Source organism: Trichosurus vulpecula, chromosome 3 (genome assembly GCF_011100635.1).
Source record: "Trichosurus vulpecula isolate mTriVul1 chromosome 3, mTriVul1.pri, whole genome shotgun sequence".
NCBI classification, from domain to species: domain Eukaryota; kingdom Metazoa; phylum Chordata; class Mammalia; order Diprotodontia; family Phalangeridae; genus Trichosurus; species Trichosurus vulpecula.
The window spans coordinates 369,772,101-369,844,189 of NC_050575.1; positions in this window are offsets into that span (position 1 = coordinate 369,772,101).

Sequence of the window (72,089 nt, forward strand, 5' to 3'; positions counted from 1 at the left end):
CTCTGGACCCTCCCCTCTTCTCCCTCTTTTATTTCACTTGATTTTGTTAGTTCCCATGGCTTCGATTATCCTCTGCACAAAGATGATTCCCAGATCTATATGTCCAGTTCTAATCTCACTTCTGAGTTCCAGTCTCATATCATGAATTGCCTTTTGTACATCTCCCACTGAATGTCCCAGAAGCATCTCAAATTCAAAGCATTTGAAGTCAAACTCATTATTTTTCCATTCAAACCCTTACTTCTTCCTAATTTTCCTATTGAGAACACCACCATTTTATGAAGCACCCAGGCTTCCACTTGTGCTCTCCTCAACTCCTCACTCACACCCATCTCACATATCTAATCTGTTTATAAATCTTGTTTCTGCCTTCACATCTCTCATACATATGCCTTTCTCTCCACTCACATAGGCAACCATATGACATAGGCCCTCCTAACCTCACACCTGGACTATTGTAATAACATTGTTCATTTCCCTTCAATTTTCTCTCCACTTCAATCCATCCTCCACTCAGCTACCAAAGTGGTTTTCCTGACATGCAGTAACACCCACTACTCAATAAGCTCCTATGGTTCCCTATGATTTCTAGGATCAAATCTGTTTGGCATATAAAGTCCTTTACAATGCGGTCCCTTCCAACCTTTCTAGTCTTCTTATACTTTACATACCCTCCCACTCTGCACCCTAAAATTGAACTGCAATAGTCCAGTTGCTATTCCTAAAACACCAGGCTCCATCTCCCTATTTCATGCTTTTTCACTGGATGTTCCCAATGGCTGGAAAGTTCCTCTTCTTCACTTCCACTGCCTGGCTTCCCTGACTTCATCAAGACTCAGCTCAAATCCCATTTTCTGAAAAAAGCCTTTCTAGACACGTTCTTCTCCGACTCTGCCCCCAGCCCCCTGCTACTAGTACTTTCCCTAACATTGGCTTTCATTTTCATTGTATATGTCTTACATGTACATACTTAATTTCATGTTAACTCTCCCATTAGAGTATGAGTACCTTGAGGGCAGAAACTGTATTGTTTGTCTTTCTTTGTATCCTCAGCATTTATCTCCAAACCCAGCACGTAATTGACACTTAATAAATACTTGTTGACAGCCTGAATAAGTTAGTAAATGAGAGCATAATACAGTAGCTATAGTTTACTCTTTGATAAAATATCACATAGTATTTTTGTTTCAAAGACTAGATGATAATTTGTTATTGTTCAGTAATTATCAATCCTGCCTGACTCCTCATGACCCCATTTGGGATTTTCTTGGTAAAGATACCAGAGTGGTTTGCCATTTCCTTCTCCAGCTCATTTTAATGATGAGGAAACTAAGGCAAACTGGGTTAAGTGACTTGACTAGGGTCACAAAGCTAGTAAGTGCTTGAGGTCAGATTTTTAACTCAAGAAAATGAGTCTTCTTGGCTCCACATCCAGCACTTTGTCCACAGAGCCATTTAGCTGCCCCCTAGAAGATAACACAATTAGATTAATTCAGAATTATTTGGATGGACAGAATCAAAGAGTAATTGTTTAATGGAGTTTTTATATGGAGTGCCCTAGGGGCCTGTGCTTTCACATAATTTTCACATAATTTCACATTATTTTCATGACTTGGAAAAATGCATAGATGTCATACTCTTTAAATTTGCCAATGATGTAATACTAGGAGAGACATTTAACACACTGGATGAGAGTCAGCTCCGAAAATATATTGATAGGTTAGAAGAGTGGCCTTTAACGTGGTCCTTGAACTTTTTTTGCTGTTTAATTTTGATAACTTTATTTTAATAAAATTGTTTTCTTTTGTAATCCTATGTATTTTATATTGTGCATATAAATGTATTTCTTTAAGGAGAGATCTATAGACTTTACTAGACTGCTTTTTAGGGGTTTCATGACATAAAACGAGGTTAAGAACCTCTAGGCTAGAAAAATAGGGATAAAGGTAAATTGTTGTGCTTGGGTACAAAAAAGTCAATTAAAAAATTCAAGATGTGGGAGAAATGGTTAGATAGCAGTTATTCTAGCAAAAAAAAGATCTGGTTAATGGCTTTGATTCAATTGTAAATTCAATTTGATTCAGCAACATGAGGTAGAATCCAAAAAAGCTAACGCAAAATTGGGCTGTCTTAAGAAAGCATAACTTCCAAGAAAAAAGAGATGAAAGTCACATTGTACTCTTTCCTTATCATAACTCATCTTATGTATTATGGATGTTCAGATCTAGGCACCATAATTTAAGAAAGACATCAAGAAGAGAATGTCCACAGGAGGGCAGTCAGAATGGCCAAGTTTTTAAAAAAATTGGGAATGTTTAACCTGGAGAAGAGAAGACTCAGGAGAAAAATTATCTTCAAGTATTTGAAGGTCTGCCTTGTGAAAAGGGGATTAGAATTATTCTGTTTGGCTCTAAGGAGGATGAAAAAATTAGGTAGAAGTTATAATAAAAGATATTTGTGCTTTGTGTCAAGAAAATCTCCTAATAATTAGAGCTGCCCAAAAGTGGAATATGCTGCCCCAGGAAGTAGTGAGTTCTGCTCCCCCCTCACGTATCTAGAAGTCTTTAATCAGAGTCTAGCAACCACTTGTTGGGCATATTGTAGTGAGGGTTTCTTTTATGTATGGGTTGGATTCAGTGACTGATGAGTTCCCTTCAAAATCAGATTCTGTGGTTCAGTCATTTGGTGTCATTCTATCAATGAAATTCTTCATCTATAGCACTAAATGCCATAGCTTGGCAATGTTAATGAAAGGGTTCCGGGTCAATCATCTCCCACCACTCTGGTTCTTGTTCTTACCGGAATCGAGGACTGTGACAGGCTGATATGATTACAAGTTTGTTTTTCCTCCTGCCTTTTTAAGCTTATTTGTAAAATGCACTGACTCTAAGACCCCGAGCTGTTTAGAGCAGACTGAGAAACATCATCTTGCATTGACTGATTACTCCTCCTGCTAGGCATTTGAAGTGATCAATGAGTGAATGGACTTGTCAAACAGTTCTTTAGGATCTTCTCAGTGGAGTAAGAAAAAGCTCCAAAAGAAAATAAAGGCTCCTTAGCTTCTTATGAACCCTTATTCTATCTTTGTCCCTATAAAGGATTTTTGGGGGAGAGTTTACGCTATGGAAGCACAACATTTCTATTAATCATATTAGTTCATATTTTATAGAACTCTATATTTTAAAAGTGATTTCCTAATGCAACTCTCTGAAGTAGGCAGTGCAAGCATCATAATCCTCATTTTACAGATAAAGGAACTGAGACTCATAGGTTAGGGGAAAAAAACTTGCCTCCAGTCACACAGATCAAGGACTTTGACTCAGAGTTCCTAGGTCTAAGCCTCCTAGCTATCTTTCCAAGAGGCATGTCATCCCTTATTTCTAATTGTAACAACATGTTTCATTATGTGGTGTTTTATATATGTTTCCTCTTTTGATAACCACTGCAATCCAGTGATATGGGGACACTGAGATTGTTATCCCCATTTTCCGGATGAAAAGGTTGAGGGTGGGAGAGGATGGGTGATTTGTTTGCCTAAGGTCACAGAGCTACCAAGTATCAGTCAGGACTCCCTCAAATCTATATAATGTAAGTTTAGAGTTCTTTCAATTCTGTTATGGCACCATTTAAGCCATGATTCTGTCACATCTACTTATGTTAGAATCTTCTCAGGGAACATGTGGCCAAGGAGACAATGGTGGTTGAAAGAGTAACGGACTTAGAGACAAGGGAACTCAGATCAAATTGTAGCTTTGCTCATTACTCTATGTGCTTCCTTGAACAAGCCACTTGTCTTCTCCAATTCTCACTTTCCTAATCTAATATATAAAATGAAGAGATTGGATTAGATGGTGTCTAAGATCCCTTGTGGATCTAAATCTATGATTCAGTGACTTCTCCAGATAAAGGCCTTTCACTCAATATTAATGGTTCTCCTTGGTTTATCTTCTTTTGTGGCTTTCTTTTAATATTTAATGTTCTTTAGACAAGATTTGTCTCTAAGTCCAGAAACATTAATACAGCCTAACCAAACTTGGGAGGAAGGCGAAAAAGAAATCTTAAGAAGCTGTGTAATTTCTATCCTCTACTGGGAAAATATATGTGCAGTTGGGGACGTGGGCTTTAACAAGTAAAGGAAATGTAGAACAGACTAGGGATAGAGAGTGAGCTCAGGTTCAGTAAATTCTAAAGTTATAAAATCATATAACCTCAGAGTTAAAAGATAATATGGAACTCATCTAATCCTACCTGATAATTAATGCAAAAATTCAACAATTCCTTAATATATGGCCATCCAATTACTACTTGAATATTTTCAGTGAAAGGAATCTCAAGATTTCATGAGATAGGCTGTCCTATTATTGTTCAGATAACATTGTTAGGAATTTCTTTCTCATATTGAGCCCAAATTGTCTTCCCAATAACTTTCACCCTATTAGTTTTAACTCTTCCATGTAGAATATTTAGCATTTATATAGCATTTTAAGGTTTGCAAAACACGTTACAAATACTATCTTATTTAATACTCACAACAACCCTGGGGTATAGGTGCTATCATTATCCCCAATTTACACATGTCAAACTGAGACAGACAAGGGTCAAGTGATTTGCCTAGGGTCACACAGCTAGTAAGTAACTGAGGCTGGATTGAATTCAGATATTCCTGACTCCAGAATCAATACTCTACCCATGGTGCCACTTAGCTTACTATATTTAGCTCTAGAAAAACACCAAACAAGTTTCTTTCTCTTCTCTGCAATGACCCTTTAAATATCTGAAGCCTGCTAACCTGTATCCTCCATACATTATCTTCTCTGGGCTCATCATTCCTGGTTTCTCACCTCTTCCTCATATAAAAGTTTCCAGACCCTTCACTATTCTGGTCACCTTCTTTTGGATACTTCGCAAATGTTTTTTTCAGTTTTGTGTTGCGGAGAGAATTTCTGCCAGCATGTTCAAGATAGAATTGCTAAGGCATTTATAAGTTTACTTGGTATTGGTTCTAGGAATAATGGCTGGTCATATTTAATTTTCAAGGAGCCTTCCAGACATGACAGAACACCTATATGACACAAGATTTCCTACTCAGATTTGATAAAAATCCATCTAAACCTCTTTTCATTTATTTTATAAGTAGAATTGAGAATCTATTCATAGATTCATAGATTGTTAGAACTGGAAAGCACCGTAACAATCACCTTGTTATCCATTTCTATTACTGTTGCTGAAATAGAATAATAAATAATGGACATTTGAAGGGGTAATGTTTATGGATCAGTCATGTGACTTCATTGATACAAGGAATTGTCAATGAGGGAACTCCTTCTCTTTCTCAGCTTAGAGTCTTATAGATTTGCCAGGACCACAGAGGCTTGTTCAAGGTCACACAGCCAATATTTGTCTGATTCAGAAGTTGAACAAAGGTACTTTTGGAGTCCAAAGCCAGCTTACTAACTATTGCGCTACACTTCCATGCTACCTCAAATAGGAGGGACATATAAAATGAAAATACCAGTTTCACACCACAATCAACCAAATGCCACTACAAATTCCCAGTCACAAAAAGCAGAGCATTAATGAGCTTCTAAATCATGGGCCTTCAGGAAGTAAATCAGCATTGTCAGACTCAAAAGCATGTTTAATAGAGAGGCAGAGTCCCAGATATCACCAACTACCTTCTGGAAATCTCAAATTGGATGTTCAAATAGGCGCCTCAAACTCAGCATGTCCAAAACAGAATTCATTATCTTCCCCCTAAACCATCCACTTTTCCAAACATTTCTAGGGCATCAACTTCCTTTCAGTAATTTAGGCTTGCTACCTTGGGGTCATCCTAGATTCCTCATTCTGATTCACATCAAATTTTCAATCTGTTCTCTCTCTTTCTCTGTCTTTGTCTCTCTGTCTCTCTCTCTGTCTCTCTCTCTCTCTCACACACACACACACACACACACACACACACGCACATCCTACTCAGTAAGCTCCAGTGGCTCCCTATTACTTTCAGGATCAAATATGAAATGTTCTGTTTGGCTCTTAAAGCCCTTCGTATCTAGGATCCTTCCAATCTTTCCAGTCTTCTGACACTTTGCCTGTCTGTAGCCTCTATGACACACCTGCACTGATTTACATATTCTTCCTCACACCATCTCCAAAATACCTGCATTTTCACTGACTGTCCCCTGTGCCTGGAATACTTTCTCTCCTCCCTTTTGTCTCCTAGCTTGCCTGGTTTCCTTCAAGACGGTTTCTGTAGGAAAATCACACTTTCTGGAAGTGGCCTTTTCCACCACTCCACCCATGGGACTGTGTTTTTTCCTTTCTTTGTATCCCCAATGCATAACATAGTGCCTTTGTTATTATTAAATACCTAATAGGCATTTAACAAATGCTTATTGACTGACTAGAAAAAATGCTAGACAGTGCCAAAAAAACTGGGTTTTACACTGATTCTTGATTTCCTAATTGTAAAATGGAAATAATATTTGGAGTCCTTTAAGATTTTTTTCTAATCTTCAAAGTGCTGCATAAATGTCAATTCGTATTACTTTAATTCTTCAAAGATCCCCTCCAATGCACCAACTGATATACTAACTGATATACCAGTACAAATGGCAATCCCTCTTAGCCTGGCAATCGATCTTTATGGCTTGTTGGGACTGAAAAAAAAATCCCCTGATAGTCAGCCTTCTGGTGATTTGCCTCTCAACCCCATGTGAGACTGGTCCTCAGACAGAAAATGTATAGTCTGCCAAAGAGTCTGTATTTGATAGGATATGAGAAGCTTATTTTTAAATGATGGCCTTAAACAATCCAGAGTTGATAAAGCATCAGAGAAGGACATTATTGGAGAACAAGCTTTCAATCTAGATAAAATGTGGTGCCTCAATCTCTGAATTCCTGTCTTCATAATCAAAGATATCATGGACTTATAATTTAGTAGGAATAAAAAAAATCGGACCACAAAGCAAATCTTGGTTATTCCCTCTATTTTTTCCCAATGGCAAACTTAACCTAGGATAGGGGAATTTTGAAAAAAAAAATTACCAAGACTGAGAATTTCTTTGTACGTTTAATTGTAATAACTGACATTTTGGTGGTACTTTTAGGCTGGTAAAGCATGTTCTTCACATCGACCTTGTGAGATAGCTTTACTATCCCCATTTATAGATGAAGAAACTGAAGTGCACAGAGATAAAATGACTTGTCCAAAGACACACAGCTAAGCAATGCTGAATCCAAATTCAACAGCAGTCTTTTGACTCCAGGTTCAATGCTCTCTCTACCATTCCTTGCTGTATCTCAGCACTTTTCATAAACAAAATGGACAAACATGGCCCTATCGGTTAAAGTCAACCATAAATACTACTTAGAACTTGAAGGAATTGCCAAAACTAAGGATGTATGGGATGTAAAAATAGCTTGCCTCTTCGAAGTCAGTTTGACACGAAATAATAGTCTGATATGTATGGTGGGAGGAGAGCTTTCTAATGAAAGTATTTATCTTTATTCCATATCCCTTGGTCTTTCCCTGCACATATCACCCCTCAAATCACTCTTTTGCAATCTGATCCATCCTTTAAAACAGAGCTATTTAGTGTCTCTTGTTCTCAGTTTATTGACCTTTATAATGAAGTCAATACTATTCCACTACATGACTACTAAGATTCCTTTCAGCTCTGAGTCATCAGAATACTGAACTTATTGAAAGAAATCTTTTTTGTGGAATCTGGCATTTAATGAATCAGTCAATACTGCAATATATAGCGTGGGGGTGGGTGACAAGGATAAGTTATAATATGTGTCATCAAGGAATTTATTCCCTTACTGGAAAGACAGTCAATAAATAATCCTACTATGTGTCAAGAAGTGGTTTAGGCACTAGGGAAACAAATTTTTAAAAAGGAAATCATTTCTACTCTCAAGAAACTTAGGGCAGACAACATGTGTACGATGTGAGTACATACAGAATTAATTTTTAAAAAGAAAATACATACAAAGTATCTGGATAAGATTTTGGGGAGACAAGAGATCAGGAAAGGCCTCATGTAACAGATGGCTCTTGAACTGAGTTTTGAAGGAAATGAGGGATTCCAAGAAATGGAAGTATGGGCCAAATACAAGGGACAGTCAGTTCAAAAGCATAACAGCTGGAGATGAAGTATAATGTGTGAGGAGCAGTAAGAACAGGTTGGATGGAAGTGTTGAGGGTTGAAGGAGATGAGGTCCAGGAGCCCCAAGACTGGAGTTCCTAGATGAGGTCTTTGAGGGGGAGTACCCCCCAAGGACCAAAGTACTGAAGAGGGTAGGGGCTGTCTGGAATGAATTCATGATCTCACACATTCTTTAAGTCAAAGTGGCAAAGATTTGTTACACTTTACAGTGAGCAAGAGTTCTTAGGGAACCTGCAACCTTACAGGGGTACAGAGAAAGTTTATATACAGGATTTTGGGGTGAAACATGTCAATTAGGTATTTTGGGGGGGATTAGGGAGTGGTAAAGGGGTAGTCAATTCTTAAAGGAACATGCACTTTTTGCATCTACTGCGCAGATATCTTACCCAGAGTTCACTGGGAAATAGCCCAAGGGGGGCGCAATCTGGAGGTGTGGTTTTGACTGAGAAACATCACTAAGTCAACTAACGGTCAGGGTTGACTGGAAATATCCAGGTGGCTTCCATCAAATGTCTTGTTAGACAAGATGAGTATAAGGAAGTATACATTTGACTATGTCTAGGATACATTTCAGTAAGGTCAGTAAGTAGTAAATATCATTATGGCCCAGTGCAAAGCCAATTAGCATGTACACAGGGAGTCCAAACTAATAAATTCTATAGGTGCAGCTGGCCACAGTATCAGGAGGAGAGATAAGTGTTTTGCTAAAGCATGCTGCCCTTGAACTGGAGAGGAACTGCCTGAGACAGTATTTTGAGGCTAGGGAGAGAGGTGATTTTGAAACTGGATGTGGTTTTGGAGTTGGGGTCCAGGCACAGGCACCCAAGCAAAGGCTAAGGAGAAATGTGATGTTAGAATTAGGGTCCAAGCACAAGCACCCAAGCACCCCATCAGAAGGTGAATAATAGATAATATAACCGGTCAAGGTGGGTTGGGGTCAGGTTGTAAAGGATTTTAAATGCCTTACTTTATTTTAGATGTGATAGGAAGCACAGGAGATTGCTGAGTAGAGGAGTGATATGGTCAAATATACCCCTAAGGAGGATGAGGCCAAAACACCTGAAATAATTAGAGAATACTTCCAGGTTTGTTAAGCTCTGACTCCTTTAAGAGAGTGGAGTTGGCAGTGCTTGGAGAAAACTAGTCTATTTTATCAAACAGATCCCGCGAACATCTCCATATGTCTTTAGACGATTTGTTGTTGTTCAGTAATTTTCAAAAGTCTCTGACTCTTTGTGACCTCATTTGGGGGTTTCTTGTTGCCACTTCCTTCTCCAGCTCATTTTATAGATAAGGAAATTGAAGCAAACAGGGTTAGATGACTTGCTGAGAGTCACACAGCTAGTAACTGTCTGAGGCTAGAACTGAACTCAGGAAGATGAGTCTTCCTGACTCTCAAGCCCAGCACTATCCTCTCTGCCACCCAGCTGTCCCCATTAGACAATTACCCTTAGTCATTGCCTACTCTCAGAATTCCCATGTAACTTTGTGGGGTGTGCTGTCTACCCCTTTAGATCAAAAGCTCTTTGAGGGAAGGGACTGTTTTTCTTTTTACTAATTGCATCCCTAGAGCTTAGCACATCCCTGACACATAGTAGGTGTTAATAAATGATTATTGGGTTGGATTGGATTGGATTGGCGATTCCAATCCAGGCTTTCCTGGAATCCTAGTTTTCTCTTTTGTCATTTGTATGGAATGTTATAAGAAAACACCATTTCTCAACATCATAGGATCATGCTATCAACTTAGCTTAAGCTCATTGTCTGCCTCCACCTCAGATTTTCTTGTCCTTCCTGCACTTGCTTGACCTAATATCAAGGTATTAATTATTATTCACTAGTAACCTATACCCCAGTCACCTAGATGCTAGTAATAGGCAGATACATGACGCAGGGTACAAAGTGCTAAAATTCAAGTCAGGAAGAGCTAAGTTCAAATCTTGACTAAGACATTTACTAGCCATGTGACCATAAAGCAAATCGCTTGACCTTACCAAACTTCAGTTTCCCCATTTGTTAAATGGGGATAACAGTAGGCCAATTCCACAGGGTTGTTGTGAGGATCAAATAAGCTGATATGTGTAAAGCATTTTCAAAACTTTGGAATGCTATACATAAATGCTGGCTACTAACTTTGTTTTTATCTCCAGACCAGCTGTCCAACCCACTTTCCAAGGAGGCCACACTAACTACTCAGGGTTATTTTCAAAATCAGCCCACCTGGTGTGGTAAAAGTAGCTCGTTTTATGTAATGTTTTAAGGTTTGCACAACAATTTACATGTGTTATCTCTTTCGATCATCATGACAACCTTGAGTTTTATTATGAAGCCCATTTTGGTGATAAGAAAACTGAGACTCAAAGATGCCAGGTAGTTTGCCCATGGTTTCATAATTAGTAAGTGCCTGGGGCAGGACTTGAAATCCAGTTTTCCATGCTCTCCAAGTTTAATGATTTGCAATTAAGAAAACTGGGTCCAAAGTCTATCTCCAACTCCCATTAGCTACCAGGCCATCATAAAGACATTCCCTCTCTCTCAGCCTGATTTTTCTCAATTTTAGAAAGAGATTAATAATAATCAAGTACCTCACAGGGTGCTTGAAGGGAAAGTGTTTTGTAAACCTCAGAAAACTATAAAATGTGAGTTATCATTATCGTTATTATTATGACTAAGAGGATTCTACTATTCCATGGAGTGAAAGAGATAGGGGAGAATCCAGTTCACTGGGCTGTTAATATCGCAATTTCAAAGAATGGGATTTTGTTCTTTGAGACAAAAATAATATGATGGTCACAGCAAGCAGCAATAAAAACTACTGTTTGTGTATTTGCCATCTTTGAGTGATGGGGTGCTTTTCAGTGTGCAACACAGTAACCCCCTCGATGGAAGTGAGATTCTGAAATTGTCAGCAGGCCTGAGTGGATGAGTCAGTTAAAGCTGGCTGAGTTTCAGTTTTTGCAAACTATGCTTTAAAAGCCCAAGGGCTATTTAGTTTGCGAGAATTGAAAGACAACAGGGACGCTGCTTTTTTCTCTGTGGCAGTTTCTTTCTTTCAATTTTATCTCCAGCTTAGAGCAGTTACCTTTAGTTTCTCACAGGATCATAGACCTTTAGTATTGGAGACAGCCATGCTAAATGTTCAACAACCAGATCTCTGCAAAGAAAAAAAAGTAGGCTGGATATACTCTTAAGTTTAATCTGCATTATTAATATTTGTTCCATCATTATACACTCAACTAAATAATAAATTAAACCCCAATTTGTAGTGCTCGCTGCTGTCTGAGATGTAAATGCTCACCCTGAAAGAGATGGCTCCAGAACATCTCTGGTTTGTTGGATCTCCGAGGTCATGCAGTGTAACCTATTTATTTCAAAAGAGATGAAATAGGACCATAAAGAAGTCATTTCTATGTATGTGTAGAGCCCATATTGGATTGCATGCCATCTTGGAGAGGGAGTGGGGAGAAAGGGGGGAAAGTGTAAAACTTACGGAAGTGAATGTTGAAAACTTTTTGAAAATAAATAAATTTTTTTTAAAAAGAAGTCATTTCTGCTAGAACAGGGATCTTGACTTTGACATTTCCCTGCTGTGCTATTTTGACAAATCGTTTCACATATCTAAGCCTCAGTTTCCTTATTTGTAAAATGGTGATAAGAATGTCTGCACCACCTTGCGCATAGGTTTTAGGTTTGTCCTAAAGGAAGCACCTTCTGAGTAAACATTAAATCCTTACAGAAATATGAGCTGCTGTTTTTACCAAAGGTCTCATAGTTAATGATATTTTTAAAAGAATTCAACAAAAACTTAAACATCTACTATAGGCAAATCTCTATGTTAGATTCTAAGGATACAGGGACCAAAAATGAACAGTCTGTGACCATCACGGAGCTTGCATCTTTTTTTTTCTTTTTAAATGTTTTATTTTTATTCTCAACTTAACAAACACCATGGGCTTTTCTATGTACATAGTACAACAGAAAATGAATATTGTACATGAAACTGAAGATTTCTGTTATGTAAAGCTTGATTTTCTTTTTAAGTATATAAGTTCAACCTGAAGCTTTCAAAGCTTCCTTCCTTCTTCCCTCCCTCCCTCCTTCTCTTCCTCTTCTTCTTTCCTTCTTTCTTTCCTCCTTCCTTCCTTCTTTTCTTCCTTCCTTCCTTCTTTCCTTTTTTTCTTCTTCCTTTTTCCTCCTCCACTTTCTCATCCTCCTCTCCTCTCTCCTTCTCCTCTCCTGGTTCTGCTCACTTCACTCTGCATCAGTTCATACAGGTCTTCTCAGGATTTTCTGAAACTGTCCCTTTTATCATTATTTTTGGCACAATACAATAATATTCCATTACATTCATATTAGATGGTTCACTGAGCCATTCATCAATAGATAGGTACTCCTTTAATTTCTAGCTCTTGGTTATAACAAAAAGAACTGCTATAAATCATTATGTATATAGATCCTTTTCTATTCTCTCTGATCTCCTGAATTGATCCAAAAGGAGGCTAAGGACTTAAATGAAAGTGGAGAGGGAAGACATTCCAAATATACAGTTCCTCATTTGATGAACTAACTTCTCCCCTTATAGAAAACAGACACGCCCATTGGCATCTCAGCAAGAGGAAAAGAGACAAACTTTGTTTAGGTTTTGGTAACTAGGTCTCCCCACAACATAACTGATTTAACAATGGCTCTTGAGAGGACAGATTCTCCTGTAAGGGAGGACAAATGTTCGACTGTTTTAATTTATGGAAGTGCACCTGTGTAAACATGGGAGATAGGACATGAATGTTTGGGACCAGCAAGTAGGGCTGTTTGGAATGTAGCAGGCAGAAAAAAAAATGAGTACTATGAAATAGATCTGTAAAGGTAGAGTGGAACCAGATTGTGAAGAGCCTGAAATGTCAAGCTGAGAAATTTGTATTTATCCTAGAACCAAGAAGGAGCCATAGAGATGTTTGAGCCCATTTGATGGTAAGCTCCTTGAGGGCAGGGACATTCTTATGCTTCTTTTTGTATCTCCAATGTTTAGCACAGTGTCTGCCACATAGTAAGTGTTTAATAAATGTTTATCAATTGATTATTGATGGGGTAGCATTGTGAGAGCTGTGCACTAATTAACTTGCAGATACGTAGAAGGTGGTTTAGGGAAGGGACAGACTAGAAGCAGGGTAACTGATAGGGGACAGAGCACTATTATGATCATCTAGATACAACATTTGGTGACTTTACCTTGTATACTTGGGCAAGTCATTTACCCATTTGGGCCTTTTCTTTCCTCATGTCTGAGGTGAGGGTGAGGGACTTTCAGAGCTACCTCCCAGCTCAGTGTCCTATGATATTTAGTCACAGAGCCTTTACTTGAAGTGTAGACCTCTAAACCCAAGTTCATTGTGCTTACCCCCACAGTGAGCTCCCCTCACAGGCTATGAGAAAGCTCGCTCCAGGTCAGTCAGAACAAACTGGGCATTCAGACTGGGATGGGTTCAGTTATTACTTTGCAATGAGGTACTCAGAAATTCCTATGAAGTTCCTATTTCCATATGCGCCAGATTTTCTCCTACTAAAATGTTTCTTACAGGAACATGAGAAAAACAGTTATAATTAAACTTAAGTAGAGTGACTATATTTAACACATTCGTAGGAAATCTTCTGCGGAAGATGCCCTGAGGTAAAAGACTACATTAGCAAGTAACCTGAAATCTCTGAATCTGACAACCCTCCAGATACTCTCTGTTCTTAAGCCTCCTGGGCACAAAACAGGAATGTTTATCCTAGATGACAATGGAGAAACTAAGACCTTTCACCTGGGTCCACACTATGTTGTTATTGTTCAGTAGGTTTTCAGTCCTTTCTGACTCTTTGTGACCCCATTTGGGGTTTTCTTGGCAGAGATAGTGGAGTGGTTTACCATTTCCTTCTCCAGAACATTTTACAGATGAAGAAACTGAGGCAGGCAGGGTTAAGTGGCTTGCCCAAGGTCACACTAGAGCTAGTAAGTGTCTGAGGTCAGATTTTAATTCAGGAAGATGAGTCTTCCTGACTCCAGGCCCAGCACTCTATCCACTGTACCACCTAGCTGTCCAGGGGATTCACATTATACTTACATGTAATACATAATTTTTCGGAGTGGGGGGGGTAGGAGAAAGGAGGATGGTTAGATGAGTGGAAGAGGAATATGTAGAAACAGACATGGTCTGATGGACAAACAGAAACAAAAACACAATACTTGGAATGAAAAGACTTAAGTTTTGTCCCCGTGATGATGAGCTTCTAGCGTTGTGCCCCTGGAGCAAATTTTTCCTGTCTCTGAACATCCATTTTCCCATCTGTGAATGGGGGTTAATAATATTTGCCCTATCTACCATCTAGGGCAGTTTTAAGAAAATTTGTGGGTAAACTTTGGAGAGCTTTGTGAATATGTATTCATTATTGTTAGGAAGTATTAAAGGTGGAGGAAGTATGACACAGTGCAAAGAGCACTGGTTTTGGAGTCAGAGGACGGGTGTTCAAATTCCACCTCTGGGGCTTACAGACACTTGGTATGACTTCCCACTCATCATCTATAAAACAAGATGTTTAGACTAAAAGGCCTTTCTCCTTCTAAATTAAGGAGCCTGTCTTCGCCTTCCTACCACTATCCTCCTGGCTTCCTTCAAGCCTCAGTTAAACCTTCCCCAGGCCTCTTTGATACCTTCCCTCTGAGTCTATACCCAATTTATCCTGCATGTATCTTCTTTTTGTACATAGTTGTTTGCATATTGGCTATCCCACTAGATGGAAAGTCTTTTGAAAACAAGCATTGTTTGATGGATGGATGGATAGATAGATGAATAGACAGACAGATAGATACATAGATACATAAATATAGATAGACAGATAGATAGAGATATATACATATATGTTACATAAATATAACAATTCTTGCTATGTATATATAAAACGATTCTTGTTTTATAGATATATATATGTGTATATCTATATAAATACTTAGTTCTAATTTCTCTTCTCAACTTGATTTTTATGTCTCTAATTGCCTGGTAAACCTCACACTTACATGTCCCATAGGCCTGTTATATTGAACATGTCCAAAACATGAGTCATCTATTCAACTAAATTCACATGACTCTTTTGAGAATTCCTTATTTCCATTAAGGACACAATATAGCAACCACCATGTTGTCAGTTGCCTATATTCACAAACCCAATTATTCTCAATTCTTCCTTCTCCCATACGCCCAATATCCAGTTAGCGGCCAAGTCTTTCCTATTCTGCCTCTATGTTTTATCTCCTTTGGATCCTTTTCTCTCTACTCACCTGGCCACCACCCTACTTCAGGCCCTCATTATTACTCAGGTATACCTCTATTTACGTTCTGGTTGTACTTCCTTTTTCTAGTTACTTCCAATTCCAATCTACCCTCTCCACAACTGATCATAATCTTCTCAAAACTCATGTAATGTTATTGCTCAAATATCTTTAGTGGCATTCTATTTTTTCTAGCATAAAATAAAAATTCCCCAGCCTAGCATTTCAGATCCTTCACAATCTGGCTCCAGATTACCTTCCCAGACTTTCACCTTGCTCCCTATCACATATTATACATTTCATCCAAATTGCTATGCTTGTGGTTTACAAACTCTGCATTCTATTTCCTACCTTTCTGCTTCCATTGTGCCTATTATGCACTCTGTCCACACCTCGGCATCTGAGAATCCTTAGCTTCTTTCAAAGCTCAGCTTACATCCTACTTCCCATGGGAAACCTTTCCTTGTCCACCTTATGTTAGTGTTCTCTCCTGACCTCAAATTATCTGGCATTTATTTCTATGCTTGCATGCTGTATCCTCCAGTAGATCCTTAGTTCCTTGAAGGTAAGGACTGTGTTTTCATTTTTGTATCCTCAGCATTGAGCATAGTATCATGATCAGAATGGGTACTTAAGATGTATTTTTGAATTGAATTGAAATTCAAGGAAGGAGGAATCACTTATATGGGGAAAGAACAAGGGAGAGCTTCATGGAAGAAAGGGGGCATACATAGATACATAGATAGATACATAGATAGACAGACAGAGACAGATGGATAGATAGATAGAGATATATACATATATGTTATATAAATATAACAATTCTTGCCATGTAAGATACATAGATAGATACATAGATAGGTAGATAGGGGACTTGATGGAAGAGAATGCTACCAAGTAGAACTTGGTGGTAAATTCAGTTTCAGATAGAAGTTCTGGCCTGGGCAAAGACACAGAAGGGAATGAAAGCATCCCGCGGTCAGGGAATAACTTTTGGTCTGATTTGGCCTGAGAGAATGTTGTATGAAGATAAGTATCATACAACTAGGCCAGAAAGGAAAGGTAAACACATAATTGATATTAAGAGGTGCTTTGAATGTCAGTATAACAAACCTGTACTTTAACAGAACCAGCATTCAAATCCAAGCCTTCTGTCTTAACATCCAGAAATGTGTTCATGCTATGAGCTCTCTTGAAGAGAAGAAGGACATGGTCAGGCCTGTGTATCAGTGAAATGTGAAAATATAAATTGCTATTCAAATGTCATCATTAATATTTTTGTTATTCTTTATATTTACTATATATTTAAATAGGTCTAACATATTAACATGGGTCCAAATGTTAACATAGTCTCTTACCCATGTAACAGGGACCTGACCAATTAGAAAAAAAAGGATTCTGGGGGAGTCTGCTTCCAATCATGCATAAAGAAGGGACCTAGCTCATCATTTAAGCAAATGCACAGGTATCCTATGACCGTTTCCTGTTTACTTACTGTGTCTAAGAGAGTTTTTTGGTTGACTATTGATCGGAAATCTTTGCAGGCAAAGAGTTCCAATAAACTCAACCTTGGTCCCTGTTCCTTTTCTGACAGTGTTCTATTGAGGAGACAATAACTGCTCTAAGTTTCTGGGTTAGGAGTACCAAGTGTTTAGTTAACCCATTCTGTCAACACGAACCAAGTCTCTCTTGTTGCATCCATCTCTGTTGTGTCTGTTCTTTCCTGCTCTTGGATGAAGGAGTATGGGAGATGACTGTCTGCTTTTGAACTTTGCAAGGTCAGAAGTCTATACTAGAGTTTTCCAGCAACCAAGCCTGGTGGCCACCAGAGACCTGCTTGAAGAGTGAGCTGTCAGATGTCTGGGAACTGGAATCTATAACAATATTTTTAGGCAAAAAAGTCAAGTGAAGCCCTGAAGAATGACAGGCATAGTTGTGGAAGGGAATGACCCATCCAGTAGCCATGCCTCAGTCAGAAGTGAACTTAGTGGTTGATTGCTTGTAGAAATCGCATTAAATTTGAGCCAACTCTCTCTCGAGACCAAAGAGGGAATGGGGAACGGTGCCCTTCGGTAATTGGAGGCTCACTTCTGTTCTAGCTTCTGTTCTTTCCATATCTTCTCAAGTAAATTTACTTTTGTAAATGTTAATTGATACTTAATTAGTTAAATGATACTGGGGCACTTAGCAATAGCATCAATGATATTGAAGGGTTATTAAATATCACTGGAAATTTATTTCATTGAGCATACACTGGAAAGGTAGCTGATGAGAAGAGCTCTAAGCTATAAGGTTTCCCCTATAACCCTAAGGGAAAGGTATAGTCTTTCCCAAGAAATCTGGCTTTCAGGTGAGAATGGGAGTTAGGATAAGGACTCTTAGAGTATATAGGACTACACCTGTAGCCCAGGTGGTACCCTCCCCCACCCCCCCCCCCCCCCCAACAAAAAGGGGCCTGTCTATACTCAGGTTCAGTACTGGGCAACTCTGGCTACTAAAGAGAGGGGATGTGGGTTTTTTCTCAAACTTCCTGATTCGTTATGCCCCGATCTGGAGCTGTTACATATAAATCTCCTTAAACAAAGCTGAGGTTTAATTCATGTCTGAAGTCTGCCCCCTTTTAAAAGGATTAACAGAGTTCAGTTTGAATGTACAAAATAATAGATAATGAAGTAGAATATCTGTTAGATTTGGAGTCAGAAGACCTGAGTTTAAATTCTAACTGTTACTAGCTGTGTGACTTTGGACAAGTCATTCAACCTTTCTGAGTCTGAGCTATAAAATGAGGAGCTTGGACTAAATGACTTCTGAGGTAACATTCAGTTCTATGTCTACGATCTATGATACCAAGCATATGACAGCTATTGATTTCCTCTACCACAAAAGAAATTACTAAAACACAAAAGACTTATAAGCAAAAAACTTACCAACACCTAAAACACGAAACAATAATCTATGAATCCTATTATGCTATCCTATGCAAAATACTCTAATAGGATTGCTGATCAAGCATTTCACTTTTACCTTATTTGCCCTATGTGTGCAATGTACCCAAGATACATATCTTCTGACCAGTCCAGTACTAAAGATTTATCTACCTTTTTGTGGTCATCTTCCCACCCAATAAGTGGTATAGCTATAGAAGTTCTGTTCTGGTAGCATCCCAGCCTTCCAATTACACTAGGCCTCCTGAATTGTCAGGGCTACAAATACTTAAGCATCGACACTCAATTGCCTCTGCTCAGAGTAAGAAAAAAATGCAGAAAAGGCAACTGATAATTTGAGAATTAATTTCAAGCTCACTTAGACAAGCATATACTCTATCTATCATGCATATGTGCCTGCTCTAGTGGCTACCAAGAGACAACGGGAAGAGAGGTCTCCAAGATTCCTAAAGTGGAAGTCTGAAGGAGACCTGGCAGTATCTCAAGCAATAAGATTGAAAGAGGAAGAGAAAGAAAAGTAGAGATGTTGCCATTTCCTTTTAGTGACTACTGAGTGGGCAGCTCTTCTTGGCTTAGTCACCATTTCTCTGTAGCACACTACCTCTCTTCCATCTCTCCATCAAAGAACCAACCAGAAGCCTCTAGTTATGCTCTGCAACAGTGGTCTAGAGTACATATCATTGGAAGTTACTTAAAGACTTGTTGCAGCCCAATCACTCCCCATTATATCTGATTATTTCACAAATATTTCCTGGTGGCCTTGTTTCTCAGAACTGCTTGGGCATTCCTAAATTTCTTACAAAATTTCATTTTTAAAAATACCTATTATTTCTCACAGTCTTCATGTCAGCTACTCCATTCTCCCTAAGGAAAGTTTTGGGGAAGGGTCTTTTCTCCTCTCCAGGCATAGTCTAATGTCATGGAGTTCTAGACTATCAATTATCGGGATAAGATGGCTTGTGTTGTTTTATGCTGTTTTGGGGTAACCAGTGTCAGTTTGTCACTGGAAACCAAAATAGCATTCCATTAACTTATTGTCTTGTCTCATCATCCTCTTCTGAGAAAGAGACAATGTCTTGCTCTTTGGAGAAAGTTTCTTTTTCTCTTTCCCTTAATTTTGTTCCTTCCTTAGCTTGGGTTAATGGGGAGAGAAAGGGGAAAGAGGGCAACAGAAGAGAAAAAGGGAAGGAAATGAAAAACAGACAGGGAAAAAGAACTATTTCAATGAATAGAAAGTTCCTCATCTCAGGAGATTTTCAAGTGGAGTCTGGGTGACCTTTTGACCGAGGTTATTAAAGAACAAATTCTTCTTCAGATATGGATTGGTCTAGGTCTTTTATAACCCTGAAATTCTATGATCCTTAGGTTTGTATGTTGACTTTTAAAATTCATTTTAGTAGATGTTTAAAAATGTTTCTTGGATGTAATCATTCAATAGAATTCTCACAAAATATATATGACACTTCAGAGAGCACAAGTGTATTACAAGAGGTAATTGAGTATCAATTCTGAGATATTTCTAGGCATGGCAGTTCAAGAGGTCTAGTGTCATTGGGAGACTTGGATGCTACCATTAGAACAGAACTTCTATAGCTGCACCATTTATTGGGTGGGAAGATGACCACAAAAAGGAGGATAAATCATTCATACGGTCAGAAGATATGTATCTGGGGTACATTGCTCACACAGTGTAAATAAGGTAAGAGGGAAATGTTTGTTCAGTAATCCTGTAAGTCGCTAGTAGTGTCTTTTGCATAGGATATCATAATAGGTTTATGGATTATTGTTTCATGTTTTAAATATGTCAGTTTTTTGCTTATAAGTCTTTTGTGTTTTGATGATTTCTTTTAAAAAAATTTTAAAAATAAAAAAAAACAGAAAAATAAAAAAAAAACAACAGGGCAGCTAGGTGGTGAGTAGAGCACTGGCCCTGGAGTCAGGAGGACCTGAGTTCAAATGTGACCTCAGACACTTGACATACTTACTAGCTGTGTGACCCTGGGCAGGTCACTTAACCCCAGTTGTCCTGCCTTCCCTCCTCAAAAAAAATGTCTTTTGTGGTGGAGGAAATCAATAGCGGTTATATGCTTGGTATTATTTGATCATAGATACAAGATTGAATGCTACCTCAGAAATCATCTAATCCAGTGATTCTTAAACTATGGATTGGTACTGGTCACAAAAAAATTTGGCAACAGTAAGTTTTCTGGATGTGCAATAATCAAAAATTAATTAAAAATCAAGCATATAATGAATCCAAGGGGCTTCTGGCAGTGCTTGCCCATTTTACATCAGGCAACTTCACTGCAGCCTTGATTTTGAGCACAAAGCATGCACACTTTGCACTATACATGTCCTCAGGCCACATGATGCCAAAGAACACTGCCCAAATGCCAAAAGGGATCAAAAGTGGAAAAAGTTTAAGAAGCCCTAATTAGTCCAACCTTGTCATGTTATAGATGAGGCTTTCAAAGTTTAAGTGACTTGTCCAAAGTCACACAGCTAGTAAGTAACAGTTAGAATTTAAACTCAGGTCTTCTAACACACATTCTACTTCATTATCCATTATTTTGTACATTCAAACTGAACTTTATTAATCCCTTTACAATGGGGCAGACTTCAGAAATGAGTGACATGCTCAGATTTGTGCCTTAAGAGAATTATTTTACTAGCTAATGGAGGGTAGATTGGACATAGTATATACTAAAAGTAGGAGAAAATTAGAGGCCATTAAAATAGTCCAGCTAAGAAATAATGAAGGCTTGAAATTAGGTGGTGGAGAGGTGGGTGGAAAGAAGGGGACAGATCTAAGTAATAGAATTATTGTGGAAATACATTTGATAAAACTTAGCAAGTGATTAGGTATGAAAGGTGTGGGAGTATTCTAGCATGGTATGTTATAATATGTCTTCCAGGTTCTATATTTTGTTTTACAAATCTATTTTCTAAATTCTATTTCAACCTTAACATTCTGTATTACTGTGTTTTAGTTTTTAAGGCCCTCTTTGCTCTAACATTCTAGAAACAAGTTATTAGCAATGAAAAATTTAAATAAAGAAGATTCTAGAAGTCATATATAAGAACTCCTTTGGGTCAGCTTCCCAACTTGCACTCACACTCATGGTTTGTGGTACATAGAGGGCAGATGACTACTCTCAGGTCCCTAGTGGAATTTCTGTGAGTTGGTACTTATAATGCCATAGCACCTGTGTACCTGCCAGTGTGCTTCCCATTAACCATCAGCTTGTACACTTAATTATTTGTTCAGCAAGACATTTAAAAGATAATATTTAAAAGAAAGGTTTTTATTTGCCTGCCCAAAAGCTCTCCTACAAATACATACAGGCTCGTGGTAAGCATGGGGTCAATTGGAGTACAATGGTAGTAATGTTAAGCACGTGTGTATTGACCATGTGTGGCAAAAGAGTAACTCACAACTCTAAGTACTGAACTGCTCTGGACTTTGCCATCATTCCCTCAACTGCCTTCTCACTCTGGAACTTGCCTCAGACCCTCAGAGACTGGGGTCTTTTCACCCTAGAACAGCCTTCTGACACACTGACCCCTTTCTCCCATTGGTGAGTTCCTCCTGGGGCCTCCATTTTGGGGAGATGTTCAACCTAGCCATCCTCAATAACCCTTCCAGCGCTGCTTCTGACTCTCTATAGTTTCCTATTGTGTCACCAGATAGGTACCTTCTCCTTGCCATCCCCAGTTTTCCATTTCCTTTTTATGTATTGTCCTTCACTAAGTATGAAAGACAATGACACCCTTTGGGTAGGATATTTTTATGCCCCTAGATGACTAGGAAGTCACGTCAATCTAATCAGAGGGCACCAGGAATCTGTGTCAAGGGAGGGACATCTTGAGCTTTTTCTCCCCTCCGGATCAATAAAGTTCTGACTTTATCACTTTTTAGGGTCTAACCCAAGTTGCAGGGGTATGTAAGGAAAACTCTGGTAAATACTGGTCCTGGTATCACAATGAGTCATATACTTGAGCTTGTACCAGAGGGCAGAAAGGGAAAGCAAATGAGCCCAGAGCAGGTATTAACCTCCCCACCCCATCCATTGATTATGTCACTATTGATAACGGCTCTGTGACAGATCATGTATCCATTCAGAAGCAGAAAGACACTGAGAATAGACAGTTGTAGAGTGAGAGTCACCTTAACTAAGAGGTAGCTTCAGGAAATATGACCCTTCTTGACAGAGAGAAGTGATAACTACAGGTATAGGCTCAAGAAAGGAGTCAATCCTGGAGCCCACCCATCATGTACACAGCTGAAGCTTCATGAAGACTCTAAAAACAGAGAAAGTACTTGTGAGTACCAGGAATTGAGAGTCACTGCTTTGGCATAAATGTTCTCTTCACGTGTGCCTTACTACCATTATAGTCTTAAGGAATAAAATCACTCTTCTCATAGACTTTGGTGTATTTGTGGGGTAGTGCAGGCTGTTTTACTTTTGGGGAGGTGGTGTTTTGTGCCAGCTTTCGTTACTTTGTTATCCTAGTAAATGTCTTTGCTGAAATCTAATCGATCCTACTGGCAGATTTTTTTTTGAGGGGGGAAGGCAAGGCACTTGGGGTTGAGTGACTTGCCCGAGGTCACACAGCTAGTAAGTGTGTCAAGTATCTGAGGTCAGACTTGAACTCAGGTCCTCCTGACTGCAGGGCCAGTGCTCTACTCACTGTGCCACCTAGCTGCCCCCTCCTGGCTAATTCTTAATGGGCAGCACTCTAGTGGGGTTTAAGAGCTTCGATGTCAGAAACATAGCCACACAGGATTATCCCTAGAATGTAAGTCTAGGGGAGCTATGGTGTTACAAATACAGCCACACAGGGTTACTTCTAGAACCCTAAGTTACCTTCCAGGGAACTAGTCCCCCAGTACAAATACAGATTGGGGGAGTAGTCTCAGATGTATGTACAGTATGTACATGTATATACAGTACCCCATAGCATGACAACTATAAGATGTGATTTTCCTCCAATGAGTAAACGACTCTAGTCCCCTATAAGTGTATAGCGGTGTTGATGGAGGTTGAAAAGTTGTACTATTTTTTTTTAACTTGGAGCTAATCACTTTAAGTTACACTGGTATTTGCCCAGTTCTACATGCTCCATCTGGGTTCTCTGGCAGTTTGAGTGTTACTCCAGGAAGATTCTAATAAAATTTGATCAAATATTTTGTGTGAAACAGATCTGAGATTAGCGACTTCTCTGCACATAGAGACACAGGAGAGAGCTTGTTTAAGCTTTCTGAATTCTAAAGGTCAGAAAACACTTCCCTGTTTAAAGGGGTGCAATTTTCTTTAGTCATACCTCGTCTCTCTATTCTGCCTTATCATTTGACTGTGGACCTGTCTTTCCCAGTTAGTAAGGATCAATAAGAGAGAGCTAATGGTGTCCCTGTGAATATGTTCCGCTTGTCATATTTTTCCTCCTCCCATGATTAATTTTGCTGTTGTTTCATGATCTTGAATAATGGATATGTGGGGTTTTCTTTCTATTTAATGTGTACGGGAAAAGAAACCCCACAGCTTGCTACCCAGTGCTAGAAAAGTAGAGCCAAGAGTAAATACATTCATTGTCTTTTAAAGGAAAAGCATTTGGTGGTGCCTGAGGAATACAAGGCTGAGATGAAACTGAGGCTGGGAGGGAAATTGAATGAGAAATTGGTTTTGCTTCTGGGCAAACCACTGCAAACCTATCAGCTGCCTACCTCAGCTGCTGTAACTCCTAAAACCCTGACCCACAATGATAGCATCTCAGATTTGGAAGGGACCTCAGAGAGAAGCATCATGGCCAGAGTAGTGGTTCTCAAAGCAAAGGAGCTGAGTTCAAATCCTGAGTCTGACAATTCTAATCTCTGTAACATTGGGCAAGTAACTTAACTGTCATGATCCTTGTAGGATTGTAGAATTAGAGCTGGAAGAAAATTTAGAGGATTTTCTAGTCTAACCCCACCATTTTTCAAATGAGGAAACTAAGGCTGAGAGAGGTTAACTTACTGTCCCAAGTTCATACAGGTAGTAAATGTCAGAGGCAGTATCTGAACTCGGGTTTTCCTGGCTCCAAGTCCAACACTCTTTCTATCTATTATACCATGCTCCCTCAGTTTCCTCATTTATGGACAGAAGGGATTGAATTCAACTGCCCCAGAAGGTCCCTTCAGCACTAATGCAGTGCTCCCATGATCATATATTCTCAACACATATGAACAGGAATTTCCCCCACCAACATCTGAGACAAATGAGTATTTTGTTTTCTCCTCAACTTCTCTAGCATTAAGGAACTAATAACTGCTAAAGTGCTCTATTCCATTTTTGGATGAGGTTAATGACGGAGTATTCCCCCTCATATCAAGAGGAATCCGTGTCTTCTCTTTCTACCTATTGTTTGACATTTTTGGTTTTGTTTTTCTCTTCCAGAGGCTAAGGGAAATAAATCCAAGCACCCTTTTCACTTGGCATCCCTGCAAACCCTTGAAGACAATCATCATGTTCCTCTAAGTCTTCTCTCTTTAAATAATCTTCATATAACATGGTCTCCGATCTTCTTGCCATCCTGGTTGACCCTCCTCTGTCTGGACGAGCACTGGTCTATCACTGCCCTCCCAAAATAGGAGGCACAGAACTGAACTCAGTTCTCTAGAAGTGGCCTGGCCTGGTCAGGGCAGAGGCGAGCACACTGACTTTCCCTGCCTGTGTTTCTGGACTTTGTGCTTTTAGTAACGTAGCCTGATATCACATTAGCTTGGTCTGGGTTGCCTTGTCGCACTGTTGACTCACTGAGCTTGACAACTCTATAAAATCAAGAGTGAACAACAGGGAAATAAGACAAAGGGAAGGAATTGAAGGAAATGAAGCTACCAAGGAAAACACAACAGATTTTTTTTTATTTTGCAAAGGTCAGTGCTATACAGGATTAGTTTGAACTAAGCCAGCACCACAGTGTAATTTGCAATATTTTCAAATACTTCAGAACAAGCATTTCTAGTTCTTCCTAATACCATCTCTGAGCCATGACTATCTAAATAGACAGTGGGCATTAAAGTTCATAGGGCTTGATATTGCTTGTAAAAAAAAAATGGAGCCCCTGCAGGATCTTATTTTATTATTGGCCTTTATTAGGACCATGGCCAATGGAGATTAAAGTATTGTGGCATATCTGTCAGCATGCATGGATGCATGGGGATTATTAGTAACAGAATTTAAAAGTCTAGAAGCCAAAGAACTCCAGACACAAGGCTAGAATACTAATTTTCCCAAGACTTCTCTTTCAATCAGTTGATACCCCTGTATTAAGAGAAGGCCACCATGGTAAATCTTTCTGATCCATATTTGTTTTTAATGGTTTACTAACCACCTTATTTAATAGGACTGTCCTCTAGAGTAAAAACTAGCAATTGCTTCTCTATTTAAATAGTGATAAGAATATTTTCACTTTGCTAGGATAATTTTTAGGAAAAAAACTTTTAGAATTATGCATCTTATATAATTATACATTCTATTAGTATTCTAGGAGTCAAAGTCAAATTCACTGGACTATATTGTGAGGATTTCGTTCTCCCCTCACCCCTCTACTGAAAAAATAAGCAGGACATTTTTCCTTTGGCTCCTTTTTCATTCTCAGTAATTTTCTATCTGACAGGTCTTTCAGAACACTCCAGTGTAAGTTTATCTGGCTCAGGTGATTTGAACTCACAAAGGGCAGTTAGGTACTCTCTAACAGTCTTTCTTATTATAGGTAGTCATCCTCCTAGCCATTTTTATTCCTTCTTTCCCACTTCAAAGCTCATTCTCATGGGCAGATAGAACAGGAAAATAAACAAACACAAAATAATTCAACAATTCTGTCTTCTTTGGGGGCCACTTACCATCGTTCTGTCCACCAAGAGCAAGAGATCTATTTCTTCTTTGATATGACTCTTTTCCCAAACATAGCTAAAAGTAATGGGGTGGGGGTGCACATCTCACACCTCTCCCTTAGTGTAATATCACTGTGAAGGTGATGAGAAAGGTAAACATGATGGGTCACACACTGCGAACTTATTTTAATAGCCATGAATGAAAGAACCGACTGGGTAAACATGTCTCCGGAGGGATTAAATAGCTGAGGAAGAATTTCAGCATAAGCCTAGTTGTGAAGCAGTTGAGAGATAGATAACTCTAGGATCAGGAGTCCTTTGAGGAGACAGACTCTTGTACCTATAGCAGAGGGAAGCTGAAGGCTCGGAAGGGAGGTGGGGAGTAAGAGGGTGAAAGAGAGCAAGGAACAGAGGTAGCTAGGTGGTATGGTGGACAGAGTGCTGGGCCTAGAGTCAGGAAGACCTGAATATAAATCTAACCTCGAATATTTGACTTTGGGCAAGCCACTTAATCTAAGTCTGCCTCAGTTTCCTTAATAGTAAAAATGGGGATCATAATAGCACTTACTTTTCAGGGTTTCTGTGAGGATCAAATGAGATATTATTTGTAAAGTATTTAGCACAGTGCCTAGCACATAATAGGTACTTATTAAATGTTTGTTTCCTTCCTTATGCATAATGAGGTTGTTTTTTTTTAAATCACCAAAAAACCTTTATGTAGGTAGCTAAGTGTCCTGACAAATTTCCTATAAAAATCAAGCTGTGGAATGTCAAACCCCAATTTCAGAATTGCTTGTTCAATTATTTGCTGAACCTGGAAAAAGATGTTAAAGCTTAAGTGTTTCTTTTCCTTCCTGGATAGCAGGCACAAATCCCGTTTTATTTCTTTTTTTTTTCTGAGCAGGTGACCTTCCTTCCTTCCTTCCTTCCTCCCTCCCTTCCTTCCTCCCTTCCATCCTCCCTCCCTTCCTTCCTTCCTTCCTTCCTTCCTTCCTTCCTTCCTTTCTTCCTTCCTGAAGTGTTCTACACCCTTCTGCACTCCACCACTGATCATGTTATTGGAAAGACTTGACCAGTAGCAGGTCCAATTGAGAGCAGTCAAGGTCTCACGGAGGACGAAGATGGCCACAGGTGGAAATAGAAGGATAGCAACAGGAGAGGGGAAACAAATTCATCCTCAACATCCTTCTTGCAGAGAGAATGTTGGACTGGGACTCTAGAATCCATCCATCCATCAGGCCCTAGAAGAAAGATATACCTAAGGTAAATTTGTTGAGGACTGTATGAAAGTTGAACAGGACTTCTAGAAACCAGGAGTTGTGAGTTATTCCTTTGACGCATGTATTCTCTTCCTATAGACCTCATTACCTGTATACTTTGAGTTTGAGTCCACTCTTTTTTTTTTTGGCAAGGCAATTGGGGTTAAGTGACTTGCCCAAGGTCACACAGCTAGTACATGTGTCAAGTGTCTGAGGCCGGAATTGAACTCAGGTCCTCCTGACTCCAGGGCTGGTGCTCTACTCACTCTTACTAGAGCCCTATTATGTGCAGGAGGAGAGTGATCCTTTAATCTCTGTTCATCAGGATTCCTATAAAAATGGGAATAGTAATTTTGTAATCTAACTCATAAGGTTTATTTTATGAAAGAAATGGTAACTGTGATTGCCTTTCATTATATTGCTAGCACTTAATATGTACCTGATGCTTGATGCTTAATAAATGCCTATTGACTGAATGAATGATTGCTAAGACACTGTTAATGATCTTTAAAAGGTTTTGGAAAATTTTAGAGGTTTGGCAGGACTGGATAAAAAGTAAAAAACTTCCATTTTCAAAAAAAGGAGATTGACTTCTATTCCTACTAGAATTTTAGAGGGCATTATTAAAGTTCTGGGTCTTGAGCTTTTATAAAGGGAAGTGAAGCAGCCGCCATTAAAAGCCAGAATGCCATTGTCAAGAACAGGTCATGCCAGACTAACCTCATTTTCTTTTTTTGACAAGGTCACTAGATTAGCAGATAAGTGGAAAACTAAAGGCATAGTAGACTTAGATTTCAGCAAAATATTTCAGAACATCTTTCATGTGATCCCTGTGGACAAGACAGACAATTGCTTTCTTCATGATTGCATAGTTGGGTTGATTTTGAAATTGGTTGACTGACAGGACCAAAAGAATAATCATTAACAGTTCAATGAAAATGTAGATGCCAGTCTCTATTGTAGGGCCCCAGAGATCTATCCTTGGCCCTATATTCTTAAGTATTATTATTAATAACTTGGATGGAGCCTTAGAAGGCGTGTTATCAAATTTACCAAATATATGAAATTTGCAAAAATAGCTAACAGAGCAAAGATCAAAGATCTTGACAGTGTATGGTCCTCAAACTTTTTGGTCACAGGACCGCTTTACGCTCCTAGAAATTATTGAGGATTTTTCTCAAGTATTATTTAAAGTTGAATAAACTGAGGCTGACAGAGCAATGACTTACTCAAGCTAACACAGGAAGTGTCTGAGGCTGGATTTGAACTCAGGTCTTCTTGACTCCAGGCCCAGTGGTCTATTCAACATGACACCTAGCTAGAAATATATGAGTGTAAAAGGGGATGTCTTGGAGGTAGTTGTTTCTCCCAATATTTTAAAAATCACTTGGTTGGGATGTTTTAGAAAGAATTCTTGGTCAGATACATATTGAATTTGACGACTGTTAAGGTCCCTTCCTTTTTTTGTATCTCCCTGCATTGCATCATCAAAGTATATTTCTCTCTTCCTGGGTTAGAGGAAATCAGATTTGTGGATTTATTTCTAGAAAAAGCTGCCAACATTACAAGGATGCAAAACATCACCACCTACATCAGTGACAGTTGAATAAATCTGTATATTGGAATAAGTGCTGGGTTTAGACTCAAAAAGTCTGTTTTTATTTCCCTGTTCCAACCCCTCCTATCTATGAAGTCAAGGGCAAGGCAAGGTGATCAACCTTTCCAAGCTTTACCTTCCTCTACGCAAAATAGACCTAATAATGTTTGCACTCCTACTCAGCTCATAGTGTTGTCTTGAGGAAAGTGCATTATAAACCTGAAAGTACTAAGAAAATGTGAAGTGTTGTTGTAATAACTCTAAAACATTGAACTTGTTTTCAAATGTGACATGTGACAGTGTACCCCTGGCATCTACATAATATATGTGGTCATTTTTGCTTCCATCTCAGAGGTCTTTCTCTTGCAATAGACAAAATTGGGTTTCAGTAATGATACCACCTATGTGCCACCATCTGTTAGATTGTTCAATATTTTGGATACACTATTTGAAAAACTATCAATGACCTTTTACAGTTTGGTAGGCTTAAGGGTATAGCTTAGTTCAAGGATCATTATTAAGAATTCCATTTTGAAAAGGCCCCACCTTTTCCTGTTAACAATTGTCTAAGTTCATTATTGAAAAGAATGATGTAACTGGGGGTTCTACCCCCTCTCCAAAAACAAAAAGCAAACCAAGAAAACACTCAATTATCTTATTATCTTAGACTGCATTACCAGAGGCATAATATCCAGAAGAAGGGGTTGGAGGAGGGGAGAAACAAGCATTTATTAAATAACTCTTATGTGCCAGACACTGTACTAAGAGCTTTCCAAATACTATCTTATTTGAGATAGTTGACAAAGTTTCCACTGCTTTTGTCAGATCACATCTGGGGCATTGTTTTCAGTTCTGGAGACAACATTTTAGGAGTGATATTGTCAAACTAGAATAGATCTAGAAGATGACAACTAGGATGGGGAAAGTATTGACATATAGAAATCAGTTCAAATAACTAGGGATGTTGAGCTTTGAAAATACAAGGGTTTGGGTGGGTTGATGTGAAAAACTGTTGTGTGGAAAAGGAATTAGATATTCTTCTTCAAATTCTGTCCCAGTCTGTTCCTAAAATTGAGGACTTAACAGAGGTTTTCACAAAGTCAGAAAAGACAGTTACACATAAAGCAATGTCTTTATTATTATATTTCTTAACTTATATGATTGAAGTGCTGATGCTTAAAATAAAATACCTTTGTAGCCGATTTTTAAAATTATTTCCATTTTATCTGAGCAAACTGGGGTTCAGAGGGGTTGGGTGACATATCCATGGTCACATATACAGTAAATGTCAGAGGTGATATTTTAATGCATGTTTTCCCGACTCTAGTTGCAGAGTGCTATGTCTGCCACACTGAGTTTGTGGGAAGGAAAGAAGACAATCACAAAGGCCACCAAAACCTGGCATACAGTGGTGTTCAGGATATGACAGAAAGAATGATGGGAGTCAGTAAAGGTTCTTCAGAGTCACTACTCTTGGACTGGAAACATCCAGGTTTCATTAAGTTCCCTGCAACTCTTAGTTAATTTATGAGACTGATGGGTCCTTAATCAACTCCACAGGACAACTAAGGGAAGACCCAAGGTCAGGGATTTTGTACAAAGGGGACTCATCTCACTCAGATGTATTTGACTGTGTCTCATCTCTGATGTCTCAGACAAGAAGATGCTAAGGATGGGCTGGTGACTCACATAGGAGAAGGAACCATGGGTAATGGAAGTTGATAAAAAAGGCATAAAGAGTGGGGGAGGGGCATTAGACAGAAGAAAGGGCATGTCAAGAATAGAAGCAGCCTTCTGTATTTGAACCATATGGGTTTCAGAGAGGCCCAAAACTTCTCCCCGAAACAGATGCTTTCTGACTATTACAGCCCCAGAGGACAAAACCAGAACTAATGGTTGGAAGCTATAGTGAAGAACATTTTAGCTCCATAAAAAGAAAAATGTCATAACAATTAGAGTTGTTTAACAGTAAAATGGACTTCTTTAAAAGGATTCCCACTCACTGAATATCTTCTAGCAGACCAACTTGTTGGTCAGGGATGCAATGGATGATGTTCCTGTCCAACTGGATGACCTCTAATGTCTCTTTCATCTCTGAGATTCTGTAATTTAAGGCCTCAGGAAAATTGTATGGCTCAACTTTTTATAAAAAGAACCCTTGAAACTATTCCTTCTGTGATATTTTTCATTCCAATATGCTCACATAAATTTTGCCACTGACAATAAACTGTGACTTAAAATATAATGAATTCATGAATGCATTCTAGGGGATTGACTGACCATATAGCTTATGAAAAGTCATTGAATGCGTTGTAGAGGACTCACCACACAGCCAATGGAAGCTACCATTTAGCCAATTAGCTGACCAACCAATTTTTTTTTTAGACCAATGATATACAGAAGATTCACTTGCAAATGTGAGGGACAAGAGGAATAGCTAGAGAGTCCAGAAAGTTACCAAAATATGCTTGCATTTGGTCTCTCTTTTCCACACAAATCTATGAGGAAGTAATGAACTGGAGCATATTTGGGAGGTGCTGCTGGAGAAGGGATTTTGCTGGACTAATCCTCGGATTCAAAACTCCTCAATCCCTGAAACCAATATGTTCAGCAGGGTGAAGTCTTTAGCTTTCTAGTTCCATTTTCAGATTTTAGAAATAAAGTGTATGCCAATTCACAATGAATATTATTAATCATGTGTAACATTTCAAATGGACTTTGTTCTGATTTCACTTTGGTATTCCCATGGAAAAAATTAAGTCTTCTTATTTCCTCCCAAATTCAATAAATTAACTTATTTTTTAAAGCATATGTTCTATTTTTTAAACTTTCAGACTTTTGAAAATGCTGTCATTTTCGCTGATTTAAAAAAAAAAACAATAACCAGATTTAAAATACCTTAAACACCTACATGAAGCTGGAAAACTCAGATTCACTGCTGTTGAGGCTGTTGAGAAATGACACCCACTAGTGTGTCTATGTATACACAGGCATTATATATATATATATATATATATATATATATATACACACACACACACACACGCACACACGCACATATATACATATATATTCTGTTAAAAAACGTCTCTCCCTCTGTGTATATAAGACATATGTGTATGAATACACATGTGTACGTATACATATATGTATGCATACACATGGGGCATGTATACATATGGGAGTATGTATACATATGTATGCATACACACCCATATACATACATGCATGCATGCATACATATGTGTGTATATATGTATGTATGTTTATATTTATTGTAGTTGTTGAGTCATTTCAGTTGTCTCTGACTCTTTGTGACCCCATTTAGGGTTTTCTTGACAAAGATATAGTTTGCCATTTTCTTCTCCAGCTCATTTTACATATGAGGAAACTGAGGCAAACACGGTGAAGTGACTTGCCCAGGGTCACATAGCTAGTAAGCATTTGAGATCAGATTTGAATTCAGGTCTTCCTGACTCCAGACCTAGTGCACTATCCCATGCCACCTAGTTGCCTCCATAGATATGTATTTATGTACGTATGCATGCATGTGTATGTGTATATCCATGTATCTATTTATATATCTATATCTGTATAGATAACATGTATTTCTTAACTGCAATAGTGAACTAAAACATTGCAGGAGGGCTGTGGTTAAAGAACTCTCAGTCTTGGGGCCAGAGTTTTAATCTCAGCTTTGGCATTTATCAACGGCATGATCTTGGGAAAATCATGTAACCTCTCTGTGCCTCAATTTCCTCATCTGCACAATTAAAGTAAAAGGTATGGTTTTAAAGTCCCTTCAGGATAGCCAGATTTTGAAACGAAGGGGAGGAGATACCATGCTTATTGGTTATTACTGCTGTCAGTCAGCTTCAGGCCATCCAATTATGGGTTTTCATGGGTTATTATGCAGTTACTGGCTAGGTTGATGGTAATTGGCAGCACATCCAGCCAGTGACAAAGGAAGTAGGGATAACATCTCTACTATAACCCTTCCCCCTCCACCCCCGCCCTCCTCCTGCCCTTCCACACCACTCCCTTTCAAACTGGGTGCAAAACCCTTGAACCTTGGACGTGCAATCATGGGCTGCTCTGTACAGGGGAAGGCAACGGCAAACATTAGTGGATCTCCTCATCTACCTCGTAAGTAATTGGGTTTTGAGGTTGGTATTGTGGGTAATTCCCTGGGGGGTGGGGCAGGTTGTTTCTGCCCGGGGCCATGTCCCTCTGGGGTGTCAATTTCTGGCTCGTGGAAGCATCTCTTTCGATGCAATGAAGGGTCTGACTCAGCGGGGATCACCTTGGTCTAACTGGTTGTGGAGTCAGAGGACCTTAGTTCAAATCTCGGCTCTGCCTCTTAATGACTCTGTGAATGACTCTGTGACAATGACTTGGGCGGATCAGTTAAGCTCTTTGCGGCTCCTGTTCCTTGGGCCAGTCTAGATGACCCGCCAAAGCCCCTTCTAAATAGCTATGATTGTGTGAGCTAGGTAGATAATGAATTTGGATCTCTTTTGCCTTTACTATCGATTCATTCTTTGCACTTGTATCCCCAGTTGTTTGTCGAAGTAGTTTTCAGAAATGTCAGACTCTTCACGATCCCATTTGGGGTTTTCTTGGCAAAGATGCTGGAGTGGTCTGCCATTTACCTCCCCAGGCCATTTTACAGATTAAGAACTGAGATAAACGGTTAAGTGATTTGCCCAGGATCACACCTCTGGTAAGTGCCTGAGGCTAGAGTTGAACTCAGGAAGATGAGTCTTCCTGACTTCAGTCTGGGTGCTCTATCCACTGGGCATATAGCTGCCCCATCTAGCCATATAAGAGGTGCTTATGTTAATTCTTGATTGATGAATTTTCTCTTGGTCTAAAAGAGGCATCCTGATAATGTATAGAAAGCTGGATTTGGAGCCAGGAAAATCCGAGTTCAGAAAGGCCTACAACCCATACTACCTGTGTGACCCTGGGCAAATCACTTAAACTCTGAAAGTTCTAGGTAACTCTTTTAAGGTTATAAATTGCAGATAAGTGGCAGTTTGACCCCTCTGGGTAGGTTTCCTAAACTGGGAGGGGCAGTCTATGCCTTTATCTTGGTAAGCTTTGTAGCAATGTGTCAATCCCTTGTTCATACAAAACTCCATGCTTTGCTTCTATAAGGATCAAATCAGATAAAGGCCAGCACTAGGTAAAGTGCTTTATAAACCTAAAAGCTACATGAGTGCTACCTGTTGATGTTCCTGCAGAATAAGAGTGTCCGGAAGCCCTGGGTGCCTGCCCTCCTGGTATGTGCTGGTTGTGTGACCTTGGTCAGCTCCAGGAGTGAGAACCACAGAGCAGGTGCTGATCTGCACTGGGAGAGAGAGTTAACTTCTCCATTGTGGGTTCTCTCTGCCTTTTAAATCACAGGTCTGGTCCAGAATTAGCCACAAACACTTGACTTCCTCATTGGTGTGGATTTTTGCCATTGAAAAACAGGAGCTGTTTTCCTTTGACGAAAGGTTTTTGGAAGAAATCTCACCAGGAGACTCCCTAAACCATTGAAATCTCAGTGCTAGACCAGGTGCTAGTTTCCTTCCTCCCAAAAATTTACATCATATTCCTTTTGTTTCTATTCTGAACCAAAATAGTTCTGCTGTTTACAAGCTGTATGTCCTTGGAAAAGTCACTTAGAATGTCTCTGAGCTTCAACTGTAAAATTAGATATTGGACTAGATGACCTCCAAGGTCCCTTCTAGCTCAGGGTTTATGATCCTAGGATCAAAATGAAGGGAAGGAAATCAGGTGCTTATTGGCTGACTGAGCTGTCAATTAGTAGGAGGCCATTCAACCATGATTTTAATTGGCTATTATACAGCTAGTTAGGTATCTGTGGCTGGATGCATACATAAATCTTAATGATTCCAGGATCAGTATTCTGTCTCCTACTCTCTGCTTTTTCTGCAGAGTCTGAGCTACGGATGCCCCATAGTAACGTAAAGGGGGGGGGCAGGGCAGGAAACTTGTGCCTTGGTCGCTCCTTGGCCCCCAACTCATACCCTGTGGCAGGGGTCAAGTCAGCCAGTTGGTCAATAAGCACCTACTCTGTGCCACGTAAAGTACTAATCATTATTTACCTTCTCTCCAGTCCTACTTTTCTCATTTATAAAGTGGGAGTTGGAAGCGAAAAGTTTCTCAGGTCCCCTTCAGCTTTGAGATTTCCACGATTTTTACATTAGACTAAATTCCCCGTGGAGGCTCGGCAGTCTTATGCCTTGGTTATCATCATTTATAAGATAAACAATAATCTGTCTGGGATGCTTTGCTCAAGTCCTCTAAAGGTTATTTACAAGAATGTCTAGATGCCTCATTTACAGAAGCTGGAGATGCTGCCTGTTTTTGAAAATCAATTTCCATTTTTATATCAATACCAAAGCTGCGGTCAAGCTGGAGATATTTATGCCCTTTCTCACAGACAGGGTCTGGATTGCATCTTCATGTTGCTATTTTGCTCAATATTCTCAGAGGACCCTTAGTCTCAGCCATTACTTACCATGTTTACTCTTCTCTCGCCTTTTGCTTTTACTCCTTCTGAAGTTGATTTCTTACAGCCCCTGACACCTGCTCCAGCCTGATAAACTGACAGCTTCCACTGTAAATCTGGCCCCGATGCTGTCCTTCCCCCAGAATGAGAAAAATGCCTGTGCCAATGGGTTAGAATACTTTAAGAACTATCAGACTTTATCCCAACCTTTGTTCTCACTAGTCCCCACTTTGGAAGTGACAGCTAAAGTCGAGGGTATCAACAGCCACCAGAAATGGAAGAATTACTTGGAGGAAACGTTCATGGGTTCATCTTTCAGGAGACCAAGCGTTAGCTTTGAATGTCAAATAGCAGGGATGCACAAGAACGGAGAATGTAGGTGGGTGCAAATCTTTGTATTCTTGCTGTACACATCCATATCCTCTTTGGCAGAGGCCCCTACGTTGGACTCTGACAATTTCTATGAATATTCTGATCATAAAATCATGGCTTTGAGAAACCAGATGTCCTTAGCAGATTCTACCCAATTTAAGTTTTCAATTTAAATCTCCTTTGGAAGTTTCAGCATTAAATTATCATGGATATTTCTGCCTGGAGGGAATTAAGGTCCATTACATTGTTGGAGATGAAGGGCAGTGGTTGGAATAAGTATCAGATACTTAATTCCAGGCTTACTAAAGAATTGTTTTCTTTCTTTTCCTTCTTTTTTAAAAATAAATTTGTGTACAGTATTCTTTCCTTTCCCCTCCTTTCTCCCCTCTTGAGGAAAATGAGTACTTGGCTGTGAATGATACTGACAATTCCATTCACCTTGCAGATTTCATCTTCTCTTAAAATAAGTTTGCACTGGGGAAATGATTTACTGTAAGGGCTGACTAAATTCCTGTTCTATAATTTCATAGAATAGCAGACTCTCAGGGACCTCAGGGTCATTTAGTTCAATGGCTCCTGTGTATCTTTTTATTCTCCTCTCCAACATTCAGCTTCTGCTTGAAGAAGCACACACCATGATTATTTTTTTTCTAGAATCTTAATTATACCAGGCCCCACACACCTCTTAGGGCAGGAGTTCTTAGCACTTTTGTGTGTCAAAGACTGCTTTCTTTGGCTGGGCTAGTAAAAGCTGCACATCCCTTCTCAGAGTAATATTTTTAAGTGCATGAAATAAAATATGTAGGATTACCAAGGAAACCAATTTGTTGAAATGCAGTTACAAAAATTAAAAAATATATATATAAGGCAATAGACCTTAGTGTAAGTATCCCAGCTTAGGGAGACCTCAGGCTGTGTCCCAGGGAGTCAGTGCCACTTTTCACATCCTTTAAGTATAGCTTAAGATCCTGTATTTCTTAGAGATGAGATTGGGCACCATGCCCCATAGACACAGTGGCTTAAGACGCCACTGGGCTCACCAAGCCAGGACTAGCCTTTACCAAAGATGATACTGGATTTAACACACTGTAGGACTACAACTGGGCCCCACACACTAGGGAGAGCACTCAGTTTACCACCCCCTTGAACTAGATCTGGCCTCATACCATCCCCTAGAGATTTACTCTCTATCCTTTAATGACAGATCTGTCTATCTCTGTAAGCTTGTCTTGTTCCCTGTTCACGAGACTCTCAAAGTGGATAGGTTACAACAATTCTGGTCCTCCTTACATTGCCAACTTATTTTTAGAAATGACATTGTTGTCCATCTAAAACCTTAGCAGAGCCCAGAAAAGGGGGAGCCACTCTTATCATTCACCAAGAGGATTTCAAAGATGGGGATAAGAGTTGGCAAGAATGAAGGTCCAAGAGAATTGATTTAGATATGTTGGAACTTTTCTGCACAGCAAGGCTCCCCATATCCCTCATAGTTTTCAACTAAAACACAGGAGAGCAAGTCACTTGCTTTCTTAATTATCTTACAAAAAATGTATAGTTCCTTTCTGTAGATAGTCAGTAGATCATAATTGTAAAGCCTTTTTCAGGTTATAAACACTTGTTCACAAAGACAGCGTTTCAGGATGGACTCTAAGAATTGATATGAAGCAAGATCTGGCGGGGTATCAGTGGATGATAAGCTAAATATGGCAGCTGGGCTGTATGATTTACAATAAAATGATAGCACTACTATACACTGCCCTGGCCACCTCACATTTGAAATATTGTGTTCATTTCTGGGAGTCACATTCTAGGAAAGACATTTACAGATGGGAACCTGTTCGGAGAAGGGCAACAGGGAGGAAGAAGAGTCTGTTAAAATCACAGGTTCGAAGTTGAGATGAAGAAAATGGTGATGCTAGTCTGGGGAAGAAGACACTATGGGGAGATACCATAGCTAGCTTGAAGTAGTTGAAGAACTAACATGGGGAGAAGAGATCAGGCTGATTTAGATTTTTATTAACAAATTATTTCAGAATAAACCCTGTTTCCTTTTTGTTCATGGTTACTAAATTGGTATGTTAGAGACTGTACACAGGGCACTAAAGCAAAGGTCTTGGCAGTCTCCCATGCTGTGCCCATTGCCAAGATGGAGAAATATGTACTCTTCACTGAGCCATCCTGCCTCTCAAGAAAATATCAGAGAGATATATACAAGGTCCTGGAGTGTTTTGGTTTGTTTGTTTGTTTGTTGCTGCTGCTGTTGTTTTTAGTTCCACTGTCTTGTGATAGAAGAATGACTTAACTAAGGTTACTGTGAGGAATATCTGGGACCCTAGAGGCTTCATGCTTCCTTCACATTGAGAGGGAAAGCTAATTCATTTGGAAGCTGCATTGAGAGGCATAGTGTCTAGCCCAAGGAAAGAAATGGTCTTGCTGTCCTCTGCTAGATCTCAGAAAGAATATTGCATTCAGTTCCTGGTGACATGTTTTAGGAAGGACATTAACATGCTTAGGTCAAGTCAGCTGGCATTTATCAAGTGCTTACTATATGCCAGGCACTGTACTTACTAAGCCCTGGAGTTACAAAGGCAAAATCTGCCCCTGCTTTTTTTTGAAACATTTTTATTTTTTTTTCAAATATTTCCCAATTACATTTAAATAAATTTTTAACATACATTTTTAAAAAATTTTAAATATCAGATTTTGTCCCTACTGCCTTTCCCTAACCTTTTGAGAAGATAAGTAATATGCTATTGATTATGCGTGTGAAATCAGGCAGAACATTTCCATATTATCCATGTTGCAAAAGAAAACACACACATAAACAAAAACAAGAAAAATAAAGTTTAAAAAAAGTATGCTTCAGTCTGTGCTCAGAGTTCATCAGCTCTCTCTCTGGAGGTGTATAACACTTTTCATAATGGGACCTTTGGAATTGTCTTGGAACCTTTTCTTCATCATCCTTACAGCATTGATGTTAACTGCGTAGTTTTTCTGATTCTGCTCACTTTATTCTGCATCAGTTTATATACGTCTCCCTAGGTTTTTCTGCTTGGCATTTCTTACAGCACAATAATATTCCATCGCGATCATATTCTACAGGTTGAGTTATTCCCCAGTTAATGAGCATCCCATCCATTTCTAATTCTTTGCCACCATAAAAATATTTACCATAAATGTTTTTGTACTGATAGGTCTTTTTTTCTTTTTCTTTGATTTTTTTTTGGCATACAGACCTAGTTATGGTATTGCAGAGTCAAGGGGTATGCACAATTTTATAGCTTTTTGGGTATAGTTCCAAATTGTTCTCCAGAATAGGCAAACCAGTTCACAACTCGACCAGCAATGCATTAGCGTACCTACTTTTCCATATGCCCTCCAGCATTGTTATTTTCCTTTTCTGTCAATGTTAACCAATCTGATAGGTGTAAAGTGGTACCTCAGAGTTGTTTTAACTTCTATTTCTCTAATCAATAGTGATGTAGAACATTTTTTCATGTGACTTGATAGCTTTGATTTCTTCTTCTGAAAACTGCCTGTCCGTATCCTTTGACCATTTATCAAATGGGGAACAACTTATATTCTTGCAAATTTGACTCAGTTGTCTAAATATTTGAGAAATGAGGTCTTTATCGAAAAACGTGCTGTAAATTTTTTCCCCAGGTTCCTCTTTTCCTTTCAGCTTTGGTTACATTAGTTTTGTTTATACAAAAGTTTTTTAATTTTATGAAATTGAAATTACCTATTTTACTTCTCGTGATCCTCTTTATCTCTTGTTTGGTCATAAACTCAACCTTTCTCTATAGATCTGACAGGTAAATTTTTCCATGATTCCTTAATTTACTCATGCTATTACCCTTTATGTCTAAATCATTTATCCATTTTGACCTTATCTTGGTATAGAATATGAGATGTTGGTCTATGCCTAATTTCTGCCAAACTCCTTTACAGTTTTCCTAGCAATTTTTGTCAAATGGTGAGTTTTTGCCCCCAAAGCTTGAATCTTTGGGTTTATCAAATACTATGCTACTATGGTCATTTACTATTATGTATTGTGTATCTAATCTCTTCCACTGATCCACCACTATATTTCTTGGCTAGTACCAGATTGTTCTCATGATTACCACTTTGTAATAAAGTTTGAAATCTGGTACTACTACAGCCCCTGCTTTGAAAGAGCTCACAGTCTAATGGGTGAAACAGCATGCAAACAAACAAACAAACAAACAAGCTATAGACAGGATAAATTAAAAAAAATCAACAGAGGGAAGGCACAAGAATTTAGGAGGATTTAGATAGGCTTCCTATAGAAGGTGGAATTTTATCTGGGACTTGAAGGAAGATAAGTAAGCTAGGAGTGGGCAGTGGAGGTCAGCAAGTGAAAATGTTTAGATGGGAGAGAGAGGGTTTGTGCAAGAAAAAATAAAGATGCCAAATAAGTTTTCCTGGAGATCCTCTTCCTCCATAGAGAGGAGTGAGATGTATGAAGATTGGAAAGGTGGCAGGGAACTAGATTATAAAGCACTTTAAAAGTCAGCAGGAACATTTTAAATTTGATCTTGGAGGTAACCAAGAGCCACTAGAGTTTATTGAATAGGAGGGTGGGTGATATGATCAGACTTACACTTCAGGAAAATCGGTATGAAAACCGAATGGAAGTTAGACTAGTGTGGGGGGAGACTTGAGGCAGGGAGACCAAGAAGCTATTTCAGTAGTGTGAGCATGAGGTATTGGGGCCAGCACCAAGGTATTTGCAGTGTCAGAGAAGAGAAGCAGGTGATTGTATGGGGGTAGTGGTGAGAGTGAGGAGTCGATGATGACACCTAGGTTGTGAGCCTGTAGGACTGAGGATGGTGGTACCTATCCTCCATAATAACAGAGAAGATAGGAAGAGAGTAGCATTTTGGGGGAAAGGGGAGTTCAGTTTTAGAATGAAAAGTATTCAGGGGAGGCTACTCAGGATGGTGAGGGGTTTCAAGACCATGCTGTATGAGAACTGCTTGAAAGAACCATGTAGATATTTAACCTAGAGACCAGATGACTTAGGTTTAGTCAGGAGCTTGACAGCTCTCTTTTAATGTCTGAAGGATTGTTGTATAGAAGGCAATTTTTACATTCCTATGTCATCCCAAAGAAGAAAACCAAAAGCAATGGATAGAATCAAAAGAGGCAGGTTTCGTCTTAATATTAATTCCTAGCAATTAGCTGTTCAGAAAGGGAATAAGAATCCCAAGGAGGGAGTGGGTTCCTGCTGACTTGAGCTCTTCATGGAAAGCCTGGAGGGATATCTTGTTGGGGATGCAGCAGAGTGAATTCTTGTATAGACACAGCTTGTACCAGATGCCCTTGGGTCTCTTCTAACTCTGTGACTCTGTGGTGCCAGTGAATGGAAGTTACAGAGAAACAGGTTCCTGCTGGATAGAAGAGGCAAAAAACAACAAAACTTCTAACAATTAGAACTGGGTGGAACAGGTAGACACCAAAGGTGAAAAGCAGCCCTGTAAAGGGCTTGGCAGCCATCACACCAGAGGTATAAGTCCTCCCTGAACATACCCTATACCCCAGAGTTGTCCTAAAGCATAATGAATGTCCTGTTTTGACAGGTATTGAATTCCCTGTCAGTGGAAGTATTAAACTAGAAGCTATGTGACCATCCATCAGGGATGTTGTAGAGAAGCTTCCTGTTCAGTTTTGTGTTGGACTAGATGACCTCTGAAGTCCTTTCAAGCCTGAGTTTGCTATTCGGTGAAAATATTTAGAGGTTACATACTTCAAAGAAAACAGTGATTTCTTCAATGTGGGTGCTTCTCTCCACCAATATGGATTATAATTCCTAAGGCTTAATAGATGCTTTCATGAGTTGCCATGGCCAATGAATTAAACCCCGTGGCGGTCAACTCTCTAGGGTTGGGACTTGTCATTTAACTCATGGTCCTCAGAAACATGGACACAGACACACACACACACACAGATGCCAGGTCTGTATTTGAAGACTTTCTATCTCCGACACCTGTCAAGAACTAATATTATTCCAGTATCGACTTTGAGGGTTCCTTCCTCCGTTTCAGGACAGTACAGTAGAAGGAACATAGACTCTGGAGTCACAAAACCTAGGTTCAAATCTCGCCTCTAATGATTCCTGCCTGCGTGATATTGGGCAAGTCACTTAAACTCCCTTGGCCTCAGAGTCTCCATCTGTAAAATGGGGGCGGGGGGCGGTGTTCAGCTAAGTAGCCTCTGAGGTCCCTTGCAGCTCTGGATCTACGATCCTATGAAGAAGTAAAATGTAGGTGTTTTTGAGTCATTAGTACTTAGTCTATGGATGGTTCAGAGGACAGTCTAGTCATGTTCTGTTATCCGGGGATATGAGGAGGCTCCCCTTCCTCCAACAAGCCCAGCAGAGCAGAGTATTGTAATAATGATGATAAGGATAATGTTAATAATGACTGCAAGATGAGAGGAAAGGATCGTAATAACAGTAACAACCACAAAAGCAGTAAGAGTAACCAGCATTTCTGTGGTGCTTTAAGGTTTGCAATGTGCTGTGTACAGATGTATCGTTTGATCCTCACAGTATCTCTGGGACTGAAGTGTTTTTTATTTTTCCCATTTTAGAGATGAAGAAAGTGAGGCCGACAGATGTTAGGTGACTTGCCCAGGGTCACACAGCGAGCCTTACTCTCCAGAGAGCTCCCCCTTCCCAGTGCACTCCAGTTGCCGCATGCTGGCTGCCCCAGGTGAGTCCTTGAGTTACTGTTAGTACTAGCCCATGTCTCCAGCAGCCTGCAGAATCCAATTGATATGAAACAGACAGCATTGCACTTGGGAGGAAGAAATGTTGAGAGTTTGAACCCTGGCTCAGACAACTTCTGGGTGTATGATTGTGAGCCTGTCACCTCACTTCTGCTTTGGTTTCCTCTGTAAGATGGGGACAGTATGGGGCAGCTAGGTGGCGCAGTGAGTAGAGCACCGGCCATGGAGTCAGGAGGACCTGAGTTCAAATGTGGACTCAGATACTTGACATACTAGCTGTGTGACCTTGGGCAAGCCACTTAACCCCGATTGCCCTGCCTTCCCCCCTCAAAAAAAAACCAAACAAACAAAAAAGATGGGGACAGTAACATGTGGTCCTACCATTGGGGCAGGTGTAAGGAAAGTGCTTTTTAACCTTAAAGTCCTATTAAAAAAAAAGGAGATGAGACTCTTCATCTGTTAACCAGGGTTTGAAAGCTGTTTGTCTGCAGCTCTGTTACTGCTAATGGATTTGATAAAACTGATTTGGCCATAAAGCCAATTACACATGGCTATCTCCTTTTTGACACCTGCCTTTGTGTTGTGTTGTTAGCTTATGTAAACAAAGAACCCGGAGACAGGAAATTAATTTGGAGAAAAATGTCAGCGAGTGATTCTCAGAGTCGTGGAATGTTGGATCTGGAAGGGACCTTTGTACTCTGAATGAGAAAGGTGGAGGGGACCTTCACAAACTAGTTATTAGAGGATCTTAGAATCACAGAGTTGGGAGAGTCCTGAGAGGTAATCAGGCACAGACCCTTTCTCACTGCAGGATCCTCACACCTGGCTCCAGTGATGGCAAACTCCCTGCCTTATGCCGGTAGCCTTTTTTGTTGCAAGACACTTCTTAATGGAAAGGATTCCTCCTGCTGGTGAGCTGAAATTTGCCTCCCTGTAACTCCCATCCCTTGGCCCTAGTTCTGCCCTCTAGGTCACAGCAGAGTACTTACTACTGTAAGTCTAATTCCTCTGCTTTATAACAGCCATTCAAATATTTGAAGACAGAAATTATGTCCCACCTAATTAATTTCTTTCCTGGACTGAAAATCCTCAGTTCTTTTAAACTGTCCTCATATGACATTGTTCCAAGTTTGCTTACTGTCCTGTTTGATCTCCATTACTGGCATTCCCTCTGCTCTCTTCCTCTCTGTCTCTGTCTCTCTTTCTCTTTCTGTCTCTGTCTGTCTGTCTCTGTCTCTCTCCCTCCCTCCTTCTGTCTCTCTCTCTCTCTGGTTTCCTAAAGGTCAGAGCAGTTTTTAGCTATTAAAGCCTTCCAAAGATGAGTGGAGATGGCAGTATGGAATCACAGAGATAGAAGGGAACCACAGATGCCAACTGATGCAAGTTGGTTCTGAACAAGATCTATTCTGCTACAACCCCAACTGACTTTTACATGAAGACCTCAAATTGACAGGAATCTATTCCCTCACTGGCCTTTTTATTCCACTTCTTTTAAAACTTAATATTGCACCAAGACTTTTGGGACACCTTGTATGTATGTGTGTATGCATATACACATGTAATATAGCTACACACGTGTGTATATGAGTATATGTGTGTGTGTGTTTCTCTCTCTCTCTCTCTCTCTGTTTCTCATAGAACATTTATGCAAAACTTTAAGGTTTTCAAAGCACTTATCTGTCAAAACCCTGTGTTAGGAAGTAGAATTATTATCCTTTTTTACAGCAAAGAGGACACAGGCTCAGAAAGCTTTAATAACTTACCCAAAGTCACCTATGAATTGTTTAGAGCTGTAAGCCTAACTCAGGTCTTCATGTCTCAAATCCACAGATGACAAGGGGATATGATTTGGAGCTCTAAAGGTGTGCAGGGATGATGATCTGGTTTGGAGGCTGTGCAGTACCTTGGAGAGAGTGTTGAATTTGGAGTCACTTAGTCTGAATCCTGGTTGTACCTCTGTGACCTTTCCCCCACTGGACCTCAGTTTCCTTCCTTGTCAAAGGAGGGGATTGGGCTAAATGGCATCTGAACGATCCTCTGAATCCCCTTATTTTACAAAGTGAGGAAACTGAGACCCTGAGAAGCAAAGTAGATTCCTCAAGGTCAACAGCTAATAAATTAAAAACTAGGATTTGACCCCAGGTTCTATGACTACAAGCACTATTACACTGCACTGTCCTAGAATATGAGGTCTAGCTGGATGGATTTTTAGAGATATTGTCCATCTACTCCTGAACATAAAGGTTCAGAGACATTTCTTAATTGCCTACAGTCAAAACTGCAGGATAATTCAAATCCCCCGTAGTGAGGGCTCTGCTGACATCTCTTTTCCTACTACTTGCTTTTATGAATGATAGGGGAGGAAAATAACTCCCTGATAGAACCCCCTCAAATTTTCCCTTTATTATTGAAAATGCCTGTGTATACAATTAAGTTTTTAGTATTTAAAGAAACCCTTGTTCTGTTAGTCTGGGCACTTCGCTCTTATTAGGACCCCTTCATACCTTAGGTAGTAGACAGTCTCCATGAGCTATATAGTCCTGGTGGTCACTAGCGCTCTTCTCTGCTCTTAACTGGGGCTGGTTCTGAGACACACAGTCTGTCACAGAGTCCTTTCTTCTTCTCAGGCTTCAGTCTTCTTAGCATGGTGGAACTTATAAGAGCTGGTACTCAGCTAGCAGAGCATCTAAGACTCCAGGGTCATTATATGCCACAATGAAAGATGATGGTGGGGTGGGGGGGGTGGTATGTTAGTGGAAAATAGGTCAACCTGTCAAAGAAAAAGCTCTATCAGGAAAAGGGATATTTTGCACAAAATGGGTATTTTTGCATGGAATTTAGAGCTGCGGAAGGTCTTTAAAGACAATTTATGGCCCTACCCTTCTTGCGGAGTGAGCTGGGCTACATCTTTTCCTTCAGGGATTGGAAGTATCTAGTGCTTTTGCCTCAAACCCTGATTCTGAGTTATTTCCCTACCCCCAATGATAAGCATCTCAGTTCCATTTAACCAATTAACATTAATTAACCTTAACAAAGAGGTATTTACTTGTTCCTCCCCCCACCTCAGTGCAAACTTTCCCCCATACCACCTATCTTTTGGGAGTGTGGGACTTAAAACATTCTCTAAATAGCCATTGGTCACTCTCAACTTCATGTCCAGATGCTGCACACTGAGTGAGTCCTTGATAGAGCTTTACCAGATCTGTGGGTGTCAGAGAACCTAGGGTTACATCATAACATGATGACGCTTTTAGAACAGGACTTTTATGAATAAAGGAATACACACACAACACATATTGTTGTTGTTGTGTTTGTCCTTCATTCTCAAAGAGGACCATGACACCAGGGAAATGATGACATGAACTGCAGTTGACTTGGATTTGAGTGAGGGAGGGCTGTGCAAAGTCACTAGCCTCACTTTCTCCTCCAGAGCCATCTGGGTCCAGTGGCCTGATATTCATCAGGATGACTGGAAATGGCCCAGGATGCTTTGGGAGACCCTGGCCCTTTTAGGCTAAGGTCACCTTGAATGAGGCAATGCCCATTCAGTGAATAGGCCTCTCCAAGAAGTCAATCAAGGGATTGTCTGTGAGCATACATACACATACCCACACCCATATATAGTATAAAATCTATACATATACACATACACATGCATATATACTATAAAATATAAAATATATGTGTATATATACTCACATAGAAGGCTGCTAAGTAGTTGTAGAGTGCTGCTAATGGATAGATTGTTAGTCTTGGAGTCAGGCAGTCCTGAATTCAAATCCTGCACCAGTCATTCGTAGTGTGACCCTGGGCAAGTCACTTAACTTCTCTCTTCAGTTTCTTCATCTGTAGAGTTGAGGATAATCATAGCACCTATCTCCTGAGGATTAAATGTGATCTACAGTTAACAATTTGCAAACTTTAAAGCTCTCTAGAAATGCCAAGTCTTATTATATGTAAATGTAAATTTTATCTTACAATCTTACATTTGTGTTGTCTTATGTGAGTTTCTCTTTTGAAAAAAAAAATGTTCTGATGGAAATGTGAACAACTTATCAACCAGACTGGTTAGGAAAGTTTGTCAAAATATCAAATCATTCACTCCTGGAACATTTGAGTTATGTTAAAATCAAGTCCTAAGTTCCACTTGACATTCTGAAGAACAAAGTGGGGAAGATATTGATGGAGTGCTTAGGCGCCATGGGTAACCCACTGAAATCTTCTTGGGTTCTAAAGAAAAAAGCTCTTCTTGCATTTATGATATTCAAATGCAGAAGCAACAAGGGGATTAGGAAAATTATAATTTCCTACATTTCCAAACTATTATCATTAAAAGCAAGGTCTCCCACTGTGGCTTCAGACCCATATAGCAGGACTAACTTGGACTAACTAGACAGGAAAAATGCCTCTCTTTTCCAGGTAATGAGATTACACACTTAAAAAAGAGCCTTTTTCTAAAGTTAGCCCCACAGGGAAAAAAAAAGTTTAGACTGGGTATTGGACTTGGGGTCATGACTCCTTAAATCGCTTCTCAACTCTGCTCTTCATTTGCCCTTTTCTGTGACTTTGGCCAAGTAACTTTCCCCTCTTTGCCTCATGATCTCTTGAGGCTTCTTCCAGTTCTAACAGTCTGTTTTTTATTGCTGAAAATGCAGCACTAAAGTGATGGGATTGAGGTATTAGTGGAAATATCACTGGCCTAGTTGCTGAGAGAGTTCGGGTCATGGCTCTGTGACCTTTCAGAAGCTACTTTCCCTGTGTACCTCAGTTGACTTATCTGTAAGCTGACAGGTTGGAGGGGGGTGGGTGGATTAGAGGATCTCCAAGGTTCTTTCTTATTTTCCAAGATTTCTTACAATGTTAACCTTTTAGGATTATACTGTGATAACATTTTTGAGTCATGGATGCTGGTGATTCAGTCAGCATGCATGGGTGTTAAAGGAGGACTCGCATCTCGAGGGTGGATGGCTGCTGAGCCCTTTCAGGGCTGCTTACCCACCTTTGGTGTCCACCTGGAACCCAGTTCTCGTCTGTGGCTCCAAGAAGCAATAGCATGTGCAGCAGCCACACTCCAGTAAACCATCTTGTCAGACAGCTAAACCAGGTTGAGGGTAACTGATGGGCTTCAAATCTGTGGATGTTAGGTGGATATCTACCCCCCCACTAGGATGGGTGGATGAGAGCAGTTTGTTACAGTGGCCATCAATGCGACTGAAGCAGGTGCTGTGGGAGTTCTTCGAGCTTAGTCAAACATTAGATATGTCAAGATCATCCATTGCATTGCAAGCTGTCACCAGTCAGTCTTGACTTTTGTCCTGCCACTGAACTTCTATTACTCTGGAAGAGAGAGTAAGGCTGATGACTTGTGCACCTCTGTCTCACTTAAATCCAATTCACAGGCTAGTTAAGACATCATCCTGTGATGTCACTGGCCTTCTTTAAAATGAAGGACAAACAACAACGTGAAGCATCTGTTAGGTGCCAGGTAATGAGGATACCAAGACAAGAATTTAAATTATTGCTGTGGTGTGTCATGGAGACTTTGGAAAGATAATATGGCTTATCACAACTCAGTTTAGGTTATGGTTGGAAGAGCATTAACTCTGTAGTTAGAGGGCCTGGGTTCATATCTCACCTTCTATGCTTATAGTGTTACAGTGGGCAATTCACTTTCCCTTCCTTGGCCTCAGTTTCCTCATTTGAAAAATGTGGGGTGGGTTGAATTTGAATCCCAGGTATCACATAGCTTTATGACTACAATTTAACCTCTCAGAGTTTCACCAGTAAAGTGGGAATAACATGACTTTCTGTCATGACTCTCTGTACCCCCAGAGGCCCTCCTCTGCACTGCTGGAGGCTCTCCTCTGTGCTCTCGGAGGCTCCTCACAGCTCTTTTCGGTTTCCTCTCAGCTCTTAGCTCAAAGCTGCTTCTTCTTCTTCTTCTTCTTTGTCGTCGTCGTTGTCATTGTTCTGGTCGTCATCGTCTTCTTCTCTTCTCAATGCCGGCAGCTCTCTCGATGCTGGCTCTCTCTCAGTCTTCTTGTCAATGCTGGCAGCTCTCTTGATGTCTTCTCTTCAATGCCCTCTGGAGGTCTGCTTCTCTCACACTCTGAGCTTTCCTTATATTTAGTTCTAGCTGGCATATGATTGGCTAGAATTCAGGTCTCTGATTGGCTGAATTCATGCACATCTTATTGGCTAGAACTCAACCACACACAAGTCTTTGATCAGCTAAAACTCGACACACATTCAGTCCAGCAAAAATCCCACTTTGCTTGCCATTACACTTTCACTTCCATCTTCACTGCGATGTTGAGTCAGAGGTTACATCAATAGTTATTTTTGCTAAAAAATGAATTTTAGAAGGGGCTTGAGAAGTCGTCTACCCTGGCTCAATGTATCCATTGATACATCACTGGGCCTGGAGTCAGGAATACCTGAGTTCAAATCCAGTCTTAGAGAGTAGCTGTGTGGATCCTGAGCAAGTCACCTGACTTGTCTTCCTCAGTTTCCTCGACTGCAAAATGGAGATAATGATAGCACCTGCCTCTCAGGTTGTGAGGATCAAATGAGGTAATATTTGTAAAATGCTTAGCATGGTGCCTGGCACATAGTAGGTGCTTAGTAAATTATCCTTTCCCTTCCTCTCCTCCAAATCATCTACTCTTATTCCTTCTATGGTACTGCTCACGAGTGGTCATGCAATCTCTGTTTGGGGATATTTGGTGAGAATGTGGACTGACATAAAGAAATGAATCCTCATATTTCAAAGCATTCAATAGCAAATTAAGGGCCAAAATGCCTGTGCACTGTGCATTGTGATAGATTTAATAAAGAATTTTTGTCAGGTCTGAGCATGAGTAATAGCTAGGTGGGACAGTGAATAGCACTGGCCTTGGATTCAGAAAGGCCCAAGTTCAAGTCCTCCATCAGACACTTCATAGCTGAGTGACCCTGGGCAAGTCACTTAACTGCTATCGACCTCAGTTTCCTCATCTGTAAAATGAGAATAACAGCACCTCCCTCCCAGGGTTGTTGTAAAGACCAAACTCAGGTAACATTTGCAAACCTTAAAGATCTGTATAAATGCTAACTATTACTATTATGCTAGCTATTGAGATGTGTCTATTGACTGAATTAATAATAGCCCTTGATTTGTAGCCTTTGCTTATTTCTGAGGTATTAATATTCACACCACCAATTTAACAATCAGCTTGGCTCTATCACAACCCTGCTTTCATAATAGTAAGGAAATGGAAAAATTAGGGTAGAAGGACTGGATCCAAAAGTTCTGGGTGTGGGAAACCCATCCACTTTGGGGATTCCAGGTTAATATTCAAACTGAAGTATTTATTATAGGAAAAAATATTTATGTCTTGGTGGTAAGGCATATGTAGGTTGATATAGGGGGGGAATAAATTCTTCCCAATTGGAAGTGTCCACAGCTGTAATAGGCAGCTTCAAGTGGGTAGAGGGTTCCCTGGAGTTCTTGAAGCATCGTACAGATGACCACAAAGAAGAAGGAATTGCAATCATATTTAAGGATAAGATACTGGACCAAAGATAAGAAAATACAATTTAATAGATATTAATGTGATGTCTTATAGCTGGATTCAAAATAATCACTTTTATAAGTTTTAGTTGCTTGTGGCTTGGCTGGATAGCAGTTTGTCTGACAAAGATCTTGGGGTCTGAGTGGAGTGTAAGCTTAATATGAATCAGTTATATGAAATGACAGTCAAAAAAGCTGGTGTCATCTTTAGGCTACATTAAAAGAGGCATAGTGTCCAATTCTAGGTGATTAAGAGTCAGGAAAACCTGAGCTGGAATCCTGCCCCAAGCACTTACTAATTTTATGGCAAGTACTCACTTGACCCCTGTGTACCTCAGTTTACTCAATGTAATGGCAAGCAAAGTGGGACTTTTTGCTGTTTTTGCTATTTCTGAGTTCTTCTCAGCATTAAGGCAATCAAGTGCCTTTGATTGAGGCTTGCCTTTGTTTGAATCAAGAGTCTTTGATGACCTGCTTAAGTCACAAGAAAGCCTAAGTCACATGAGTTTGAGTCACATGGTTGTGATGCCTTCTGTGGGCTGACCCTGAAGAAGTGTATATATACCCTGAGGTTAGCATTTTGCTTTGGGTCTCACTCATTGGAAGGGTGTTGGTGTGATCTGGCCAGATGAGACTCTGGGTAGCCGTTAAGGAGCCCCCGGAGCTTTAAAAACCTAGATGTTGGTGCTTCTCTCTCTGGTAACATGTATGTATTGCTATAGCCAGTCAGAAGCCTATCTGTTGATTTGTGTTATTTTCTCTGTTTGCAGTTTCGGTTTGTGTTTTCTCTGATGTTCAGGGTGCTGACGTTTCCCCCGAACTAAGTGAATGATGTATGTATGTTTAATTAAAGTGAGATTGTAAACCACTTAAAATTGCTTTCCTTAGAAAAACAGATCAAAGAACCTATGCTAGCAGCCCTCCTGTGTGCTGGTGTTGTTGTTCTTACACCTCCACAGCAGCTGCTAGTAACATTGTTGTTACAAAAAATGTGGTGCTAATCATGATTAAAGATCTTCCCCTCCCCTCATCCCCCTCATTTAATCGGTGTCAGGTAGAGCTAGTTAAGGGAAGCTTGATTAGGGGAGACTAGTTTGTAGGGAGGCCCATACCCTTTGCTGATTAGGTGCTAAGGTCCAGGCCCATGCACTTTTGCTAAGTGGATGCTAAGCCCCAGGGCCCCAAACAGGGTATACATACCCCGAGGGTAGCCATTAAGTTGAGACTAGAATGCTGGGAGAAGAAGAAGGAGAGGAAGAAGAGAGAACTTTGGGAGAGACAGAGAAAGAACTGGAAGGGCCTTGAGAACTGCAAGGGCTTTCAGAACTGAGGGAGGAGAGGATGCAGGAAATCAGACAGTTAGGATTCTTGAGTGGGTGTTTACAGGAAGGCCTTTGAAGAAGGGAAGGTTACAGGATGGCTTGGCTTGCTGTGATACTATGTTTTAATCTGCTTGCTGTTAGGTTGAGGTGGACTTAGTAGTTTTGGGATACAATTACTGCTATGTCAAACTGGGGTTATTGGTTTTTGGACTTGATCCTCTGGTGTCTGAATAAATGTTTTACTTCTTCTGCCTTCTATGCAGTGAGTCTCTTATACTTTGTGATTCCAAACTATATAGGCATATTCATGATAACCATCAGTATCATGAATCTTGCCTTACTGATACACTCATCTGTAAATTGGGGATAATAATAGCACCTACATCATGGTGTATTTGTGAGGACCAAAGGAATTAACATATGAAAATGACTTTTAAAATTGTAAATCACTATGTGAACAGCTAGCTATTGCTGTTGTGGTTATTCTCTGCCCTTTTAGAATATGTCTTGAGTATTGTAGGCAGGGTTGGGATCTACCTTGCAGAAGGATGTTAATAAACTAGAGAGAATCCAGAATAGGGTGATCAGGATGGAACAAAGGTTACAAGATCAAGTCATTTGGGGAACTGGCTGAAGACCAGGGGATTTTTAGTATTGAGAAGAGAAGGCTTAAGGGGACAGAGTAGCTTCCAGGATTTGAAAGACTTATGCAGAAGTCATCTTCCCCAGAAGCCTTGGCCTCCTTGCCCCCATTTGGCAAAATCAAGGGGATTGACTGAAAGTTGTGTAAGGGGAGATTTCTGCTTGAGATAAGAAAAAACCTGGCAACTGTCCCCGCAAGATGGAATACCTTGGGAAGTAGGTTGTATATTCCTCCTCACTAGAAGGCTTCAGAAAAAGGTTTGATGGCTAACTGTTAGGTAAATATTAGAGGGATTCTTGTTTAAGACGCAGGTAGAAAAGGTGACCTCAAGGGTCGTATTCAGCTATGAGTTTCTGTGAAGTGATGTTGTACTAGCGATTCTTAAGAAAGGTACAGTTCCTATTAGGTGGCTTTAGAGTCATCTTCTAGATCTGAGAGCCTGTGCTTTTACAGTCCTTTGGATTCAAAAGATCTGCTCATATCTTATCCTTTATTCATCTTATTTTATAAAATCTGCACATGTACTTAATTTCAAGAAATTCTCCTTTTGCCAAACATTGATCAATTTTGTCAACTATATATACTATACTAACTATACTAAGTGCTTGGCTACAGAAATGAAACCAGAAACTTAAAATCTACTAGCTACAGCTAAAACAGATAAAATAATACAAATAATGACAAATGCAGGATAACTGTATGAAATATACAAATACATTTCTGTGCAAATTCAAAGGAGGAAAAGATTCTGGGGGTGGGGGATGCAATCAGGGAGCTCTTCATGGAGAGGGTTGTTTTTGGTCTGTGTGGTATGAAGTAGGGAATATTTTACTACTGGAGGCTGGAGGATGAGGACATTCTGGCCACAAGGATAGGAATAAGGAAAGACAGGCTGGAAAATGTAGGAGGTACATATGAGATGTTAAATAGTCTACCTTAGATGTAGAATAGCTGAAGTGGGGAATATTTAAGATGAATAAGATGGCAGACTTTTGGAGGGTCTCAAATTCTGGCCTAAGGATTTTGAAAATTTTTATAGGCAATAAAAAGACAGATAAGCAGACAGAGGATTTATTATATGCTAGCCACTATCCTAAGCTATTACCCTAAGATGCAAGTCTAAGTAAGTGATACAAGAAAACCATTAAAGTTTTTGAGCAAAGGAATGAAGTGATCAGATCTGAACATATGGAAAATTCTTTTGGAAGCTGTGTGAAGGGTGGGTTGGAGCAGGGAGAGACTAGACAAGGGAAAGCTGGTTAAGAGGCAAGAAGAGTTAAGTGGGTTGTAATGAGGGCCTAGACTAGGATGGTGGCAATGGCAGGAGAGAGGCAGAAAATGCTAATTTTATTCCTCCCACATGTGTTTTATTAAAATTATACAAAACAGCTACAAAAAAAGTGGTTATGTGAGCCATCTTTTACCTCATTACTATGTAGGGAAGGAAGATGGACAGAATTTGTTAAAGGAGTTTTCAAATCACTTACTTAAATGTAGGTGGCAACACATTGGTTACTAAAATCAAAATAATACAAAATGTCAAGATCCATGGCATGTGCGTGTATGTGTGTGTGTGTGTGTGTGTGTGTGTGCATGTGTATGTGTATATGTGTGTCTGTGTGTGTTTGCAAGTCACAGGTGTGGGCAAATTTTTTAAAAAACCATTGTAGTCTTTGATCCTTTTAACATATCTCAAATGATTACTTATCCAATAAGAAGAACATAAAGATTATGTAAAAATGGTGGAAAAGGCGAGAAACAGATTCAGAAAGTCATCTGAATAATATAACTACATCTGTGTTTTATCAATAAAACTTGATGAGGCAGAAATTGTATTTTCTCCCGGAGGCGCAGAGGCTATCATACTCATAATACTATGATTGTATTCCTGGTGTCATGAGTGAGGTTAAAAACTTTATCTACAGTTTTGTCTCTAAGATCTAAGAATACTAATGCACTAGGCAGGGGGTTATCTCTTCAGAGCTGGGGGGGATGCCAGGTGGGAAAATAGGGAAAAATGGGGGATAATTAATCTAATTTGGACACCTGAGAAACCAAAGGGAAGCATCCTCTGCACAAATCAGGAAAGTGTCAAAATCCCTTTTCCTTATAATGGCCTCCTATAGGAGATTGATAGAATCGGCTTAAATTGCTTTAGGTTCTATATTACCCTCAATCTTATTAGAATAATGCAGCCCATTAATCATAGAATCCTACAGCCTGCAGGAAACTTACAAATTGTCCAGTCCAGCCTCCTCATTTTAAAGAAACTGAGACATCAAGAGAAGAAAAAGGGACTGGCCCAAGGTCATATGGCAAGTTAGTGGCCGAACCGTGGCTCAAATCTAGGGATTCATGCTTTTAGTAAAAATAAAAATAATAAAATGGCTAGTAGTTACATAGAGTTACTAGGCTTGCAAAGCACTTTACAAATATCTCATTTTACTCTTACAACAATAGATAGGTGTTATTATTATCCACATTTCATAGATGAGAAAACTGAGGTGGAAAGATTAACTAATTTGCCCAGGGTCACACAACTGCTAAGTGTTTGAGGCTAGACTTGAACTCAGGTCTTCCTGACTTTAAGCCTAGCATTCAGTTTACTGTGCCACCTAGTTATCCTGCTAATTTTACTCTATTGTGTAGGCATGGATAGGATAGTGTTTTGTTTATTTTATCTTTTCTCAAATTAGGGGAATGAGATGGAAAAAAAAGATTAAAAAAAAAAAAAACTTGATTCCTGCTTCCTAGGGAGCGAGACAGAGAAGTGTGTTGGTAACCAAAAATGGGCTCCTTAGCACTTAGTCAACAAGTGGCCTTGACTAGTTTGGCTTTTTCCCCTGAACTGAATGCTGTTTGTATGTTGGACTGGAGTAAGCTTGTCAGCCCCTTCACCTTGCTTCCCTTGCTTAAGCTGATGGAAAGAACCTGTGCTTTCCTGGTCAACCCCTTCACCTTGCTTAAGCAGATTGAAAGAACCTGTGCTTTCCCCAGCGTACCTTACACCCCCGCAGAAGCCAGATGGTTAAAAGCAGCTTCTGTTGGAGCCAGAGGCTGCTACAGCCACAGCCGAAGCTGAAGCAGGAGCTGCCAGTAGCAGAGCTGACCTACGGGAGGAAGCTGAACAAGGACTTGAGGCCAGTGGGTAATCTTTTTACCATAGAGGGGGAAGCATGATTTTGTTTTACACCATCATGCTTCTCTGTAGCCTCCTGGTTACTCTTTCAAGGCGTACTTATTGGGCCTGGAAGCTTTTGGTCAACATGTCAAAATGGGGATGCTGGTTCATGGGTTGGTTACTGTGGAGCCTAAATACATGATTTGATTCTTCTGCCTCCTACTTTGAGAGTTTCTTATATCCGGTGGTTCCGAACCTTTCAGACATATATATGATCCTCTTTGAGATTATAAGCTCTGCCCTCCTAATACAACAACTTAGAGGATCTAGGGATCATTTAGTCCAAACCCCTCATTTTACAGATTAGGAAACTGAGTCCCAGAGACTTCAAATGAATTGCCCACAACCACATAAGTAGTAAATAGGAGACAGGGGATTTGAAACCAAGTCTACTATGTACAAATCCAGTGTTCTCTCTACTATAACCACCTTGCCTCGAGCAAATAGGTGATAAGACAACAGGATAGCTCAGCCTCAGTAAATCAACAGAGACTATCTTGTAGGAGGAGAGAGAGAAATATTTAATAAAGACTTGGGAGCACATGAACTTTCAGGGGAATTTCTGGCTCAGTAAAAGCTTGCAAATCCATATCAGAAATAACCTCTGTACATTCAAGGCACAATTTTTAAAGACAGAAATCTAAGCATTCCTACAAATAGACCATAAATAGAGGGTCTCCCCAGGGGGACATAAGTGAGTATTAGGATGTAAGGCCTACACAAGCTTCCCCACTCCAGACTGAACAGAGAAGGCAAGGGATGCTGTCACTTTCCATAAAGAAGCAGAATGTGAGAATAAAGCCCACCTCCTGATCTTTAGTTCACTAAAAGAAGACAAATAACAAGACTATAAGGAGGAACTAATTCTGTTCTCAGTTACTGCTCTGCCTACCTAAGAATAAGGAAGAGCTACGGGGCAAAGAGAAATTCTTGAAAGAATTTATGTCTAATCAGGCCATGTGTAATTATCTTCCATGTTCTTCCTTGAGTTTTTATAAGGTCTCAGTGCTTCTGGAGAGTTGACGACTAAATTGTTACCTACATTCCAAGCATCTCTTGCTCATCTGGTGATAGTACCCCTTTTGAAGGGAAGGGCCAATTTTGGATCAAAGATATGTTAAGGACAGAAAGCTATCTCCTTGATCCAGTCACATGACAAATTAATTTCTCCTTTTTCTGAAACCTTTCTTCCACTGGGAACCCATAGAGGTGATGAATCTACTGTTGCACTCCATCCTAATCCAAATGCCAAGCACATAAAAGCAGTAATAACAAATTACTTTAAAAACATTTTAAGGTTTTTAAAGTCCTTTCCTTTTACTAGGCCTACGAGACATTTTGGGTATTGTTATCTTTATTTTGCTCCTGAGAAGTGACTTGACTAATGAGTCTGGACTCAAAACAAACTCTTCTGAATCCAAATCCAGATCTATGCTTTAATTTCTTTTATTGAAATCTTTTGTTTTGATGTCACCTTAATTTCCTGAATCCATGCCTCCCTCTGCTTCTCAGTGAACCATCCATTAAAAGCAAGAATAAAAAAAGAAAGAAAATTAAAAGCAACCCATTAAACTAACTTACCCTACAAATGATATCTGACATAGTATATGCAGTATTCCCTACCCATAATAAAAGCTAGCAAAACACTATTTGCCAGGCACCATACAAAGCACTTATACTCCTCACCTCTCCATAAAGGAAAGGTGGTACATTTTCTCATCTTTATTGTAGGGCTAATTTTGGTAATTATGTAAATAATGATCAATTTCTTTTTTTCCCACTCTTTCATTTACATACTCTAAGTCATTGTGTATATCATTTTCCTGCTTCTGCATCAGTTCACATAACTTCTTATACTTCTCTGATCTCTTGAAAATCATTGTTTCTTCCTGTGTAGTCATATCACATTACACTTATATATACTCCAACTTTATTTAGCCTTTGCCTAGTTGTTGAACATCTACTTTGTTTCCAATTTTTTGCTACTAAAATTTATAGCTATCAATACTTTGGTGTATATGAGACTTTAGACTACTGCCCACCCCTTTCCCCTCTGCCTCCTCTCAGGGGAATGCTCTATTGTGTTTCTGATTTTATAGTGGAAAGTAGGCTGAAAATAGGACTTGCTTTGCAAAAATTTATATTGAGTCAGATTTATTGGAATGCACCTGTTTAATAAACTGAATGATAACTATGTGCTAAGATTAGCTTATTTCCAGAGCAACAAAAGTACTATAATTAAGAATCTACTTAACTACCCATGTGACCTTGAGCTAATCTCATAAACTCTCTGGGTCTCATTTTCCTCCTTTATAAAATAATGACCTCTAAGTGACCTTCCCATTCTGAATTTATGTTAATGTGTACTACTGAATGGGTGATGCAGGTATGTCTTTATCATCTGTGTTTTATTCTGAGTACATTTTCTACATTTTCAGGCAAAGTGAAGTAGGTTTTCTAATTCTTTACAAAATCTAGCTTGTAGGAAGAGAGGGAAGAAGGAAAGAGGAAATTGAACAGAAGAAAGAAAGGGAAGAGAAAAGAGTATTTTAGGTAATTTAGGCCAAAAAAGGCTACTTTTTCATATTGCTTTCTTTAATTTCCTTCATTAGGCTGAAGAGACTGAAGGGGAATTATGTTTGAAATAGAGCCTGGAAATCCCAAATGAATGAATGGTTTTGAATTGGAAGCATCAGTTTCCCCACTGTTTTTGCCAATTTCAGTTTCTGTATGTTGATATACTTTAAAAAGCCGTAAAAAGTTTGTGTGTGCTGCCAGAGTCAGTATGGCAGCATTCTGGCTCAGTGGTCATGGGGAGAGAACCCCATTTATATTAGATTTGGCAGGCCTAAATGCCTCTGTTTGTGGATAACATTGTGCTGATGATATCGGGCTCCAGAATACTACAGGGCCTCTTCACTGATGTCCATGCCACTTAAAAAAAGATCAGCACAGCAATTCATACAGGAAAAAACCAGGTGGGTAAAGAATGCATATTTTCCAGATTATGACTTGCAATATAATGGTCAGTCCACTGAGTAAGTTCTTTGGTACATATATAATGGACAAACAGTGCACATGGGCACTGAGCTAGGCTCAGATTTGAACAGGAATAGGTGAATGGGCAGGATGGTATTTGAGAAGCTCTTTCCATGATCATAGACTGCCTTCTTTTTTAACACCAGAATTGTCCCATGGGTTCCATATTTGTCTTGAGTTGTGGCATGGCAGAATCTCAGAAGAATCAAAACAGTAAGGGATCCAAAGGGCAACAGAGGGTAGAATAGAGAGTATAAATAAGTTTCAGCTTATTACCAGGAATGAACTCAGGGTTGATGAAAAGTGGTACAAAAGCTATCATCAAAGACACATAGACCCCAAAATGAAAGTAATCCATTATGAGGCAAGAGCAAAGGTTGGCATAAGGACAGTTTAGGTGTGGTACTAACATCTACCAAATATCAAATGATCCAGAGGAAAACCTCTGAATCTGGGCATCCTGCTCAGAGGATTTATGGAAAGGCATGGCTGGGTTATGCTTTTCACTAGCATGGCAGTGAGGTGGCTCAATAGATAGAGATCTGATCCTGGAGTCAGAAAGAACTGAATTCACATTCTATATTAGAAACTTAATAACTGTGTGATTCTGGGCAAGTTACTTGACCTCTTTAGCCTTAATCTCCTCATTTCCAAAATGGCGATAATAATGGCGCCTACCTCAAGTGGGGTATCAGTGTGGGACACGTGTGTGTGTGTGTGTGTGTGTGTGTGTGTGTGTGTGTGTGTGTGTATGTGTAGTATATAACTATACTAGTTTCATAGTGTATTATAAAACTATAGTTATTTAATATTACCATTATTACTATGTAATGTAGTGACAATAACTTATTGTTGACAATAGAGGAATAGCTCATTTTTGGTTCTTCCTGATTTGGGTACCAGATCTTTTTATTTTGGTTAAATTATCATTTAAAAGGGGAAAAAAAAGTGAAGCTGTTTAGTTTCTGTTCCCAGGGCTTTTGATATGACAGATAATATCTTTTTCAGCCTTCTCAAATATCTCTAAACTTATCTGCATATGGACCAGCTTTTGCAGATGGGCCATAACACTAATGATGTTCCTAAATGCCCTCCTTTAGTTTCAATATAAACTATTCAATGGAATAACAAGCCGTCAGAGATGTCAATAATGTCTTCAGACTTAAAACGGAAAGCTTCCAAAATGCAGTAGTTAAGAGAGCCCACTGTGGCTACTGAGGCTATCAAGACATCTCTTGCCCATTTGGAAATTTTTCCAGATTGATTCTGCCCCAGTGAAATGCATTTGTACCTGCATGATAGATGGGCCATGATCCAAGTCCTCCTTCAGACACACTCCTCAGGCCCATAATGGAGTGCTTTTAATTACATCCACTGAGATGTGAGGCACAAGATAAAAAGTTCCTGAAGGCTTGGGGAATCCCACTCCATAAACACGGGACCACAGCAAATAGATACAAAAGCATTTCTGGTGCCAGAGAATCTGATGGATGATGGTTTTCAAGGAGCAATAATGGGAATGAAGTTTTCTCTTGAAATATGCATTATTAATTTTGAAAGTGCCAAATCATCAAGAAAATGTAGTGATAAACAAAGCCCACCTGAGATATGGGATTCCAAATGCCAGTGGTTGCTGTGGCAGGGGTCACACATTGCAGACGAATCCTATATTGATCAGTTATTTCTGGATAATTTTCTGTTCCATCAATAGTAATAAAAGAAGGTTGAGGATTGATTAAATACTCTCTGGCAGTAGAATATCTTGGGAAATATGTGTACAGATCCATTTTTAATTTTCAAGATACTGTAATCCATTTTCATTTCAGCTCACAATATGTTGATAGTGAGTTTGCAGGGAAAAATGCTATTAAGGTTACTTGTTTATACAATTTTTGGTGTTAAATGAATTGATCTTCCTATGTATTTGATTTGTGAGTGTGGAGTTAGTCATGTTTCTTCAGGACTGTAATCCGAATTTTAAAGATGATCTGGCATCAAGAATATGAGAGGAAAGGAAACAAAAAGTCAATATAAGTTTGTCTTCAGTTGTCTTGTTGGAGGTGATAATCCCTTCATTTCCACTGGAATAAAGACTATCTTTGAAATACTTTATACATTTGCCTTCTTTATAAAAATGGAAGTAAAAATTCTAGTTAACATTTATTGAATTGTTTTCACCAGTGACCCACCTTATACTTTTCTAACTGATGGGCTTTTAGGAGCATAGAAGTATATATTTACAGTTACACCTGGGGGAGACTAGGAGCTGTGTTGGTAATCAAAATGGGCTCCTTAGCACTTAGTTCAACAAGTGCCCTTGAAGAGTTTGGCCTTTGTTTCCTTTGATTAATTCAGTGTCTTTGATTGAGTCTTACTAGGTGCTAAGCCCCAGGGCCCAAACCCCTATTAGCTGTAAAACCTTAGTGAGTGTGGGTTGGCAACTAAGGTGGGGCCCAAAGTGGGGCTAACTCCAGGGAGGTCCTAGTTTACATGTCTGGGAGAGCAGAGGCTCTTAGACCACGTGGGTTTAAGTCTGCCTCTTTGTGACGATTCTAGGTCTCGTGGGTGAGTCGCATGTGTGACTCACCCCTGATGCTGAAAAAGATATAAAAAACCAGGGGTTGGCTGTCTGTTCTTTGGAGCTCCTCCTTACAGCAGTGGTGGCACGTAACTCTGGGCCAGCCCTTGTTCTGAGCTCCGGGCTGAACCTAGATGTTGGTGACTATGAATCGGTATTGGGTCTGTCTGTTGATGTTTGTAATTTGTTTGTATTTTGTTCTGAAGTTCAGGGTTCTGGCTTTTCCCCCTGAACTAAGTGAATGCTGTCTGTATGCTGAATTAAAGTAAACTTGTCAACCCCTTCACCTTGCTTTCCTTAGTTAAGCAGATCAAAAGAACCTGTGCTGCTGGCAGCTTTCTGGGTGTTGGCTGTGGGTGGATCTTACACCCCACAGAAGCTGCTAGCCGGATTGTTGAAACAGGAGCTCATTCTAATACAACCCTTTCTTTAGTCTTGCAGATGAGTAAAATCAGGACTAGATAGGAGAAGCAACTTAATGGTAATAGCTCAGACCTCTAAAGTGTTTTACAATTTAAAAGGTGTCTTCCTCCCAACAACCTTTTAGTTATAGTGCAAATGTTACTATTTCCATTCTGTAGATGAGAAACTGATGCCAAGAGATGTGAAAGGACTTGACCATGATTATGCAAGTATTTTTAAGAAATCTGAGCAGGAATCTAACAGGGATTCTCTTACTGCAATGCTAGGGTTCTTTCTACTAGGCCACACGGTACCCAAGGTTACAAGCTGGTTAATAGCAGAACCATTACTAGAATTTGGGTCTACTGAATTCTAGCCTTACTAACGACTGTTAGTCCCATTTGGGGACAGTGCCCATTTGGACTTGCTTCACCAGTGTAGTTGGAATAATATTGCCATAGCATGGAATCATTGACTCATGGAATATGAGAATTGAAAGGTATTAACTAATCCAAAACTCCTATTTTTAAGCTACTGAATCCCATAGAAGTAAAGAGACTTATCTAAAGTCACTCAGCCAAGTCAGGAGTAGAAGGGGGACAAGAGTCTTGGGATATCAATTCACAGTCTGATTCAGTGTGGGAGGTGATTGAACAATGGATGTCCTAGAGTCAAGACTCTAATGCAGAGATCTTAGAAGTAGATACATCCGAGGGAAAAAGGAATTTGTGAATCTGAAGTCTGTTTATATGACCAAAGCTTAGGAGCAGAGTAATCATTGGTTCAAGTTCAAAGCAATGTAGTCAGCCTGATTAGTCAAGTCCCCTCTGCATTTTTTGTCTGTCTGTTTCAAAGCAGCTTATTTTTGCTTGGATTATCCTGGTACTGTCTTAACCATTCAATCCATCGTGTTATTAATTCTGAGGCAGTGTGGGACAGTGGAAAAAAAAGTGATTTAGACCCCAAAGCCATCTCATTTTTGTTTGGAAACAACTGCCTCCTCTCTAAAGTACGTGGGTTAGACTAGATGATTTTTGTTGCTCTTTGCAACTCCGAACCCAGTGATTCAAAGATCTATGCTCCCTTTACCCTCTGTGACTCACTACAAGACAATTCATTCCACTTTTGAAGAGCTCTCATTGTTAGGAAATTTCTCTATAAATCACTTTGTAGCTATAAAATGCCATCTAAATCTCACAGTTAGTTCATCATAGATTTTATCTATATGCCTAGACTGGATTAGCTGTGACTGAATTAATGGCAAGGGAGGGTAATATTGAGAACTGATAAGAGGACCTGGTTGTATTGATACATGAATGGATAGAGGGAAGATAGGCAGTATGCTAACAAAAATTTGTGTTATAGGATGAGCGGAAAAAGCTATTTTGATCTTGGACTTCATTAAGATAAGAATAATATCCAGAATGAGGAAGATGATAGATAGCCCCGCTGCTCTCTGCCCTATTCAGACCACATCTGTAATACTATGTTCAGTTCTGGGTGTCACATTTTAGGAGAGGCACTACCAGCTGGAGTGTCTCTAAAGGAACATGACCAAGATAGTGATCAGTCTTGACATTATTACACAGGAGGATCCATTGAAGTAATTGGCCTAGAGAAGAGAAAACAGGTCGGGGGATAGTGGTGGTGATAAGGAGGATGAGGATAGTCTTTGTTTTCAAGTACGTGAAGGTCTATCGCCTGCGAGAGGAATTAGTTTGCTCTTCTTTACCCTAAAGGGCAGAACTAAGAGCAATACATGAGAGTTAGAGAGAAGCATATTTAGGATTCATAGAAGGAAAAACTTTCCAACATTTACAGCTAGGTGAAAGTTGAATGGGTCAATTCAGGTTGTTGTGGAGTTCCCTTTACATCTTTATGGAAAGATGTGAGGGTCACGTTTGGGGACTGTTGTAGAGGAGATTCTCAGTGTGGTATTAGTTAGACTAGATGACATCTAAGACCCTAGACATTCTGCCTTTTATGATGATGCCATTCTATTGTAACCTGGTTGACTGTCATCTATTGGGAATTCTTGTGGTACCAAATTGGTCATAAAGCTCTCATTTTAGAAAGGATGAGTCATCGTGTACACATGCAAACCGTAATCACCTAAGAGAACATCAAAGAAAACTCCCACAACTCTTTGAAATATATTGAAGTCTCTGGTCAGTATTTATTAGGCTTCTACTATGTGCCATGCACTATCTAGGTGCTGGAGATAAAAATACAGTGAATGGAATGTTCTCTATGCACAAAAAAGCTTACATTCTAGGGGGAAGACAAGAACATATATTCATTTATATACAGAATGAATATAAAGAGAATACTTAGAAAATAAATGCACAGTGATGAAATACAACATTGAAAGAAGGCATCAGCAATTTTGGTGATAAAGAAAGGCTATATATAAAATGTGATTCTTGAGATATGTCTTCAAGGAAGATGGGGGCCATTTCCAGTCATCCTGATCTGTATCTTGCCACTGGACCCAAATGGCTCTGGAGGAGAGAGTGAGGCTGGTGACTTTGCACAGTCCTCCCTCACTTAAATCCAATTCACTTGCAAGTCATGACATTACCTTCCTGATGTTACTGGTCCTCTTTGAGAAAGAAGAACAAACAACAATCTGTGAGTAGTAGTAGCTGCCCCACCCCCTACTAGCCAGTTCCAGTTGGGCAATGCTGCTCCTTCCTTCCTTCCTTCCTTCCTTCCTTCCTTCCTTCCTTCCTTCCTTCCTTCCTTCCTTCCTTCCTTCCTTCTTCTCCCTCCTTCCTCTCCCTCCATCCACATAGGGAATCATACCCTTACCTGCAGGTGCTCTGCCCAAAGGAATGTAAGTTTTAATTGCTGAAACCTCGCAAGATATCTGGAGGTGTACAGGCTAGATTTCTTTTTTTAAGGACCAGCCTTAAACCCAGATCACTCTGGCACACACTGATTGGCCAATAGTAGGTCTCAGCCCAAGCCTCACTTGGTCATTGTTTGGGTTTTGATGGCTCATATGAGTGTAAATAGCAATTGTTTCTGTTTTGGTCAGAAAACTTGAGGGTCTTTTCCTCCCAGATTAATTTTTTTTGACTAGGTAAAAGAGGCCATTTTTTGCCTCATTTCTTACCTACCATTAATCACTGAAGGGGCATTGCCTCAGACAAACTGAGACCTTGGAAAAACCTTAGCTTAAAAAAGACCAAGGTTTCTCACTTTATCCGGGGCTGTCTCCAATTGTCCTGATCTGTATCTTGCCACTGGACCCAGATGACTCCAGAGAAGAGAGTGAGGCTGGTGAGTTTCACAGCCCTGTCTCACTTAAATCCAGTTCACTTGCAAGTCATGGCATCACCTTCCTGATGTCATTGGTCTTCTTGCAGAATGAAGGACAAAATAACAATTAGGGAAGACATTTTTTTTTTTTAGTGGCAGTGTGAGGGGAGTACATTTCAGGCATGGTGAACAGCCGTGGAGATAGGAGATGGAACATCTCTATCTGTTAATATGGAGAAAATATGTAGAATTGGAGCCTTAGAAGACACAAGAATTAGTTGATTCTTCACCAGCCAGTCATTCCAGTGCGAAGAAAAAGCAACCCTATTGTGTGCTTGCCTGAGTTCATCTCGAATCTCTCCTACCACTTTCTACCTCTCCTAAGCTTTTACAATATTATAGTTTTTATTATAGTTATAGGTAAGTATGTTATATTTCCTGTACTGGAATATAAACTTTTAGAGGGCAGCAACCATGTTTTTATTCATACCTTTATCACCCTCTGTACAGATCGCCCTCAGTACAGTGGACCACAGAGCTTTGCACGATAATTGTTGAGTTAGATAAGTTCACATTAAAATAGCACTAAAGCTAAGCATCAGCAGTCATCTCTAGAGGAAATATCTCCTCTGTTGTATTATGTAGACTAAACTAAAATCTTCCATTTGATCCCAGCTTCTTTAAGGCTATTCTATTGGATCACAAGCCCCAAAAGTTTCTAACAAGTTGGGAAGCATAGGCCCAGCAACAAACCCCAAAGGCCAGACTCTGTAAGTGCAGAGAGGAGTAATTTTTTATGGTCACAGCAGCTCATTAAAGTGGAGTGGTTCAGATATACTTACCCCAGTAGAAGGAACTCCACCTGGAGGTAAAAATAAAAAATTCTTTGTCAGTCTTTTGAAATATTTAAATAGCAAAGGCCTAGACATAAAATTAGTATGTCAGAGATACAGAGGATCATGAAACAAAGCATGTTATTACACAGAACTGTCAGAACTCAAAGGGACCTTAGAACACATACTGCTAGAAAACAGAACATTGAACATAGAACTTACATGGACTTTAGCAACCATCTGGTCCAATTCCCTCATTTTACTGGGGGAGTGACTAATGCCCAAGAGAGGAAGTGACTTGCCCAACGTCATATGGTGGCATAGCCGAGGCTAGAATTCAGGACTCTATTGCCCCTACCTCATAGGACGTTAACTTTTCCCAAAGTAAACAGTGGCCACAGGAAAACACTTTTTTACTCCTACACAATTGTAGTTCATTAATGTCAAGCTACATTATTTATTAACCAATGTAGAGAATCCAATAAGAACTATTCCCCCTTCTTACAGATAAAGCAATCAATTATTAAGCAGGCAGATGAAATCATGCAACTAAAATGCAGGCCCATTCAACACAGTATCTCTGCCCCCCCCCACCTTGCTTTGCCTTACCTAGATATATTCATGCACCTATACAGACATAGGCATACCAATATTTGAAAACTCCGCGCACAGACACAAATCTGTAGGAAATGTGATATTTCCGTGGAATACTTAGGTCAGTAAGTTGGAATATGGGAGGAGGCAATACTGGTGAAGAAGACGTGGTATGAGAAATATGTAAGCGTTATAACCATTCAAATGGAGGAGCTTCATCCATTCAGGAAAATGGAGAGCCTGTTCTCTCCATATCTGTGCATATATATCAAAAGCAGAGAATCTAATTAGATGTTTAATCTAAGTGTTACAGGATTTAGAGTTGGATGTGGCGGTAAGGACCTATTCTAAGCTCCCCATGTGGCCGGAAGGCCACGGAGGTAAAGCAGTGTTGTCAGGATCACAGAAGTAGGATTTGAATTCCAGTCCTGTGACACCATCCTGTCTCTTTTCTGCCTTATTATACCATTCCTACTTAGGCTTGGAGACAGATTTTAGGTCATAATAACACTAAGCATCATGGGGTACTGAAAAAACCCTGGAGAAGCATTTATTAAGTGCCTACTATATATAAGGCTTTACAAAATGTCTTATTTGACCCTCGCAGCAACCCTATGAGGTAGGTGTTATTTTCATCCCTGAAGTACAGTTGAAGAAACTGAGACAGACACTTGCCTAGGGTCACACAGCTGGTAAGTCTGAGACTGGGGATTTGAATTCAGTACTCTCTGACTGCAGGCTCAATGCTCTTTGCACAATGCTCAATGCACTTTGCCATGTGGCTGCCTGAATTGGGCTTCAGGAGATTTTCTTGTCCTTGTTTTACCAGTGGCTACTTTTTTGAGATTTGAAAGGCCATTTGACTTCCCTTGTTCCCAGTTTTCTTATCTATAAAATGGGGAAGTATATAGTAGAATAAAATTATAATGCCATAGAGTTATATGATCATAGAATAACAGAATTTTAATAGGACAGAATCTCAGAGATCGTCTGGTCTACAGCTGAAGATAGGACAGTATGGATGGACCATGGACCAAGGGTAGGAGATTTGTCACAGGGTAGGGGGTTTTAAATTCAGGCAGAGGAAAATCAGGAGAGAATCGGGGCTGATGGTAGCAATAGAATTCCTGGTGGAACTATGGCATAGCCTAGACAGGATGAGAATGGAAGACAGCACGGGTTGGTTGTCTTGTTTGCTTATTCAGTAAGAGGCTGAAACAAGGAACACCTGAACTTTGACCTTGTCCCAATCCAAGAGCCTGAGTCAAGCTAGCCTGTCAGTGCCTCCAGAAGTGCCCCAAGGACCTCCTCAAATCTAGACCATGGTGGAAAGGGGCCCTTCCCTTAGTACCTCTGCCCCTTCAGGAGTGCTGTGTCTTCCTGGGAATTCTTCTGCCTCTCCAATTCTAGTCTTTTCCCTTAAGTTTTGCCCTAACTTGCCTTTCAAGAGACCTGGGAGTTGGAAAGGAGGGCCAGGTTGAAAGTGTGATGGACCTGAATAACAAGAAGCTGGGCTACCCTCGGGAGGGGAAAGTGCTCCCCTAGAGTAGCTCTCTCTCTCTCTGAAACTTCAGCATTCCTTACCCCTAGAGAGGAGAGATGGTGGTGATGGTACCTGAGGTGGGTAAGGCAGAAGAAGGATCTAGGTGATGAGCCCCTGTTGGCTCTTCTGAGAAATGTCCCTGCTGCCTCTTTCTTCAGGAATTGTCTTCCTCTTAAAGTTTTTGTCATCCCATGTTGCTTAAACTTTCCCCACAATTTGGATGGAGGAGGAGGATGAAGTTGAGAACTAAGGTGAACCTGGATGAACTGAAGGCCTCCTTTGTAGCTTGTCCTGCATCATAAGACTAGGGCTGCACATTTTTAGGCCCCAATTAACTATGCATGCCCCTGAGAAGTCAAAGTTCAGTAGCCTGAACATTCCTATTCTCTGATGCTAACTTTGGGTTTCTCTTCTCTCTGATGTAAAATACAGTTAACACAACATTCTTTTATGGTCTCCACTAGCTCCAACAGTCTGTTAGTCAATGAGATTTAGGCTCCCATTTGACAATACATCACCTAGGCCTCAATTGCAGTAAGATTTGAATTTGAGCAAGTTACTCTCTAGGGCTTCAGTTCCTTTTTCTCAAAAGCAAAGATTTGGCCTAAATGGTCCCAAGAGTCCCTTCTGGCTCTATTGGGATACTTTGAAACTTTGAGAAGAACAGGGCTTGTTTGTAGTCCTCTTTAAAATTCTTCCTTTGAAACATCTCTATTTACTATTTAACTGGATTCTTTGATGCCTAGTGTAGAGAAGCAAGTGACTTTAGCATATAGCAATCAATCGTAATTAGTTTATATAGGAACATGCCAAATTGCCCTATTACTCTGGGGGGTGGAGGGGACAACCTTGCTATCAGCAGCCTTGTGGCATTCTGGCATCTCTGTTTCCTCCTAAAGGAGTGGTGCCTTTCATGTTGTTTGCTCTGAGGTATTATTTTGAATGCTTGCCCCAGGTGTCATATTCCCCAGCAATGGCTCTAGTCTAACTTGTGGATGAATCATGAACCCCCTACTTGGGACATCCTGGAGAAGTGACCATCTAACCTTTACTTGAACATCTCCAGTGATGATGAACTCACTATACTTCTTAACTCCTTACCCCTCCGTACCTAGGCACCAGTCCATTTTATGATTGCTCTGCTGCTGCCTTAGGCCCCTTCCAGTTCCCATTCTGTGCTTCTGGATGTATGTGGCATTCTATGAAAACATCTCAAAGAACATAATTCAAGAAGGGAAAATAAAATATACTATAACACACATATCCCAGATATTTAGCATTTTGGTTTCATTCTTATTTTTTAAAAAAATCCTAAAATTAAAACAAAACAAAAACCCTAAGAATTCACTTGTTACTGAATAAAGTTTTAGTACCAAGTTGGTGAATTGTAGATCAAGCAAAAAAAAATTGTATGTTGCAACTGTAGTAAATAGATACTCCCATCTTGACAGGTCTCTGTGGATATTTCCTCCTAGGTGATATTAGGATCAAGGATTACGTGGAGTTTCCTTTGTTGGTGTTTTCCTATTTATGTTAACTACTGGGACTCTTTACATTTAAATACTACAGTGAGACTAGAGTCTTGCTGACAAAGCCAGCGTAGTGTATGCATTGCAAGATTTTAAAGAACTAGGGATGTTTATAGCTAAGATGCCTTGGGCATATTATGAGATGTTATTAGAAGCTGTGTTGTTTTCACAGTTAGTGATTCTCATGTACATCTAGTGAAAGAGAGAACATAGCAGCATTTATTTCGATTCAATGCAGCCCTCGTTTATTAAGTACCTACTGTGTACCTACCGGGACTGAGCATATAAACTGTTGTTTGTCTTTCTTTTTCTAAGAGGACCAGTGACCTCACAGGGTGATGTCTTGACTCATGTTTGAATTGGATTTCAGGGAGGCAGAATTGCACTAAGTCCTCAGCCTCACTCTCTCTTCCAATATCATTAAAGTCCAATGGCCAGACAGAAAATCAAGATGACTGGCAATGGCCTGGGCTGCAGTGGATGATCTTGGTGTCTTTGATGTCTGACCAAGTTCTGCAAGTGCTCCACAGCATCTCGTTCACCCACCTTCATGACCATTGGAACAAATTGTTCTCATCCGCCCATTTCACCCAGAGAAATCATCATATGCTCAGGGTAGACATACCCAGGGGATAGAAATTAAAAGCTTAAAAATGGCCCTTATTTACAAAGAATTTAGATTCCACTGCAGAATGATAACATCAGTAAATACAAGATGGGGCAGGCAGGGGGTGCAGTAGATAGTGTCAGATTTGGAGTACTGAACACTCATCTTCCTGAGTTCAAATCTGGCCTCAGACGCTTCCTAGCTGTGTGACCTTGACTATAAAATGAGTTGGAGAAGAAAATGACAAACCACTCCAGTCTCTTTGCCAAGAGAAACCCCACGTGGTATCGCAAAGATTTGGACACAACTGAAAAATGACTGAAGAAGAACAACATATACAAGTTACTTTTCTGAGGATGCTCAATAACCAAGGGAATCTGGAATAGCTTCCCCTAGGAAGTGACAACTGATTTGGTCCTTAAAGGAAGCTAATGATTCTGATACCCAGAGGTGAGAATGGAATGTATTTATAAAGGCCAATGGCAACAGCTAGTGCAGAGTCCTGGAGGTGAGAAATGCAATTCCAATTTCAGGAGACAGCCTGATAGGCTGGCGTGTAGACTGTTTGAAGCAGAATAATATAAAATAGGTCTGGAAAATGCAGCTAGAGTCAGATTGTTAAGGGCTTTAATGGTCAAGTTGAGTAGCTTGTACTTTTTTTCCCCCAAAAAAAGGCACTGGGGAGCCCCTGAAGATTCCTGAGCAGAGGAGGGACATGGTCAGACCTAAGCTTTAATAATTTTGTTTTGGCAGTTGTAGCCATAGATTTGAGTGGCAATTAGGTAGTTGTATTAATAGCCCAGGTGGGGGTAGATTAGAGGCCACACTAGATGTAATTGTATATGTAAGCTACAAGGGGTTTGTGTGTGTGTGTGTGTGTGTGTGCCTGCGCACGCGCGCGCGCATAAATTTTATGAGCTCCTTGTTGCTTTTGGAAGAGCAATAAAGTCAACTTTGCTACTCCCTAATTTAGGTCACTTGTGAACCATCTTTTCATTTACTTAGAGTTTCACTTGTATTCCAGTTTCATTTACAGAGAGAATATCAAGACTGTCCTCCAGTACTATATTTGCCTTCTGATTACTAGACAGGAATTTCACATTCGAAGTTAAAAGTAGCTAAAATAATTTTAAAGGTGGCCCAAAAATTTTAATTCCTAGCACTTCTGTCTCCTAGTTCAGCACTTGGTCTTAATCCGTGTGGCATCAGAAGGGATTTGCCCACAGGGGACTGAAGGCCATTTTATATTTTTTCTTTTTTTCATGGGTTGTCATGGTTAAAGGATTCCTAACCAAGTGGCCAGATTACTGGCAAAAAGCCTTTCCATTCTTCGGTTAAGTTGGCCCATGTAAGGTAATGAGACTAATTTTTTTTTTAGAAACAGATGAGAATGTATAAATTCAAAAGAGTATTCCCTTCAAATACATCCCCTTGATGCCCTAGTTACATTGAGGTTTTTGTTGTTCAGAGCTGGCTTGAGTGTCTCTTAAAAAAATATTCCTTCTTCCACTCAACCCCCCAGCCCCACCCCAGGAGAAAATAGAAAAAAACCCCAACTCTTTTAAAAAGCTTTAATTGTCTTCAGAGGGAACAAGTCTATGTCTTTTGAATGTTAATTTAAATTTTAGAACTATCTAGAAGTCATTTTGGCCCATATCTGAAGGAAGTAGGAGAATTAAGTTGGGTAATGACTCTTGATTATTAAAGAAAATGACTGATTTTGACTCCTAAACTGTCTTAGAAGACCATTCCCAGTATTACACAGGTCTCTCTTGCTGTGTTGCTCTTTTCCTTCTTTAAAGGTGTGGTTCTGAATCCTCCCTAGGCTTCAACTTGTTTTTCCTAGTAATGGTTTAGGGGTGTGATCTTTCCATCTCTTAGTGCCTTTGTTCCTGGCCTCCTCATCTTGATACTTAATTCTGTTACAACACCCAGTTATAAAAATCAGCTCACTTTTAGCCTAGGGGCAATGTTTTGATGGTCTCAGGTCAATATGTTCTCTTTCCTGGTTTTTTTTTATGCAGTTCTATCAAGCAGAAATGTTATTAATACAATTGAAATAGCTTAGAGCCTCCACTTAGCAAAATTTGTAACACTCAGTCAAAAGTTTGGCTCTCTGTCCTAATTTATTTTATTATTTTTTTTTACATTTCCAACTAATTTCTAGGTTCCTACATCCTCTTCTTGGCATAAACTAAGTCTG